We start from the raw sequence: 70,524 nt of genomic DNA, 5'->3' as shown, positions 1-70,524 counted from the left end.
TGTGCATAATAAGGGCCACACATAGACAAGTGAAGAGAAACACAAACAAAAGCTCTGTTTCACCCACACACACACACACACACACATACACACACACACACACACACACACACACACACACACACATACACACACACACACACACACACATAGAAATACATAACATCAGCCATGGATTAACACACACAGTTGACCCAGAAGTCTTTTTGGCCTTTTGTTTGTTTGCCAGTTTGCCTCTAAGAAGTGTCTTTCATCCACTCTGCAACAGAGGCTGAAGAGCGTGCGAGAATAAACAAAGCCATTAATAACTAAAACAAATTGATGAAAGGCATGCCTCAATGGAGTTGGGGCATTAGCTTTTTTTTCCCCCTCTGACGTGAGCAGGGGATTCAGATGCTGCCTCTTGAAGGCTCCTTTCCCCCCATCAAATTAATGTGTGTTTGACAAGGACATTTATATGTGTTGAACAGCATCAGACAAAGCTGGGAGTGTTCTCCATATCTGTGTAAATCATTCCTCGTAAAAACAGCACTAATGGGGAGGGGATACACACAGACACACACACACACACACACACACACACACACACACACACACACACACACACACATATATATGCACACACACACACCCCTCTTTGTCCCAGTCCTCACTCCACTCCCCATGAGCAATTCTCCTAACAAATGGCTTGCACGGACAATGGCCATTTTGCCATCACTGGCATATTAGCGAGTATCTGCACCATCCATTTGCATAATACGTTATCACACTCAGGGGCTGTAGGGGATGTAGCCAAGCAGCCCACCCTGATTGCTAGTTGGTATCTGATAAATGCTCGGGCTCTGTGGCCATAGCTGACTGAGTGGTGAATTGAAGGTGCTTATTCAAGGATGTGACCACTTGCCTATTGTGAAGTTGAATTTTCTTGAAGTGGCATTGCACCAACAGTAGAAAAAAGATGTTGTGGATTTGAATGGGGATTGAGAGGATTATTTAATTTGAAAGAATGACTGGCTTTAGACAATGTGAAAAATATATTCTTTATGCTTTTTGTGGCTTCTGAAAAAAAAAATCAGTCAAGTCACCATTTACAATATCAGCAGTTCAATGTCCCCTCGTTGTGCTTTAAAGCAAACCTCAAGCAAAACATATTTTCCCTCAAGGCCTCCTGCCACAATGGGTAAAGATGAGTGATGGAAAATGTCTGAAGGGAAGCAGACAGGAGGGGCATTTTCAAGTCGGTGAGAGCCACAAAACATACTGATGAAAAGCACTGTTCTCTTTAACGTTAAGAGGGATGATGTCTGTAAACTCAAAAGGCCTGCATTTCTCTTGAATTCTACAGGCTGAAGCATCTGAGTCAACATAAGAACATCTGGTGAAAGGAACTGGCATGTTCAGCAACACACTACAGACATTATCCGTAACTTCCCAAAGGCATAGGTTTCAAAGGCCCTATGTCTTCAATGCATTAATCTGAAGATTTAACTGTGGAATTGCTTTTAGGAGATGGAAAATGTATTAACTCAAGATCCATTAAGTTACTCATATTATTACATTGAGCTTATTCATATTATTATATTGAGTTTACATGTCATCATATTTCATCCTTATTACGCTGGGGAAAACATGAGTAAAGCTAAACCGAGATTTACATGCCCCAGTAATCCACGCATGTTTGCTACTGGTCAAGAGCAAGTAGGAAGTCATTTGACACGTAAGCTCAGAGCTACATGATGAACCCAATAATAGTCCTCAGCACCCTGATTGAAATGGAAGTACACACATCAGACGATCCACCCTCCAGCCACTTCCATCCCCTGGATGATGAGGAGATTATCTTGGGGATGGAGAAGCCAAACATAAATCATCTCAGAAGTTTGAGTCTTATCCATCTTTTTTGCCGAGATGAGACATGAATTCATAAATTCGATCAAGACCTGGAGGCCCTGCATGGTCAAGGAGATGACCTCCCCTCAGCTCCACGTGCTCGCGAGCTTTTGTGCAATGCGTTCATCGCTCTCCCCTTCTGCCTGGCCGCTGCCCCTGCTCTCTTCCATAGGATGAGCTGGTGCGCACTTGCACTGCGTGACCCTTGGCCTCACACAGCTACACTTGTCAGAGATGATAAATCCCTTTTGCAATCTGTCCCCTCCTGATAAACCAGCGCCGCTCAGCACGCGCAACATGGACGGCAGCGGCGGCCAGCCGGCCAGCGGTCAGTCCGCGTGCCTGCACCTCAACCCCCCACCCGCCCCGCTCAAACGCTCCACTTCAAGGCCTCAGTAGGTCACAGCACGGCTCCACACTGAGCTCCCGAATAAGAAACCTACACCGTAACATGGACTGACACCACGGGGCTGGCACGGCCTCGAATCGGACGTCACAGCTGGTATCCGTCTTGGCCTCTACCGGGGAGGGCAGAGACGTGCACGTGAGCTTGATATGGAGATTATAGTCGCCGCTGACAGGTTGACCCAAGTCAGCTGGTGAGCAGGATCATTAGTTGTGTCAGGGTGGTGTTGGTGGATGGAGCCTACAGTATAAGTGGCGGGGGGAGGGGTGCGTGGGGGGGGGGGGGCGCTCAGGGAACGGTATCGTGGAATATTTGGCAGCCCAGAACAGTCAGTCGGTCGCGGCAGAGTGACAGATCTGTGAGTGGGGCTCGTCACGCTGATTGGAGTGCTAACACTAAATGGGGCAGTCAGCGAATTCCTGCTGTGATCCCGGTTAGAATGAGCAATCCATCATCACTCTGGAAGTCCAGCATCTCTGCTCAGGCTAACTAGGCCTGCACTGGCACTCCAAAAGCAGGACAGGCAGCACGAATGACACCATGAATAATCTTCCCAGTGGTCCCACGTTAAAACAGTCTATACAGTTTATAGAGTCTACACCTTCAATTTGTTCACATGCTAATTACACTACATGCAACCAAATGGCTACCAACTATCAGGCTATTGCACCTTTGTTGTCGTTGTAGTTTCCACTCCTCCCTTGCTGTCAGTGGCTTCCCTCCTGAGCACCCTCATGGTGAAGACGTCACAGCAGCCATGGAGCACCATCACACATAAGGTCACTAATGTGAGACCTGCGGGAGGACACAGAGTGACATTTACTCCCGTTATTATTACACATTAGCAACATCAGGCAGGTGCGGATTATGGACATCCTTCTTGGAAGAGACGGGCAGCTTAGGCATGATGCATGATGGGTATTTTTCCCCCACGTTCCCTCTCAAAGCTTTAGGGAATTATGATCATTATTTGATTATTTACTTCTTTTCTCTTCCTGTCGCACTGTGCCAATGTGCAAAAATGTGTTTGTAATATCTGACCTGGAAAAGAAGACAAGGACAATAACAAACACTCCCCGTGCTCCATCAGTAATTTCTGAAAAAGTGATTTAGAAAATGGATTTCAATGAATGGCACAACACAGAGGCTATTTATATAATATCATTTGCAGACTATTTCCCAAGCTGAGTGGGTTTTGAGAAGCGGTCCAGGACCACAGGAATCTGCTGGCATGGCCATTAAAGCCCAATTCTCCCTCTGCCGCCGCAGCCAGTTCAGCTTTGAATGAAAGCGTCCATTTTGATGTCTATAAATATTTCATAAATTCACCACTAATGTGTCCGTCATTCTGCCTATGTTTGCTATACATGGATGAATAAAACCTTGCGCCATTATTATCTCTACCAAAATCGATCGATTCTCACAGCACAGTTTTTGCTGAATGTGATTACTTTCAGCATTAGGAAAAATAATTGAAACAGTAATATCTAGTATGAAATAAACCAGATATTTGCCCACTATACTACAGTACATAACATCCAATATGTTCTTGTCTACACACAACTGATGTACTTCACTGCCTCCCTAGCAAATGGTATAAAAGTATAGATGGCAGCGTGATGAAAAGGTATCCGATCTATTTCTATATATTTATCTCCAGGCTCTTAAGGAGTCAGGTCTTGTGATCTATACTGTCATTTACCAGGCAGTGCTCTTAAAACCTGCATCATATACGATTGTACTTATGCCTCAGCTCAGCTTGTAAAGCCATAAGTATTTTTTAACCCAAATAATCAGGTAGGATTTTCAGAAACAGCTGGGCTAATGAGGTTGGTCCCACAGGAAATGAAAGGGATACACAGTGATACATTCTCCGCCTCCAGTAGCCATGCATTTTTCTGGCCACTGCTTGGAATGCATGCCATTGCTGCAGTCTTAAGGCTTATTTATACCCCAACACTTAACAAGGACATTGATCTTTTTCAAAGCATATCCTCGGTGAGTGCCTCTTGTTGTGTCCTTTGAATTTTAAAAGCACAGTTAGGAGAAGCAGCTCCCGTCCTTTCAACTGGAGCCGTCCAGCTCTCCAGGAAGGGGAGAGGGATTTCAGAAAGGTCGTTGCTCATCCACTTGACCAGTTCTCCTAGAGACAACGTATTATTTTTGGTCTCGGCACAGGCTGCAAATGTTTCCTGGGTTAGGGGACTCTGCGGGGGAAAAACCTTCATGAATAAATCACAATGTAGGGCTAGCTTTGTATGACACTGAACACTAGCAGTTTGGTTTAGCATGACGGCTTTAGCATATAATTCTTTCCGCTGCCTTTCATAGTCACCACTCTGACCAGAGAGGCAGATAAAGAGCACTTTTCCAGCCCAACAGTAAATTACAGCCTGGATTCTATTAGCATTGCATGGGCCTATTATTGTGTTCTGCAGGCACCTATTAAAAGGTTTAGGCAGATATTCTGGTAATCCCCAGATGATACTTGATAGCAGATTAATGTTAAAAAATAACAGCCAAAAGAGGAGGGGCACTGGCTGTGGCTCCAGTCAAATCCAGTTATGCTAAAACCCCTGAGATAGTTGCTGCTAAAGACTGAAAACAATTACCTCCGTCGTTCCGCCCACAGACTGTTAGACAGTCACAGTGCTGATGCTGTTTGTCTGGGACACTATCACAAACAAGGCATGCATGTGAAAAAAAACAAACAGGACAGGGTGTACTGTAGGTTAGCCTCGGCAATGTGGCAGCTCACTCTGAACATGCACAGAGGCATTATACACCAGTGGCACCGGCACTGTCACACTCACACACACATACTGTACATTTAGGAACGCACAGAGGGCTCTTAAATGTCAGTCACCATCAACTCTCCTTTCTTATCATGTTTTAGGTTTCTCACTTGTATGAATAGTGTGACATAAATCTACATTCCAAAAACATGATAAAACAATAGAATTGATATGTCTTCTGACCTTTCCACTTAATACAGGCTCTACCTCTTTCAGTTTCCAATGCAGGGAGCCAGGCACTTGCACACATAGACGTCAAAGGGGGCTTGAGCTCCTGCCCTATTTCTTTCAGGAAATAAAGTGCCCTTTTTTCTGGAGTGCTTTTAAAAAAAATGTGACCATGCATATTGCTGTTTGCCCCAGCACTGAACTGCTGTGCCCCAGTCAAATCCAGTCCAGGTTCAACTAGTCTAAATTTATCACAGAGTACCTCGAGAAAAGGAACATTGAACTGAATCGTGTTTGCATTCTGCACACAGCTCTGCTCATCAATTACATAACATGTCTACATAGTCTCCAACAAAAATGCAATGTATTCTAATGTAAACTATGTATGTCTGTACATCTGCATCTTACAGCGCCAGATTCCAGACAATCCCACTTACAGAGCTACTGTATGGGGAGCGTACCTATGTTCCCCAGGTCCTATGTTCCCCGGGTCCTATGTTCCCCAGGTCCTATGTTCCCCACTTTGTATGTGACTGGGGAATATAGGACCCTTTTTTTCATACATTTTAGAAAGGGTCCTATGTTCCCCGCTTTTCCAAAAAAGGGTCCTATGTTCCCCGGTATGTATTGCGACCAGGGAACATAGAACCCTTTTAGGGAAAAGCGGAGAACATAGGACCCGGGGAACATAAGGATGACCCCACTGTATGAATATATATTTCCACTGGCATGCGTCCTAGTGACATTAATGCAAACAGAAAATGAGACATAAATTATGTTTTTCTTGATATAAAGCCAACGTCAGATGCAAATATTATCACATCATACTTTCCCAGATATGGGCAGCCCAGACTGTCCTGGCTGAAAAGGGAAGATAAAGCATGTATTGATGGCCATTACATCACAATTGGATTAACTAGCTGAACAACACAAGTGACTACGTCTGCATCATTTAATGGAGTGCTGAAATGTTCACTATTTTGGACTATTTCTGAACTTTGAAACTCATCAAATATGCTATGTAATTGTGAACTTATTAGGCTACAGCAGAAATATAGATACAAAAAAGTTTGATTGATCAGATGGATCCATTTAAACAAAAGAATATACAACATTCTCTTCCATGTCACTGGAACCCCCTAGAATGACAGCATTGGAGGTATACAGGTTTAGACTGTACTTGGGGCTCCTAATTAGGCCTATTTGTTCCATTAGTTTGTTATTTGCCAACGTTTTCATCAATACATGATATTGACAGCCCTGCCTTATACGTGAAAGAGGGGATTGTACAATACTGCTTATTCTTTTGAAATCTATTGAGTATCAGATATGTGCATGAGTGTGAGGGAATTTCAATAAATTGGTTAGTCAGACATTTGCTAGCCTATACACTGCCATTCAAAAGTTTGGGGCCATTTAGAACTTTCCATTCCACTCCCGACAGAATACCAAATGAGATTGGTTGCATTGTTTAATCATGGCAGCAGTTTTCAGATTACATTATGTGCTATCATAATTGCAAAAGGATTCTCCAATGTTTTTTCAAATGATATCAGATTAGTAAACAGAATGTGCCTTTGGAACATTGGATGAATGGTTGCTGATCATGGGCAACACATTGTATTGAAGATTAGTCATTTCTTTCTACAATAGTCATTTACAACATTAATGATGAAGACAAGGACATTTCTTTTTTTAAGTATATGCTTGGGGCTTTTTATGCCTTTAATGATAGAGACAGTGGAGAATGACAGGAAGTAAATGGGAAAAAGAGCAGGGGTGGGATCCGGAAAGGACCACGGGGCTGTAATCGAACCCGGGTCGACGGCGTACGGTGCAGGTGCCCCAGCCAGTTGCGACACAGCTGGGCCAACAAGGACATTTCTAAGTGACTCCAAACTTTTGAACGGTAGTGTATATTACCCACGTTGTTTAAAGCCATGTTCATTTGGACAATTATGAGAAGTGCCATTTAGAGCCCCTGCCGCCTAAAATCTCTCTGCACGTCCCCATAGGAAGCCAATCTGGCCAATGCTATCACTTGATCGGGTTTATTTTTGTCTGCTCTCTGGTCTGTTTCACTGCTTGCCTTAGATCAGACCTCCTCTCCCCCTCCTGTGATGGAGATCTGTGGCTTCCACCACCCAAAGGTGAGTCTGGTAAGTGGTAGAAGCAGGGTGGAGAGAGTGAAAAGACGAGAGCACAGTGAGGCCCTTGCCCTCAGTAGCGTCTGCTGCTGGGAAAAACAACCCACCCTTCCAATAGCCTCAGGTTGAACCACACACCACACAGAGAGAGGAGCACTTAACATCACCTCAAGTAATCACAGTTTACATATGTACAAGTAATGACTCAGTAGTGCCTCATTTGACACCATATATTAACTGGGCAATAAGCAAGTGTTCATTTCTGTGGTGTTAGTGAAAGACTATTGGATTCATTTTTGCACCCATTTTAAGAAGGTTCACAAAAGCAACATGGCACTTGTGTCAGAGGCATCTTAGACGTACCACTTAATCTGAGCATATTTTCCATTCTGTTTTCATCACAACACATTTTTAAAAAAAAATGCTGGATGGTTGACTGTTGATAATCATATTTATGCTGCCTTCATGAATGACCAGCATGCTAGCGGTGGCAGTCATGCAGCCCAGAGGCATAATAAACACGTCGCCGAGTGATTTGTGGCGTCTTCTCATCTGCTTTCATCCACTCCAGCACAGAGGAAGGAAGATGGAGCCACCCAGTTTAGAATGCCCAGCGATGCCCTTTGTAATATGCTGTGAAATAGCAAGTGGGCTGAAAAAGACTGATGTTTCATATGTCTTCTGTGTCCTGCCATTCACATACATTAGCATTCAACCTTCGTGGGTTGTCTGGAGACAGTCTCCACGGAGAGAGAGAGAGAGGAGGCCATTTTGTGATGTGAGGGTGGGTCTGAGCATGGTTTGAGAGAGAGAGAGAGAGAGAGAGAGAGAGAGAGAGAGAGAGAGAAGAGAGAGAGAGAGATCATATCAGAAACAAATTGAGGCTGGATGAGAATCTTTGGAGTGGAATACGGTTAGAGGGGATGCTTTTCACATTGCATTGATAACTTTCTCGACTCGCCGTGCATGCTAACTAGCCCAGTCTAATGCTCTCACTAACAGGCTTCTTCTCCACATACATGAAACACAAATGGTGAGCCTCTGCTTCACCTCACATGAAAAGACTTTGCAGCACAGCACAGCAAAGCCCACGTTGCTCTGCACACTGCTCTTCTGTACTTTCTGCCCCCGTCTCCTTTAATTATAGAGCCCCCTGCCCCCTCCCCCCTCCCCCCTCCCTCAACTGCTTTGTGTTTAGTCTGTCTGCCCATCTCCAGCTGCTGCTGCTTATCTGAGGAATTGCCCAGCCGCCCGCCACCCACCTAAGCATTTAATGGGATGTTGTATTAAGAGGATATTAATTTGTTTCCATTTTCATGCGTTTATTAAAAGCCCAAGCTGGCCAGAGGCTATTAACAAATCCTATTTAATTTCATTTGAGCCCAGTGTGCCACTGGCTCTGTCTCCTTCAAAGAATTAGTTTATGGACATTTGGGTGTAACAGTTGTGTTGCCGTGTCATTCAACTGTGTGTGTGTGTGTGTGTGTGTGTGTGTGTGTGTGTGTGCAGAGGGGGGATTGCTAGCATAATAATAATGAAAACCTTATTTGACAACAATGACATATTCTGAATTGCCTTTTTGTAATGTCACATTTCTTTTGTGGCAGTTGCTGACCCCTCTAACATAACCCTTCTAATAAAAAATATAATTTGTCCTCCCTGTAAAAGCCACCAAGTGTTGTGGGCGTTTACAATGGAATCCTCTGATCCCTTGTTTGTTTGCCCATCTGGCTTACATAAACTTCTCAAATAATGCCACCACTGCCACCCGCCCCACCCGCTGGGCTGTGCTGGCAGATGCTACTGACCAATATCTCTGTAATTGAGAGCGCAGCAGCAGCAGGGTTCCAGCCACACGCCCAGGCCCGTCTCACACCAGACGGGGAAGTCTTCACTGGTCAACCCCCCTCTCCACCTCTCTCGGACGACACTGTGGAGAGAGTTAAACGGAGGTCAAAGCCCAGCTCTGTCAGAGAGCAACTCCAAAGTTCATTTGGTGTGGAGGATATTCACATTCCATCCAGAGTAATTATCAGTGTCTGGGCCACAGTGATGAAGCAGTCTGGGACAGTTTGACCCGTCTGTATTTATACGTCATTAACACAAGCTGACAACACAGCAATCTAGGCATTTGGAATGAAGGCAGTCAACATGTGACGTAAGACTGCAAAGACGCCATGCTATTCCTGGAAGAAGGAGTGATGAGGTTAGATAATATGCCTTTGTCAAGGTGAATGAGGTTGTGTTGTATTCTCCTTCTCCTGTGACTGCGCTTTGCTAGACTAGTTAGAAGAAGTTTGAAGCGGTATTGATGCTTGAGTAACTGAGAGGTCTAGTCATTAAAGATGCCCTTTGGGGGGCGCTGTGGCGCTGTGGCGCAGCAGGCTACAGCGCTCGTACCATTTACGGGTCCGAGTGCCCACGGGGACCCAGGTTCGAATCCGGCCTGCGGTCATGTCCCGATCCCACCCCATCTCTCTCTCCCACTTGCTTCCTGTCTACCACTTCACTGTCCTGTACTAATAAAGGCAAAAAGCCAAAAAATATACTTTAAAAAAAAAAAAAAAGATGCCCTTTGGCTTTAGGGAGCTGATTCCCACCCAGGAGCCATTCTGTGCACGGGGTCAGGGGTCACCCACCAGCACTGTCGTCAGGGGAAAAGGGAAAACAAGATACAGAAGATGTAGTCAATACACACCTCTGGCCTAAAAAATACATATCCATTATGGCTATGGCTATGGCTATGGCTATGGCTATGGCTATGGTTATTTAGCAGACGCCTTTGTCCAAAGCGACATACAAATAAATAACAATACAAATGAAATTAACAGTGAACAATTACAAACTAGGGAGAATAGTAATATTATCAGTAAAACAATAATTTTAAGCACTAACCTAATGAGAAATAAAACAGTGAAATGAGAATAGCAATCATTACACACACACACATGCACACACACGCACACACACACACACACACACAAAAACATGCATGCATGCACGCACGCACGCATGCACGCACGCACGCACGCACGCACACTCAAACACACACACACACACACACACATACATACACACACACATTCACACACGCACGTACGCACACACACACATTGGAGAACAGAGAACATGGAACACACACAAGCACACCAACATACAGTAACATCAGCTACACACCACTGATAGAAACCACACCATAATATTCTATACTCCTTTCCCAAGCAAGGCACAAAGATACAAACATACTAGCGGACATGTACACACACACACAAGCACACGCACACAACATTAAATTACCAGAGTCAACTTTTGCAAAATATAAACTAAAAACTGTCCCCGCAGGCAATTTTCTGCTGCAAAGGAGCAGAGGTCCTCCGCCACTCATTCCTGGCTAAATCGCTGTCCACTTTTTATCCAATTCTGCCTGAGGACTGCTGACAAGAGGAAAAATGAGGAAAATGACCTCATGGACAGAGACAATGGAGGAGGGACAACAATACTGGCCAGATCATCAGAGCTGTCGGAATAGCTCTTCAATCAAGGGTCATCAGCAAGCTGAACAAATATAGGATTCAATAATATCAAGCTTAAATCCCACACCAGACAGACTGCACATGTCTGCAACAATACCGGTCGATTTCAGATCCATCAACAACCAGGCCATAAACTAAAAGCTAAAAATGTGCTTGAGGTAATAGTTCTACTCTTGTGTGTGTTTGTGTGTGTGGGAGCTGAAAAGAATCGTTTGGACTGTACATGATGAAGAAGCTATTAAATTCAATTACATGCATGCCCACCTTGAGACTGCAGTGAAGAGATTTGATGTGTGCTGATGCCTCCCCTAACAGCATCATCTAATCCTTTTAGGAGGGCTATGGTCTACCAGTGGTCCACCATTATGCTTTTTGTACCAAAACAAATCACTTTAGTTTAGATCGCTGCCTTATCACATATAGAAAGTAACAGTGTGTGTTATGTAGCATTTGGCGACGCGTGCCTCTGGGCATGATTACAGTCACAGCAGCGGGATACGGAGGCCTGCTCCAGTCCCTGATCCGTTCCCTGCTGCAGCTGTCGGAACACATGTACAGTCTAGCTGAGGTGCTGAGGAGACAGGGTGGGGCTATTCAGATTCTCCTCCTAATCCCATTTGCTGCCATTTACGGGGATGTGAGACAGTCCCACTGTCTGCAGCGGCTGGCCTCCCCGAGGATCTAATCCCTTTAGCGGTCATTATCAACCCTGCTGATCTGCGGAGCACTACCAGGGCTGTGGGCACCGTGCGCCTGGCGCACCAGCCCGCCCCCTCCATTCACACCTGGGCCGGGCGAAGACTCCTGAAGACACGGCAGGTCTAGACGCTCCACTGCACTGTCTGGATTGTCTGTGCGGTCGGTTCCTCCTCTCTCTGTAAGAGGAGATTCTAGTTGATACTCATATATGACTGTCTATAAGAATTAGTCAACCACTGAGAGCTATATTAACTAAGAACATGATTATACATTGAGAGCTATTGCTGTGACCTACAATAGACTTTCAAATCTTCCACTGTTGGCTGAAAAACAGACTACAATAACCAGTTCAAGGTTGAATGGATGCCCAGACAAAAAAACATTTTAAGGCAAGGTTCTGTTATGCTCTTTTCTAAGGACACTCTGAGCGGAAGCACAAGTGAACTCTAATGGAAAAGGACAATATTTCTCCTGATATTTTTATCACAGGAAAATGTCTAGACTATAATATCTTCAGACTAAATGAAGGAAGCGCTGTGTCTGGTGCCCACTCCTTATCACCAGATTCTGCTCTAAATGTGCTATGAGGCCTCTCCTCCATAGCTCATGTCACAGAATGGGACTGGCGCTGCACCTCCAGTCAAGTCTTGACTGAATACATTATTGTCCCTATCATTTCAAATCATTTAATTTACCGTGGAGATTTGTTGATTTCACCACACATTTATTATAATCATAGACAATTATACATTGATTGAATATTCTGACAATATACAGCTCTTTTACAAAAGTCACAAGGACCTTAAATGGTTAAGCCAGTAGACCAAAATGGAACACAATTCAATGAAAAGTGTTGACAAAGCCTTTGCTCTGATGCGAAAACAGTGTTATACCAGCAGTAGCGTGACAAAGGAAAGGCAAAACATGTATGTGGATTGAATTCTGTTCCAAATGCAACACCCCTATTCAATTTAAAAGCTTCCAAGCACTTAGGGGGGAGGGGAAAGCGTGGAGCTGCTCGGTAAATTGCATTGCATTTTTCATCTCATCTATTGTCTTGTTTTTAAAGCGTCCCCACCATCACAACACCCCCCCCCACCTATCCATTACAGTGCATCCACACATCCATTTTGCCCCCAGAGATATGCGCTCACCAGGCCTCTCCTCTAGGCCTTAATCATATCTGAGGGGAAGAGCACTAACCCCCTCCTCACGGTCCTGATAAATGTGTACATTACTCGCAAAACAACCGCCCTCCCGAGATGCATAATCATATAGATTATTAGGTTGAGAGAGACCCCAAATAAAGGAACATGAGAAAGGCATTAAAAGCATCCTTTCACTTAGGTGGCGTAAAGGATTGAAAAGGCCACACATCAAGGGAGAGAGGGTAATGTATGCTTCCGAGATGCTTCAACTTTATTCCAAGACACCGAAGGGCACAATAAAGCTTCCAGCAGTCGTGGGGCTTGTGTCCTTTTTTTGATATTTCTTCATTGTTTTTGTTTATTTTCTTGGCCCTACCAAAGCCCAAGAGGTATGACTATAGGAACAAAAAGATCTGTGGACTGGGACAAATTGGGTGAGATACCATATTGGTTACTGTAGAGTCACTTTACACCTCAATTGTACATGAAGAGGGCTTTGCAGCTCTAGAATATGTTTTGAGTGTAAGACCACAAACAGAAAACCATTCTGTGCATTTTTTCCTAGATCTAAAAAGATGGACTGTAAATCATAACATCTTCATCTTTCAAGATCGTTAACTCAGACAAGCAAAAGGGTGGGAGCTTGCTATAGTCCCTCTTATGCAGGGTTATATATGGGTATAACAAGACTTTGGGTAACACTTTACTTGACGGGTTCATTCATAACACATTCATAACAGCTGTCATGAACTGCACATGAAGCATTCATGACTGATTCATGAAACATGACTCAACATTCATACCAACACTTTCATGAATGTGGAAGACAAAACGACGAAAACTTGTCAAAATAAAAGTCCAACAATCTAGTAATCCATATACCGGGTATTATGAATCCTCTCCAGCGTTTCTCATGAATATTTTATGAAGTCTACTTGAAATGTCACTTTACTATACGAGTTGTGAAGTATTCATCATACTGGGAAGTGAACTACTGACCATCTGTGGACCTCTGAATGGTTGGACATTCCTGTTTTATATATCTATATACAGTCATTGGTGTAGACAATTATGCATTCTTCAGAGGTTACTATCATAAAATAAACAAACAGACAAACAAAAAACTAAATTCTCCTGGACACTGGACTTCCCCGTTGACTAAGATGTGACATGATCAGGTTGGCTAAAACAAAAAAGACAGCATTGCTGCTTTGTGATTGTTGGACTTTTATTTTGACAAGTTTTTGACGTTTTGTCTTCCACATTCATGAAAGGGTTGGTATGAATGTTGAGTCATGTTTCATGAAACAGTCATGAATGCTTCATGTGCAGTTCATGACAGCTGTTATGAATGTGTTATGAATGAACCCGTCAAGTAAAGTGTTACCAGACTTTGTATCTAATACCACCAAACATTCCTTCTGCAATAAGATAATGGGCAGGTAGATGACGTAAGCTTGCTGTGGGCCGGATCTGAATCTGAACTTTTGTCTTTTCATGAATATCTCAATAGCACAAATGAAAACATCAAATTGTCTCTGGAATTTGACAAAAAAGGATTTGTTTTCTACCTGGAAATATTTAAAGACAGCAAAGGTTTTTTACATTCCACTATCTATAGAAAGCCTACCTCCCGCAATGCCATTTTACATATCAAAAGTTTTCATTCCAGACACCATAAGGATAACATACTCTATGCCCAATTCCAGAGGCTTAGAAGGGCTTGCGACGAAACAAATTATTTTGATACAAAGGCTACAGAGATAAGAAAAAGATTTGTTCACAGAGGTTACAAGAAGGCAATCCTCAAAATGGCTAAGAATAAAGCAAGGAATCTAGAATGGCAGTCTCTTTTGGAAAGTGTCAGGCAGTGCTCTAGGGGTTGTCTTTTCCACTAAATTCATCACAGAAGCATATTATTAAGAACATTATCAGGAAAAATGAGTCAGAAAGAGTCAATGTGATGCCTTTTTGAGAAATGTTTTTTGGAACCCCCCACATTGAGCTTTAAACATTCATCTGCTTTGAGTGATAAACTTGTTCACATCTACTTGTCAGCACCTTCAAACAACACTTGGCTGTCAGTTAGGCTCTGTGGCAGCTTCACGTGTGGTCAGTGTAATCTACCCTAATGTGGTCAAATGCAAAAAGTTTTATGATACTCATGGAGACAAAACATTTTATTAACTGTAAAACAACATTTGTTATTTACAAGTTAAAATGTCCACTCTGCAATGTGTTTTGTGTTGGCAGGACTAAACGTTGCCAACAGGATAGAGTCTCGAAGCATAAATATGCTGGTCTGGCTATCACTATAACTCAATCGTTTAAGATTGAACATAGTCTGGGGAGTCTGCGCTTTATACTTCTACTGCAAAAGAGGCGTGATCAATGGATAGTTCAAATGACTGTACACTTCTGGATAGTCTTTCAACAAATCAGGGCAATGATCCGGGTGTGCCTTTTGGATAAGCCAGTTTGTGATTGAACCCAAAAGATGAGGACAGGAAGCAGAGATAGATGTGCAGGTTTCCAGCCTGAGCTGCAGGGCGAAATCCAAATTGCCAGCAGATCAGGCAAAGTTTACACAGCCTATAAATAGATATGCCTTGAAAACCAAAAATGACAATTGCCCAATTGGGTAAAGCAACTGAATCATTTTTTTTTTACATACAGTAAAAAGCAAAAATGAAAATTTAGAATACTGCCGTTTCCTGTAAAAATGTATGCTTATTTTCCTATGCAAGTGTGATGTACATATGTATGTTTGTCTATATCTGATGGACTCTTACTTTGCTGGGTGGATTCGAGGCTCCCTGTTGGCACAAATGTCTGGTGGTGGCTACCTTTGTCTGACATTGGTTAATTAATTGTTCACCTGACAATGATCTGCCCATAAAATAACGGCATTTTAATGTTTTCACCAGATGAGTCCCTAGGTATCGTCTACGTTTTGCATTTCAAGCCCTCAACCAAAGAGCATCTCAACCACAAAGGCATGGTTCCAGGCAGCACTCCACTCCAACTCAACAGCATTTTTTTCAACAAAAGGGCAATTTCAAAAACTGAGGAACAAAAGGACCATTTCAAAAGTTCCTAAATCTCCCTTGGCTAATAGGTACATTTAATAAACTTCTTCACTTATATTTAACAGCTGTGGCAGTGGAAACATGGGCCAGTTTGCCTTAGGGGTCCAGGAAGCAGGATGGTATTAATAATAGGCGTAACCTGCAAAGAGCTTTCTTTTTTCCATATTCTCTTCAGGTATGGAATGAGATCACAACCCAAAGCCACAAGTCTGAATTAAAAAAGACACATCAGGAACACTGGCAAGCCAGACAATTATATTTTATATATATATTCCCATTCCCCATTTCTTCAGATCGTCCCTTTTGTGTTGGATTTGTGGGCTGTACCGAGGGGCTTTAGGACTAAGCCTGCTCTACAAAGCCATTCGTTTGTCTGAAATATGGTAATCCGCTGACTTATCCGTGACTACATCAAGCGCCCAGGAGCCCAGCTGGAGCATTCAGACATCAGCGTTGAGTTAAGAGAGTGCGGCTGGCTGCCCGCCGCACTGTGTAATTTAATCAGCGACACTCCGCCTGCATGCACGGGAGCCCAGGGCTGCCAGGACCAGGTAGTCTGCAGAGGGGGGGGGGGGGGGGGGGGGGGCTGCAGTCGGGGAACGCAGAGGCAGAGAGAGAGAGAGAGAGAGAGATAGAGAGAGAGAGAGAGAGAGAGAGAACCTGTGCCATTCAGAGTGTCAAAGGAGCAGCAGACACACGCATTGAAAAAAGGTCCCACAGTCAATACTCCACAGTATACGCACACAGTGTACACTTCTCTGATGGTGCTTTCTCATGTTTACAGAGAGGAGGGTATTGGTCCACTGGACAGCAGGTGTAAGGGGAAGTGCAATCGAAAAGAGTAAAAGTTTTGCTCAACCATAACTTACTATTTCAGGGGCGGACAACATTTCAATACATTTAAGCATGAAGATTCATGTTTTCTGCAGTGAGCCGTATTATTGTTAACCAATGATTGGATTCGCAGTCCTCTGTCAAGGGTCTGTAAGGTCTGTCTTGTGTATACAAATGGTCTGATTTCACAGCAGTGGAGATGGCTGACTGAAATGAGTGTCACAAAAGACTTGAAAGGTTACTTAGAAGGGAGCCCTGAAACATTTCGAGTGGGAGAGGCATCAAAGATATTGGCACCGACTTTTAAACACACATTTGCCAAGTTCACCCTTGGCGTGAGCATGTGCCCTTGAGTGAAGTGCTCATTTGGAGTGTTTTACTATTTATCATTAACATCAAAAACCATCTGCATCATTGCCCCCCCCCCCCCCCTGTTTCCATTTGGTCTCTTTGTTTTTTAACTTTCTGCCTCAGCAATGCTGCTGAAGACAACTGCCCTCGTGTAATTTTACTGCTAATGAGATTACAGCTCCCCTAGCTTTAAGAGAAAGAAATTGAATTCATTGAACATGGTACAACAGGGCATAGTTTAAGCTTGCCACTTTCACATTGGTGTGGAGAGTCAAGGTTATTTTCCCCTTAATTGAGCATGCAGTGTTAGCAGATTGTTAAACAGGGTTGCCGCAGCTCTCCCTCTCCAGAAGCTTTCTGTTCATTTTCAAGTTCAAAGATTCCGGAGTGACCACAAGTAACCATTATCATTATCGTCTCAATTATCAGTGGACAGAATGTGTACCATACATGTCAGTCTTCACGCACGTTAAATTCCATGTGAGAGGTTAAAAGAAGAGTGCCAACTATGGTAAACACCGACCTTGTAATGAATGGAACCAAGTGAGTAAAAGAGAATTCTAAGAGAGAAGTCAAATCTTAAGTGTTTGAATAGAGCTGTTTTGCACTTGAGATTCCAATCTTCTCTGAGAAAGAGATAGAGATGTAGATGGATGGGTAGAGGTGGATGGATACTCACTGGAGAAAAAGAAAATGAATAAAAAGCTTGTTACGTACAGGTGCAAAGTAAAAAAAACTCTAAAGAAGGTTTAAGACAGTATTTCCACCCCCATTCCTCAGTGCTTTGCCTGTGCATTTCCCTGTCCGCCATAACAAAGGCTTTGTCATATTATCCCTGCAGTAGCACCTCCTCTCTGTGGTCCTCTGGTGGCTCAGCTGACATGCTGCCTGGCTGTCTGCCCTGTCCACGCTCACGGCCTGTCAGCCACAACGGATGTGGACAGCGCAGACACACATTCTCAGCATCTTTTTTTCTCGCCGCTCAAAGGAAAAGGACAGAGTTTCTCTCTGTTTCAAGCAGAAATGAAGCTTGCTGTTTGGATCTCAATTTCACACTGATGTCCCTCTGTGTAAATCAGGTGTAAAGTTAGCCTGATAGCATCAAACTTTGTTAAAGGAGATGTCTTTCTTTTGAACGGATAGCTCGCTTACTGGACAGGACAGAAGGGCTGACTATCCTGCCTCTGCATGTTTGGTCACAGGCTTTTGTTGACCTGCTTAGCTTTGGGTATAGGGAACTTTTGCATTCATCAATCATTTTAATAACGGTAGCTTCACAACACACACTTGCCATTATGAGAATAATTGCACAGAGTTGTGGACCTGGCGTTTCCCTTGGTGCAAGATGTCATTCCTTTACCATGAAGACAGCAAACTCATGAGACCACCACATTTGGAGATTGAACTAGTAGAAGGTGTTGGATGCTTCTATTCGGCGTTTAAAAGTCCTGTTAGCCAACACTACATTCAGGAGGTGTCAATCAGGAGCATCACATTACTTTTTGTCTCTGCCAGTCTTAAAACAAAAACCACCAGAGGATATTTTCAGAGAAAGCACAATTTCGCAAAGAGAGACCTAACCACTTTAAAGAGCAAGCTAGAGGGGAATGCCAAGGCTACATAGAAACGTTTAATCTAAGGGGAGCCCACTTGGTTCACTCAACATTGCGTATGGCTTTGTTTCCCCCATAAAAGGTCTCTGTTGGCAGATAATGAATATAATACGGACAGCTGAAAGAAAGACATTTATTGGAAAGAGCTGTCTACTGGAAAAGACGCCAGTTTGTTACTATTTTTGAATTGATTCTTTTGCTACATGGACTGTGCTGAAAGGATATTTCACACTGATCTGATTACGACTTATTTTATGTCCACTTGAAAGAGCTGGTTTCGTCTCAACTCCATTTGGAAGTTGAGCCGTGCTCTTTTTTGTTGTTAGAATATGCAAAGCCAGAAGTTCAAGGGCTGCCACAGGACCATTAGGAGTAGAAGTGTGGGAGTATAAACATGGGAGGTGCCTCGATCTAAACGTGTTAAATGGTCATACTGTCATGACTCCAGACAGGAGAAGCATTAACATGCTAATGTACTGTACCATATTCACACCGTATATATATTCCCCTATAGGGCCCTTGTTTTCACCGTTTATAAAAGCCTCTCTCCTACAGCGCTAAAATGTACTGTGTGCTCATATCTAAAAACCAACAGGTTGTGTTAAAATGGCAAACAGACTCAAATAGCTCAACGCAATCTTTTTTCAAATGTTCACAAAGGAGGTAGCATCTATACAAACAAAGAAGGGCGCTGTTGCCTGAACTCAAAGTCACCTTGGCGCCTGCGCGGCTCTTCCCCAGCTCCGGGCCACCTGTGCGGCCGTCTCCTCTGCTCTCCTCTGCTCTCCTTGGCAACTTCAGGGAAAGACGCAGTCATTAGGAGAACACATCCAAGAGCAAACATGACCTCGGTGGCACATCGTCAATGTCATTAATAAAGCATTCCATTTCAATGCATTACAGTGAGCCACAATATCAGTAGCTTAAAATAATGCCCAAATTTATACGACCCGATTATGCTCAAAGCAAAAGTCACATTTACTGGTGAGATGAAATAATATTTTTTCTTATGAGAACGGATAGGCCTATCCTTTGACCATTAATAATTGCCTGTAGCCATGCTGCTATCAGTTCATAGTGATGATTATGTAAGTGCTTCTTTTGGTATTTTTGTAAAAAACAGTTGGAGTTACAGAGAGTAGATTTATAGCAGGTTTACATTTTGAGGATTCGGTATTACTGATTGGCACCCTGATAATAAATGTTCATTTGTGGTAAAGATATGAGTATCAGCATCTGTATTCTTTGTACTCTAACGGCGGGCATTCTTTCAATACAATAGTGTATTAGACATTATTGCTCCGTGAATTTTCCTGTTTCGGCAGACTAATACATTATAACTATTAAATCCCAGCCGAATGTCAAACAGACAATGGTAAACAAATACTTCTATCAGAGCTTCGGCAGTCTGGTGGTCCGTTGAGTTGGACAGGCACCAGAAAAGTGAATTTTGTAATCAAGCATAAGGCTGTAATCCAAAGTAAGCGGCCGGATAAACGGTGGAGATCACCCTCTTTACTATCCTCCGCCTGGCCTGTGGTTAACCCCTGGCACCCAGATGAGGAACGGGATGCCAAAACATGGTGCTGCTGCTCTGAAAGCCAGCTTCTCAGAAATGAATACCCACACAGCAACCTGTGACTCGCCAGCAGGATAAAGAGAGAGGGGTGGCAGAGGGGTGGGGGTTTCCACTTGCTTTGTTTTTCATCACAATTCTACAATAGTACAGCCTTGGAGGTCTTTCTGCGCGGACATAAACCAAGACAGATGACATGGATGAGCCCATTTTGTTGGAAATGTATTTTCTAAGGCATACAAAATATTTATAGGGTGGCCATTACAACGAGCCAGTTTGACATTACAGTGGACATCAAACCATTCAGTGGACAATGTAGCGCAGAGAATCAGACCATTCTTGTGTGCCTCAAAATCTGGTGTCAACCATTTCACATGACTGGCAGCTCTATTTCTTTCAAAGAAATGTGATGCACTGTCAGAGGCGGCTAGCCTGGTTAAGTGATGCTTTTTGGAGTGACAGTTGCATAGCTGCCCTGCCTTTGCCATGTTTTCTATGTCATATACAATCTCACCATCAGGCCAGTGACTGAAAGAACGGTTGAATACAGTGCGATAGCAGCCATTGTGTCTATGCATGGGAGTACAGTAGTATGACACAGTGCACCCTAAGAGAAACAAACGAGTCCTTGTCTGCAGTAGGGGCCTGGGGCATCATCTTTTTAATAAAACAACAGACACAAAGCCTCTCAGGACTGAGTTTTATATATACAGTATATATACGCACATATATAAAAGAGTGTGTTTTTATGCATAAGTGTATGACTGATTACACCGAGGCCAATTTAATAACTGGATGCATTTCAACATTGCCCTTCAGAACTTGAATGAACTGTATTCTGACAGCTGTTAGCAACTTTCCTTGTTGTCTGTATAGCGAACCGAATGGGTTACAAACAGCAACATTCTCAGAAATACGATCACTACGAATAATCCTCTCATAGTTGCTGTCCAAATGAGGAGAGAAAGAATGTCAGCTACTATCTGGCCTCTATTGACAGGATTGAGGCTCAGAGGAGATTACAGCATAGCTGATCATCATGATGAAGAGATTTGCTAAATGTGATGTCACACTGCCCCCTTGAGGACACTTTCAGGGACATTAAAAGGTATCAGACTGCCTAAGACTACCATACTGTTCGTGACAGGCATCACACACACACACACACACACACACACACACACACACACACACAGAGAGATAGAGAGGGAGGGAGAAAGAGAGAGAGAGACCCACACCAGAAACACACACACACACACACACACACACATACACACACATCTCTTCTGTGTTGCGTTGAGCCGCAGAGGTATTTGCAAAAGCTACAACGTTTAAAAATGTACAAGCCACATTTGCATTTGGGAGCACTGAGGGAGCTCTCTCTCTCTCTGTCCTCTCTGCTTGGTGCTGGTGGTAGAGTAGAGTGCAGCTTGTCAGGGCTGGACGGCCACCACGGGCATCCAGGGGCGGGGAGTGTCGTCACACGTCTTCGTGCTGCACTGTGCCTCTGCAGTCACTTACGCAACGCTGCTCCCGAGACCCACCAGCTCAAGTGTCAGAACTTCTCGGATCTCCGTAAAGCACGACATGTCTCCCAAAATCACATCAAAAAAGGCTTTAGTTTCACTCAGCAACCCCCCCATCCGCCCCCATTAAATAGACACCCGGAGATTTTGACCAAAAAATGAATAGCAAACTCCAGAAAAAAAGCAAGTGATGCAGATTTTAATGCAGAGAGACAAGTTTGTAGAAAGTATTGTAATTGGTACAACCTCTATGAATTTTGAGTAGATCGAGATGCTGTGATTACCAAAAGAACATGACTGTGGGCACCTCATTTTCCTTGTCAAGGAATTTCATCAGTGCTCACTCAGGGTGACAGATATTTTCAACACCTGTGAATATTATTTCACCACATTAGTATACTAGGGCTGTGGTGTCCTATCTGAGTTAGATTCAGTAAATCATACTTTATTATGGTCAAAGTGCAAGTGCGGAACACTAAGACAAACTGCCACATTATGAATTCCTAAATTGATGATTGGGTAATGGTAAATAAACTAAAAACTGCCTTTTGCTATTGGACTGTGCTCAGACCTTTTGTATGCTCTGTGTTTGGTGTTGGCCTCAATTACAAACTAATCTTTTCATTCACATCAATATATCAATAAATGTTTTTAAATGAATGACAGATCAATGATGACCACATTTTGACACTATGTTCTATGTATCAAAATAAGATCACTACAGTCACATTTTATACTGATAGTTAATGAAGAAAGCTCCAAATATGTCTGTTAAAAACAAATAAAATATCACAGTAATAATAGCACAATAATCTGACTGAATCACATTGTCTAGACTCTAGGGTAATCTCATCGAGGCCTAGACATCATCTCCCATCACTTCTGGCTTTTGCTAAAGGTTTAGTTCATTTTGCTCACAGTGCAGTGTTGTCTTTCTTGAAATGCGAATTCAACTCTTTGAATTGATGTGGACAGGCAGTCGTCCCTAAGAGCCACATTAATGGCCTGTGTAACTGTCTCTCCTAATATCTAAATGGAGTGCGGGAAGAGGTAGCTAAATGAGTAGACAGTGATGGTACAGAAACAGCTCCCGAAAATGGTTGATAAATAAAAAAACACAGTATGTCAACCCGGCCCTTAATAACATTTACTCAGAGACCTCATTCTGAAGCGGGCTCACTCCTATGGGCCGAAAAAAAGAGGCAAAGTGCTCTTAACCTCAGCTGTGGGCTGGCAAGCCTAAGTGCACTTCAGTCTGTTGCCTACCAACACACTGTCGACACACACCAAGAGGATCCTAGTTTTCAGATGCTATGTAGGAAACAGATTCTTTAAAAATGAATCACGATGGCCATTTTGATGGTCTCTCTCACATCATCTATGTGTAGGATTGCACTCTGTATTCGAGACAGAGAATGAGAGAAAGAAAGAGGGGAAAGAAGAGAGTCGTCAAGCTCTGGCCATCAGCCAACACGTGATGTTCCTCTCCTCTAGTGTTAATCACTTTGGGAAACTGAAGCATAGCATCCCTGCACACACTAAAAGCCACTTGCTTTGCTCTGATTATTGTTATTGGGACAAATGAACAGGTGAACTTCTGCTAGGCTGCCTGTGAGCATACTCTGGCTCTGCGGTCTGTAGGGGGCTCCAAGCGATGAATGTGGAGAAAATGAGGGGGATTATCCCTGTTTGAGGTAGACGTGCCACAGAGAGGATGCTGCAGCAGGGACTGGAGGAGTGGGCCATTTTTCACGGCCCCATTTTCCCAGCTTGTCGTCTGACATCGATTCTTTCTGAAATCACCAGGCAATTCAGGAAATTAGGCATCAAAGTCAGGACCTTTGATTGAAACTATTGAAACGTATGGTGCAATCTGCACTAAAAAAAAAAAAAAAAAAAAAAAGGCTCTGAAAATCAGGGAACGAAAATGCTTCTCATTGTGGGGACTGTTGAATCAGATCAAGTCAGTTGTAGTTTTTAGTAGTAAGAACAGCAGATTTGCACATCCAACTCCACAGAATTAAATCAACTAAGAAATGACATGTCAGAGGATATTTCAAATAACTTCACCAAACTGCTGTCCAACTTGACCTGCACCTGAACTTGTTCTCCGAGATCAGAGAGAGGCCCATGACTAAGCTGATATTAACTGATGAACTTTTCCACCAAGAAAAACAACAGCTCTCACCAGGGGCCCCTTCAATCACAGACCTACTCCTGCCGCGCGGTAATGCACCTCAGGTCAAAACATGACATTTCAGAAAATGTGGGAGAGGCTTTGAACACCTAATACTAATTCTTTTAGACCATGTTTGTGCCAATGGCTGTGTAAGTCCTTTGGACAGAATTACTAAAGCTAAATGTTTCACCTAAGTAATAAAAGAAACCAATCCATCTATCGGTGGTTCTTATGTCTAGAAATAATGATGAATTTAAGCTCCTGTATCACTGTATCCAAGAAAACATGTTTTTCACTCACACACCAGTTTTCTATGCGTCATTACACACAGCACTTCTGTGATGTGTTAGGTTGGATGTGTGTATACACGTAAAGAGGAAAGTGGCTGTACAGTTCAATGAGTGTCCTTTGACTATTACTTTTGTTTACATTACAAACGATGAGGGAAGCTCTGTTGATTTTATTTAGAAGACATTTACAACTGTTTAAAATGGAAGTAATGTAGGCCTATCTTATCAATTTCTAATGAAATTGGAAAATCAACATTATTCATTCATGTAAATTTGATTTCTGCACTATAGCCAAAAAAGTAAGATATTTGATTTTGGAAATATGCATAGTGAAATAGGAAATACTTGATGAAATTGCATGTCAATGCAATTTGTTACATTTTTATCTAGGCTACTGGCTGCCAGAATAATGCAGGCCTAACTAACAGTAGCCTACACTGTTCTGGGCTTCTCTCCCTGAATGTATTATGAGTCTTCAAAATTAGGCTAGTGAATTATACAATAACCACTAACTCTTACGCTGATGATGGTCAGTCAGTTTCTACGGTACGGTTCCTACACAAACCTTGCAAACTATTTGAACCATTATGCGAGACTCGATTGCTTTGGACTGAAATGTAAAATTCTAGACCTGGCTGTCAGACAATGATAAATGGATCAACCAGTCGTGTCCTAAAACTAAGCGTATGCTGTTTGGAATATGGAAGGTGAGCATACTCAACGGATTTATTGCTGATTGCATTATTTTTACTTAAGATCTACAATTACTGGATAACGCGCTGATCTTTAACGTTAATAGCCTCGCTGTTTATAACGCACGTTAGCAAGCATGGTTAGCGTGGATCTAACCACGTTATCCATCCTTCCAAACACAACAATGCTGTCCTTTACTTTAAATAACTCTAGTATGTTGTTCATTTGTAATCGCTGGTGTAATTTCAACTGTTGTAATAACATCTACTGCTATCCAGAAGTAGGCTATGCGTATATGGACACAAAAACTAACTCGGATCATACAGTAAACTAAATTGCATTGCACATTTCAGCTGATGTGAAGTCGAAACTACCTTCAGAGCATGCCGATATTCTCGGAGTTCAGGTGAGTGTTCTGCTTGCAAAATAGTCAGTTCATGTTGTGATAGTATGTTTATCTTTATGATAAGAGGTCAGCGTTATCATGTTCTCTGTTGCCACTACCAGTCGGTAGGCCTACGTTGTGCCATGATGATACATTTGCAAGTTGAGAGGTAGATATTCCTAGCCTGGGTGTAATTGTCTGACACAGTGAGAATTACATTTGGCATGACAAGTAGCCTATTTTAATGTGAAAATTAAATACATAGGATAAAAACGGCCATGCGCTGAAATTCACAATTTACTTAAATTATTCTAAAACATTGAAAACGTTGGGGAAGGTTTGAATATTATCATCCCATGTTACTTTCTTGTTCTTAATTTGGCTTTATGGTGAACACAGTTCATAGATCGAGTTGTTGCAGCCGAGAGCTACAGTAGCCAGGCAGCTACAATGTTAAACTCTCGGGGGCATGAATTGATGACCCCAGAGTGTAACCACGGTTGCTGCCTGGCTTCTCTAGCTGTTGGCTGAGATGGCCAAGAATACATCAAAAATGTTCTAATATCAAATACCCTAATTGTAAGTGTATCAAAATAAACTACAAATTGCATTAGCCACACAAAATAAAATATTGTGCTTACTGTATTTTCAAAGTGCTAAAAATAGTGAGCATGATATCACTTTGCGAACCTTTCATATATGTCTATTTAATATATTCCCTCATCAGGATACTGACTCTGATTAAGTAGACAGTGTTTGTAGAGCAACAGCTTTTATCAGCCTATGTGACATACTGGCATGCTATGCTGACATCCCTGTTACATCTCATAGCCTAAATGCTGTATCAGAGATGCACTCAAAAAACTGAACTTGTCAAGGGTTGTAAAGTGGAGACAAGTCTCTGACATTACAGTGCAGTGCAATTTCAGATTGAGCAATTTTGCACAGCAACATGTTGCATGTGTTCCGGATAAATGATTACAGTTCTCAAAAAACAGATCATTAAAGTTCTCTAGAAACAACTTGAGGTTGGTATGAGAGGGTGCGTATTGTATGTGAGCAACCTACAATATACTTATCTGGCCCGGAATCTTCCTGAATCTCAATATTGTGATCATACGCAACAAGGATATTAGTGAGTGATGTTGTTGATGAGAAGATGAAGCAGAACTATCAGGGCATGAGAGGAGAAGGTGAACTGCCGGAGCAGCAGTTGGGTAAACTTCTTGTGTCAAAACAAAGTGTAAAATATAGGCCATTATATACTGCATATGTAATCGCCAGTGATGGGAATGATCAAGCATTGGCAACATTCAATATTAGTGATGGCATTAAGGTGGTCCAAAGCGGACTCGAGTACTACAACACTAAGCCCACCCAAAATGTAGTAGGCTAGAACTGGCCCTGGTACACATAGTGGGGACATGAATGGGCAGGGTGGACATGATCTGATGTGATTGTCCATGTCCCTGAAGAAAATGAACTCTTGCAATGCATTATATGTTCAGGGGTTATCCAATTGTGTTCTGTGTGTGGAGTTTTAGCATTATTATTTTGACTCGATCTACAGGAACTCTACATGACATGTGTGATTTAATCCATAATGAAAAAGCTGTGGGAGTGCCTGTCATGAGCCGAAAATATCGGCACATGCCACAAATGCTTCAGGGAGGCTTTTCAGGTGTATTAACTGCTTTGCTTGTGATGTTATATGCAGTCTCAAGGGACCAAACAGGCAGCGCTGTTCACAAGCTCTTTCCTCAAGAGGAGTTTGCCTAGCAGAAAGGATCGCCTGGATGAGCAGCTGCTTCGGAAGGCTGTCGTGCTAGAGTACAGCAAACCAAAGAAGGCCAAGGTGAAACGGAAAAAGGCTAAAGGGCTCAATGCTAGAGAAAGAAGAGAGCTGAAAGTTTTCCAGATCAAACCAGAGCATCAAAAGTGCGTATCAAATATCCCACTTTAAAGAGCAATTTTCGGGTTGATTTCAAAACTGATTTTATTCTTCATCTTGACTGAAAATGTCTTTTTAAAATGTGTATGAATATGTTTTACAAAACCTACGGACAGTAATCAGAAGTAAGTGTACCCATTTTAAGCAGGCTCCTAAATAAGCCTATCCAGCCCACAAATGCTTCATATTACAGGACATACAAGGTGAACATCTTAAATTGTCCCTTGAGCTCCCAGCTTGTCAGGACATCACGTCCACCATTTTCCTAACAAGAAAAGCAGGGAGCCTAAATAGAGGGGACCTCACTGTATTGACCGTATTCAGAATAAGACAATATTGCAAATATAGTGTTTACATGGAGTTGGAGTTGTTAATTAAATGTTCCATTCATATTCCTATTTACAGTGGGGAGAAAATGTATTTGATACCATGCTAAAGTTGCCTGTTTGATGCTCATTGAGCTCAATGCAAATCAAACGGGCTAATAGTCCTACTGGAAAAAGCACCATGCCAATCTCTAGCTATGGTGAAGGGTATGTGATGATTTTTGAATTAAGGCAATAAGATCCATTGTGATTTGATATTTCTCTTTTTAGGCAACTTTAGCATGGTATCAAATACATTTTCTCCCCACTGTACATATCACACAGCATAGTCTGACTTGATCAAAATTGTATATAATTGTAGATAGCTGAATTCAGATACCCATTAAGAGATCGATAAGTATGGTTGTATTGTGTTTGTTAGATACTTGCGCTGACATTGCCAGAAGTATTTCATTCTGTAAATGTGCGTTGTTAGAACATGAGTGTTTACCAGCCAGTGTATGAACGCAAATGCTTGTAATTTAATTCTAATTAGGCTTGCGGTTATGTCATACCCTGCTAGTTCGTTAGTGTAGGCTACTGTTTTGACTCGTTCACTTGTAGTTGATGTGGCAGCAGCTGCCTAAGCTATACTGCCACTTATGTCGCTACTAAGCTGTCTTACATTTATTCATTGCTTCCTCACCCCCAAAAGTGTATTCTATCTTCTTCATTCCTGACATCTTTTCTGTAGCTGTAGCCCACATAGCTCTGCTCATAAACTGTCGCAACAGAAGGAATTTTGGCCATCAAACAGTTTGATGCTATCGTTATACTTTTGGGATTTGGCAGACGCTTTTGTGCAAATCGATGTTATTTGCCATGCTGCCCAATTGTCATGGAATATTGTGAATATTCCAACAGGACTTAAAAAGGAAGGTGGTCTACATGGGCGTTTGATCAACAGCCACGTCTAGAGTATGATTGCTAAAGCAGTTTTATTAAAGGATATCAAGATAATGTCACAGACGTAGACACCGTGTTAGCCAGCGTTATCACGGAGTCTCTCACCAGAACTCTACCTCTTTCCAATTCCCGTCATTCATTCCCCTGTTCTCTCGCTGGCCCCTATCTCACCGAGTCTGTCCAGTCAGGATCCATTACACTATTCACATGAACTAGATCTGTTTGCCCTCTCTTACCTCACTTCCACTTAGTGGTTTATGCGGAAGTTATTGTCACACAATTTTCTCACAATATGTTGATTCTGTCGTAGTTATCATTTTTTTTCTTTCTGTGAATCTAGTTCTTTCATCATTTATCAACACTGCCTTATAGGGTTTTCCGACCTGCAAGGTGGTCTTTGAATCTACTTCTATCAGTAATTATTTTTCTCTGTCAGTATAAAGTCAGATGGAGATATCTAATTTATATTCTGCATCATCTTTGGGAATGCAGTGTGCTTACCTCATTGGTACTCTTTCACGTTCTGTTGATTTGGTTTCATGTTGCAATTGGGTCATTGTATTGAATGTTGTATGGTTATGCCGCTCAGCATTTGGATGATTCTGAAGATGGTCCTCTCTCTCACTCCTCAGGTACAGTCTGTTCTTGCCTCTACATGAGCTGTGGAAGCAGTACATACGCGATTTGTGCAATGGATTGAAACCAGAAAGGTGATGATGGCAAACCTTTAAGCATACACTTACAATGCCATTCAACTTCATCATACAGTAGATTATAAACTGAAGACTGAATAATTGTTTACTACTTTGTAGCAATCCTCAGACTATTCAGCAGAAGTTTCTGAAGGCAGACCTCCATGGGGCAGTACTAACAGGTGGGCATCTCATTTCAGACCATTTGTGACTTTTTATGGATATCATTTTGAGCTGTGATGTCAGTCTTGAAATTCAGTATGTCTTTTCACCCCTTACACCTTGTCCTAACCAAACGCGATGAGAGCGAACATTAGCGATACAATCAGTTTAATTCTATTGTTTTCTATTGGAGTGTCCTGACTGAATCGACGCGAGCAGCGCAACGTTTTTGAGAGAACTTTTGTCGGACGCCCTGCTTCTATTTTCTTTTTGTCGCTCGCATTGCTCTTTTGCTATTTTGAATGAGAAATATGAAATCCCGTGACACAACACAATGTTGTGTAGACAGACAACATTGACAGTCGCTCGTTTGGATCCGGTTAGGACAAGGTGTTACTGATCAGATATGAGCTGAATGTTCTGCATTTGCCTGACTGTTCTTATTGTCCATTTCCCATCATGCCTCTAACTCTCTATTCGTGATATGTAAATCCATTTTTGTCAAGCAGTGGTGCGATCCAAATGCCCCTCTTATGTGGGCTCTAGGGGCATCCTGGTGCAGGAGATGAAGCATGTGTTTAAAATCATTACAGAAGAGGATAAGCTGAAAGGTAGGAACTACTACTTGTTGTCTGGTCTGGTTGATCAAATTGGTAAATGCTGCAACTGTTTTGACAGTGTTGATTGTGTGTTAGTGGTTATTGCTCACTGGATCTCTCAATGTGACAAAAAGATGCATGGCATGATTCTGATCCAATACCCTTTTTTCAGACTCGGCGAGCTTCTTTCATGCTCCTCTAGCTGTTCATTCCTTGTGTGCACTCAAAAACACTCAGGTGTCCATACACAGTTCCAACTCTAAATGGGAAACAAACTTTGATCCAGGCGATCAAAGTGTTGCTTCTGGACTGTGTAAAGGAGGGTTGTCAACTCAAATGTCGAGCTTTCTCCAGGATCACCAACTGTGCTTTTAATATGATTAACAATATTCACATAGCCCCATTTCTCAAAAGGTTGGGAAGCTGTGTAAAATGTAAAAACATATATTTTAGTTTATTGACAGTGTTCATTTTGGAAACAGGGTTGTACAATAATAATTCGTATTATACTCAGACAGGAACAACTTGTCTGTTATCAGCTAAGGTGTTCAATAATAATAAAAAAATAAATGTTCTATTTTTTCCCCTACAGTAATTCCAAAGAGGAACAGCGTGTTCAGTGTGGAAATTGATGGCTTTGTCTCTCATATCTACGGGAGCAAATTCGAGCTGCGCTCTAGTGAGCGCTCTGCAAAGAAGTTTAAAGCCAGAGGGACGATTGACCTATGAGGAGAGCCTAGCCACAACTCTGGAGGTTCCTTCTGCAGTCCTCTCATTAGTGGCATGATGAGTAAACACTGGTCTGCCGGAGAATTAATGACCGGTAGACATGAAAGGTGCTCGGTAGGTGTGTGTTTTCTTTGTGCTGTTTTTGTTTTCTTTTTTTTTTCTCTTTGAATAGTAATATTTGTGTAACAGCTTTTGTAGATTCATATTCCATTAACTGATGTTCTCTTCAGACCTTGGGGTGCCGTCTTCCCTAGACAGGCGAGTTCTGTGTCTTTTGTGTATTATGGGCTCACTATCATTTTTGTCCACAAGGGGGAGCTCGATGCACTTTTTTTTATTTTACCTTCTAGTTTTTTTTCATGGATATAGCTTTTTATTTGATTTTTAGATGTTCCATTTATTCCAATAAAATTGTATTTTTAAAAAGGAAAAGAAGTCTTTAAATCAAATTGAATATTTTTCGCCAAAATCACCCTTTGGGATATACATGACTTGTGTTACCAGACTATATTTGGAATCCCTCAATATTGCTAAATACAATGTACGCTAAATTGAGATTTTCAGTGACTTGTCTCCTGTCCCATAAACAACAACTAAACAGCAGCATTACCAGTTCTAGTAAGCTCCAGTAGAGTTAATATCAACGTGGAGCTACGGCACATATGTAATCTTTCTGTTTAAATCACAATCTGTACAGTAGTCATTCAAGCTGTTAATCAAATGTGTTTATCACATATGTGTTTGTAGGTCAGAGATTTTAGAACAAAAGCTAAACATCTTAACCCAGTGACCTTAACAGTGACACAGAATCACAGAGAAACTGTGACTGTTAACAATGAAACTTGTGTTTTGTTTGGCACACATTACCAAACTGACACCTTGCCACACCCTGTTGATCACTGCTGGAAAGCACTTCTCAGCATTCCCATTGGAGGGTGGTTTTGATTGTTGGCGTCATGGATACTCTGGAAGTATCCATGACGAAAATCTTTTAACTTCAACGCAGTTATCATCAGTTGTTAAGGAAAACTTAAACTTTACATAAAGCCATGGAAATATGTAGGTGATGGTCAAAATTACTGGTCATTAAATGCTGTCAGGACCTACAAATGTATTCAGCTTTTGGATATCTATTTTTTTGGTGTAAATTCTTTGTAAATTAAAAAACTGTATCTGAATCCATGCAACCTTTCTCAAATACTGTGTCGTATTTCCGTCTGCAACCGTGGTTACAAGCCCAGGTGCAATTTCAGCTGCATGTGATACAGAGAAGGAGGGTGAGGGAGGGGCAGAGGCAGAGGGACAGGCGGCAGGAGAGAAAAGGCTAAAATTGCAAAACCAAAGACTTGGGTCATCTTTCTACAGAAACACAGCATGTTGAGGCTCCTAGCTTCCTCTTAACAATAAATGGTGCCTTTTCTCAATAGCCACAGAGATGCATGTGTGGTCTCCACAGAACATAGGCCAGAGAGAGACCAACATGTAAGGCTCTTGCAGCTCTCTGAAAGATGACTACAACAAGGCACTCAATCCCTACAAATAGTGGGGATTTGTCTTGTCCTCTACCTACAGTTTAGCTTTATGTGATTGAGATAAGTCAGTTTCACTGAAGGTAAATGATTATGCAAAATACCATCAATGTTTAGGCTAATAATATAATAATAAAATGTAATAGTGAGTATAGTAGAATTACTGTAGTAGCAACAACTATCCCAATAAGGGGAAAAAAGGGGAAAGAAATATTTTTCAATAGCATTTGATGTGTACATATATAAGACAGTCGAGAAACTGATGTTAAAACATTCTGTAAAAGAACCTGAAACGGGGAAACAATTGTAATAATACCTAGAATGAGGTTCATTGCAAAATATTGACAAACAACAAACGTATTTATTTTCTGTTGTTATATAGCACACACTTTGTTTCTGAGAACTCACTGGAACTCCCCTCAACAAAACAGGAACAACGAGTTTGACGTGCACTTAAAGAGGCGTGCATATAAAGAAGTCTTCTGTTGACATGAAACACTCTGAAGACCGAAGCTGAGTAGTTTGCACGTACAGTACCTTAGAAGTTGGAAAGCAGCGCTTGTTTGAAAGATACTTTCATACACCATAGCTCAACCTTCAAGAAGCTGAAATTCACCTCTAGCACAGTCTCTTCAGATCTTTACACTGCCAGGTATTTCCATAATAATTGTTCTGTGTTTGTTTTGTTGGATTTTGTAAAATTAACATTTAACACCCATGTTTACTGAGAGCTACCAGGGGACTAAACTCATTCAGTTATGCTAGAGTGTTAGCTTTTCATTTACCTTGCTCATAATAGCTAGTGAAGCGTGAAGTGCTTGTGGTGATTCTGAATATTTATTGACTTTAGTCTAACAGATGAGTTGACTGCTGTTTTTAGGATGTGAAGTTAAATAGGTAAAATGGCACAGATACTGTCTAGACTAGATAAGTAAGTGGGACTGCATTGTGATGGGATCTGAGGTCAACAGATATACTTAAACTGCCTCTTTCCTCTACCAAACCAGTCAGTCATGGTGGACCAGGCACCATTCGAACAGAAGAACCGGGAGCGGATTCAGGCAGTGGAGAATTCCTTTGGGCCCTCTGGGAAGTCGCTGGTGGAGCCGGGTCGTGTGTTGGTGGGAGAGGGGCGACTCCTGAAGCTGTGCCGTCGTCGGCCGCAACAGAAGGTGTTCTACCTGTTCAATGACATCCTGGTGTACGGGAGTATAATTCTTCACGGGAGATGGCACAAGAGGCAGCAGATCATCCCTCTGGAGGAGGTGGAGCAGGAGGACCTGGAGGATGGGCTGGGCATGGTCAACCAGTGGCTGCTCCGCACGCCTCGCAAGTCCTTCTCCGTGGCCGCCGCCTCGCTCGAGGAGAAGCAGGCCTGGATGGAGCACATCGAGGAGTGCCGTCTGCAGCAGATCGAACGCCTCGGCCTCAAGTCCGAGAAGAGGGGAAGTTTCGCCGCCTCCTGGATTCCCGACCGAGCGTCGGCCATTTGCATGCGCTGCTCGGAGCGCTTCGGCGTGACGCAGAGACGCCACCACTGCCGCCGCTGCGGCTTCATCGTCTGCAACGGCTGCTCAAAGGGTCGGGCCGTGCTGGAGAACATCTCCAGGAAGCCGGTGCGCGTCTGCCAGCAGTGCATGGCCACGGCGCAGGGGGACACACAGAAGGGACAGCCCAACAGCAGACACTGGCACAAGGACTCGGTGGAGGACAAGCAACGCACGCGCCACCAAGACGCCTCCAGCGAAGAGGAGGCCGAGGAGCTAGCCGAGAGCCACACGCCCACTCAGTGGGCCAGCGCACAGGACAGCTCCTGGTCACCGTACTGCTACTTTAACCCAGATCATCTAACGCCGCCTGCACTGACGGACTGAAGCCATTAGGCAGAAAATGGCAAACTGGAGGAGCTAAAACAAAGACTGAATTTTTAAGAAATAGGCAAGGCTATTTCACTAACACTAATTTCCTGATATATTTAACTGAAGTAGGTTCATCCTGATATTGTTTAAAGCAACATATATTTTATATATATATATATATATATATATATATTATATATATATATATATCTGACAATTACTGACAACTAGTTTATTTATCAAATAAAATGTACTCAAAAAACCTTCTGGTCTAAATATTTCATGATTTTGTTTTTCTTCAATTACCTGAAGGATTTAGCTCTAAACAAAAAGACACTTGATAAAAATCCACTTAGTAGCACTAGAATGTGTGCCGCTTAATCCATTTTCCAGATGAAAGCACACTGACTGTTTTTTTTGACAGGGGACCAGACACACTCTCAGCCTCAGATGTGATCCATTAAAGGCAGAATAACATACTATTTGATACACTTACAGTATGTACTCAAAAATAACTAGTTCTAGAAACCACGTGTTTTTTTTACTGCTCATGATCTCATCACAGACCTTTGCTCTCAGCTGAATCACAAGTGACAAAAAGTGAAGCTTCTCACTCTACACTAACCAGTAGAACTTCATTCCGTTGCTGGAGATGTGCCACAGTCAGTTTGACATATGTTGAACATTTAGAACTAATCGTGTTCTGGGAGGGAAAGTATACACACGGAGAAAAGCTGCCATTTTCTGCCGATCACACAATTGTCAACACAAACACAACAAATATAATATAGTGGATGTGCTTTGGTTGAATGTGTTATAATCGGTGTGTACAAACATCATGATGTGCTAATGTGATTGTCAGGTTACAAGCTGCGAAACAGATATGGTTCACTTAGTCTACTACTTTGGAGCAGTCATTCTGAAGTGTCATTACTGAGTGGTTATGCAACATTAGAGTAGACACAGCAATCTTCAGTCTTAAATGTCTATTGATAGTGAAGCAAATGCTCGACTCCGTCTCGTTGGAGCTGTGCATTCCTGCGTCACATTACTTGTGATGAAAAGACAAAAGGGTGGAGGATAAGGGTGAACAGATTTCAAAGACAAAATGTCCAAGCTAACCTGGATGAGCCTCAAGATAACCACTGTGTCTTCAAATACACACACAAGTTGATATGCAGTGTTTTTCCATGTGGTGCTCTATTTTCAGAAAAAAAAGAAAGAAAATACAGGCTGCCATTTTGTCTCTGTGAGGACGTGCAGTTATCACTGCTTTCAGTATCCCCCCTGCACAGTAGCAGTGTGCTGAAGAGAACAGGCCGACTTCCTAGCTGCCCTTGGCCTCCTGCTCTCACCCCAGTCAATGGAGCACACGGTATCTCATTCCATTCACAGAGGATTGCACTTATTTGAGAGGGTTACAACATGAGCAACTGCAGTGTGTGTGTGTGTGTGTGTGTGTGTGCGCACCAGACAGTATTTTCTGGATGTTGCATCAGTGAGAGATGCTATCATGTTTTTTTATCAGCTTTTCAGATGAACTAGCATTTATTTCACGGTCATTGTTCTCATTAGTTCAAAGAAAACACGTGGCTGTTAGATGGGAAAACCTATTCAATCTTAATTTGAAAACATAAATGTTACAGTTCTAAAAAATATTCATAATTAAAGTTAATGTCACTACAAGCAAGACTGGTGCATAGCAATCCATTATGTTGAATTAGAGCGTGCTTGACCTCATAATCTGGCCTTCTGGTTTTCCCTTTCTCATGTGGTGCTTGCAGGTGCTGTGCAGCGCAGTGCAAATGCATCAGTCAAAGAGCAGCGTATAACCAAGAGACAGCACAGAAGCCACAGAGTCTGCTGCTGATGCAACTGCAGTCATTAAGCATGCTCAGAAGGGAAGTGATGACTCTGTCTCTAGCTTTCGGTAGGAATCATGACGAGCACAGGAGAGGATACCAACGATGGCACAGTGGAAGTGGCGATGGTTACCGTAATTCCCCATCCATTTATCAAAAAAATGAATCATGACTCATTTGTCTTCAGATATTGAATTTAATACACAATCCCAAATCTATATATTTTCAAACTAGAAGTATGTAAAATCCAAAACCCGTATCTGATAATTACAATACAAAAATTACAAAAACATATCCTTTCCAAGAATTGACTTTACTGCTATGTAAAGTAATATCAACATTGTCTTGAGGAGTGAGGCACTTGTTTTTTTTTTTTAATTTATGTGTTGTATGGTGCTTCACTAATAACATTCTAAGCCAAAGAGACAAGTCTCAGTTCCTTAGTTGCTACAATGACTCTTACATACACATGATGAGACACATGATGAATTATGAGCATGATTTGAAGAGAACATTAAATAGGCAGCAGGCATTTTGGTGGGGGAAAAAAAACAAAGTTCTGCATTGTCTTTGCCTTCTTAAAGCAGCTCATGAAAACTGTACTGTAAGCATCACATTTGTTCCAGTAAGTAGGTCAGTTGTGTTCACCCTCTCCTGCGCAGTCCTCTGATGGTCAGTCTCCGTACTGTACTTGAGCTTTCAGCTCATTGGTGGCAAAGCTGAGCAGCGCGGCTACTACCTGCTGCTGGAGCGTGGCGTTCCCCATGACCAGCGCGGTCAGCTGTGCCACGTCCGTCCAGTCCAACGAGCCAAGCACGGACATGATGTCAGAGTAGAGCTTCTGCTGCTGGTTGGGTGGCAGCTCCAAGAGTATTTGTGGGAGGGGCTTAAACTGCCCACTGGTCATCCAGCAACCGAGGAGTCCCCCCACGGCACCCCCTGTCAGGACAGAGTCACAGCATCAGCACACCGCTTTCAGACATGACGTCCGGACGATAGAGGCCCTGGCAATTGGGCCTGGATCTCACGTGGACTTGGGTGTTGAAACATGACCCTCACGCACAGACATGGTCTGGGTGAGTCTTGTTCATACCGGGGTAAAGATTCCCGGGTGGTTCAGGTGAGGAGGTTGACGCACAATAGGCTACGGCCATAGTATGGTGCACATATACTGTAGGTTCACCATGGGTCTTCGTCCTAGCATGTTTGTCACATTTCCAGTTGATTAGAACCTGTTAATTCTTGTCTTAACTGTAAATATTGGCATTTTCAACAAAGCACCTATTTTTTAGATTTTCTAGGGGTGCAAACAATTGTGAGCAACATGTTTTCATTTATTTATTTATGATATTTTCCTTTTTCTCCAAATACATTTGCTCTTCTTCAAGGTTGGATTTTCCCTCATTGTTTTCATTGTGAGATCACAATAAATCACCAAAAGATTGTTTTTAAATACCTGTATTTAGTCTGGAGGGTAGGTAGCAGCCTTCCTGTCTGCAAATAGTGCCGGCAATGATTGTCTAGTTACTCTATAAACCATCTCTGGTGAAAGTGAGTAGTGAATATGCGATGAACAAGAATAAATGGATGAATTTGATTATTAAGTCATAACCTTAAAAACTATGGTTAAAACAAGTGGACACAATCAGCTTCACACAACAAGTGTGCAAATTTACTTGTGATTCAAAGGCCCGTACACACCAGATATGATGCAAATTACGGTGCAAAAATGCATATTTGCATTCTATTTCGTGCTCACATCACGCAGGTTCACGCAATAAGCTATATAGCCTACTGACTTCTGAATGAATGATGGAAATGTAAGCCAAGACAGAAGGTAAAATTAAAATTAAAAAATCAAAATTATAGCCTTTGTTCATTCATGGGACCGTGGATTGGCTTGAGAGGTGCTGGGGAAATGAAAGCTAACAGTCATCCTTCCCATCCCATGCCTTGTGCATTATACTTTTGATATATTGGGCAGTCGTACCACTGACGGAACACATAGGAGTTGGTTGGACTCATCAGTGCACCCATTCACTCCACTACACAACACACGCACCCACCCGCCCACCCACCCACCCTTTGCCCTCACGTCAAAAGTCAAGTAATCTGTAGATAGAGAATGATAGCCTACCAGTTACAGTTTTTTGCAATCACTTTGCTACTATTTTCAGAACCTTGATGTAATTTTTCACAACTCTAGACACAAAACTCACAACCAATGATCAAAATGCAAATTTTTCAAAACTCTAACCCTTTTCTCAATTGCTTGGATACAATACACTTACAACAGATCATTTGTTCATTCAACAAAACTCACCTGTTCAATATGATACAACTTAACACTAAACTATACTATTTCAAAATGTGATTCACACATTACATTTCAAATGAGCGTCTATTCATTTCCTTACAATGATCTAACTATGAATTGATACAACTACTCAGCCTGTGTTACAACAAGTGATAACCGTTTCGAGTTTTGTGTCTAGAGTTTTGAAAAATGATATCAAGGTTCTGAAAAAAGTAGCAAAGTGATTGTAAAAAACTGTATTATCCTTCATTGAATAAATTAATGTCATATTTTTTCATGTACATCTGCAGTGTGAAGCTTTCTGTTCACGGCTTTAGTGATTATTTTTGGTTGAGTGTGAAATGACGGGATGGTGGAAAGAAGTGGGGAAAGCTGTCTGTGAGGAGTTTACACTCTTAAACACCTGGGAGAGTCTGCTGTAACATAAACTCTTTGTAACTTTGACATAGGCCCATTAATGAGACAAATCATGAGCAGCAAGATCACCCATTCTGTCAGCTTTTCCTGCTCGTTGTTCTACTTGACATCAGCGGAACCCTGCGAAATCATTACTTGATTGGTGAGGAGCTCTTTTTCGCATCACACAAAACTGTTCCGAAAGAATCCCAAAGAATTTTGTCATTGGTGTGTAGGCCTACAGACTGATTAGAATGAATGTGTTTAGCCTGCACAATTTTGTGCAAATATTTAGTCCGGAAAATTTGACTTGGTGTATATGGGCTTTTACCCTTTAGTGTTCAGACCTATGTTCTGTTCTCCCACATGACATCTAGACAGGGCAGGTAGAGTAAGGCCTGGGTGATATCTAGGTCAAATGACGCGGACAATACAACCCTCCCACATGTCCAAATTCGAATATGTCTGAAAGGGGCTTACAGTAGGCCTAAGGAACTGAAATGAATGGTAGCAAGAGAAGACTGTTGCAGTGTCATCTTTCATTTACTTTATTGTCTACCATACCCAATCATATACGCTGTTGTACTGGTGTGGAGAGAAGATTATATCTTTGAGCATTTAATTAGCTAAATAAACTTTATTTGTCCAAAACAGTATTTATGCAGTTAGTTATTTGCCAATTGCCCTTCAAATGTCATCCACCCAATTCCGTTTTTTTACAGTATGTTTAGACAACTCAAAAGCAGACACAGGAATCCGAAACCTCCCATCCATTTCACATTCGACTGGTGTTTATAAAACAAATCTATCAACCCTATCCTGTCCACAGTGCACTCACTGATCTGTTATAGCCTAGCTTCTATTTAGACATCATACCAGCCTTCTCCAGTTAGGGCTTAGCATTATATAGACATTCGGCATTATGAGATTCTATCTCCTAGAAGGTCATCTACACCCAGGACTTGAGACTTGAATTGTCATTGTTTGCCACCATCATGATGTGACGTTTTAGCCTGGAAAAATACGAACTCAGAAAGCTCACTAACAGCATTACAGCGCCATCTTGTGGACAAAACAGACACCAAGAGTTGCCAGTCAGTGGAGAAGCCTGTAGGCTACTTGAGCCAGGCAGTCTGCGGGCTTTTTTATATTGCATAGGTTATGTGTGCGTGCATTCCCACCATTTAAATAGTCAAGGTTAAAATAAATAAAAACGGTGGTAGAAAAATGCTTTCACACATTACCTACGGCAAGTCCAGGGGGGCCTCCAAGTAGTCCTCCGATGAAAGCAGTTCCCCCAGCAACAGCAGCACCTTTGCTCGAATTCTTCAGTGCAACTTTTATCTGCTGATTTCCTGATAGCTTACAGCATAGGCCCATAACATCGTCCATTCGGGAAGGCATAGTCACTTTCGTTGAAGGTTTTGATTGTCCAGACCTGCTGATGGTTATGCTGTCGAAATTAAACATAATTATTCCACACCACGCAGTTAATGTTAATAGGCCTAAATGGCCTAGGCCTACTAAAATAAAAATAATAATAATAAAAAAGACTGACTAAAGACAATGCTAATAGGGAGAACGATGCATTATGAAAGGGCGCTCTCTTTCTCACTTTCATTGGACTTTCACTTCAACACCCGATGCACAACGTAAACTGGAACTGTCAAAAAGTTTATTTAGAGTAGGCCTAGGCTTTACCCCTGCCAATGCACCAAAATGTCACTAGCTACAGTGACGATAAGTGAATTCTTCTCAACATGCCTCAACATACGCCTTCGAATGTTGAATGTATCGGCTACTCTGTAGTGTTACATAGTTTGTCAAATCTAGGCCTCGTGCTTAACAATTTTAAAGTAGGCTAGACTATTCCAGGTTCTGAGTCGGACGGTATGTTTAAAAGCAATCGCAGAAGCAGCATGTTGATTTTCACAGACCGTTGGAACATCGGCTCGCTATTTAGGCCTAATTCAAAGAATTAACGAATGACGCTAACTTACCGGTAAGTGATTGTTTCTCCGTATTTACAAGTTGAGGTTTCGATTTGGCGTGCATTAGGCTACATTCAGTTTCGAAACGCCATGATAACGCAATGATTTCTGGGAGTGAGTGTGTGTGAGTGTGTGTGTGTGTGTGTGTGTGTGTGTGTGTGTGTGTGTGTGTGTGTGTGTGTGTGTGTGTCAACTCTGCTGACTGCTTTGTACTTTCCCTGATTTCAGAGATCATGGCTCGCATGAGAGAAGCACATCCCACTGTTCTCGATTTCCATGCAATAGCCATTCACAGGCTATGCTACAGGCTACTCTCAGGCTACTCCCTAGCCTACTGCAGATTTTTTTGTTTTTTTCTCAACCAAACGGATGATGGTTACAGCTTAGGGAGGTTAGTTCACTGTTTCTACCTTATTAAGAGTAATATCTAGACTGTCTGTCTGAAAGGTCAACACCGGAAAGTCTGCCAGTGCGAAAACGTAAACAGGAACAGAATGTTATGTCGATAGGCTACATTTTGGAAGCCCCACCCATGGGGTGGGTTAAGTGACGTTCACCGAGCAGGGACGGGTCTTGTGATGGTAAACAAACCTGCATATGAGAACATTTCAACATAGCATTTAAGGAGCAAGACATCAGTAGGCTACTCGTCATTTCAGCAAGAATTGTTATCAAGATTTCAACAGGTAACTAATAACTATAACATTTTATGTTCAAGAACTGCCCGTTGAAAGATTTTATACAGACTGTTGTAGGTTCGTGAATTTTCCAGTGTCCTTTGTTCTTTTCTATTGTTGCTTGTCCGCGACAACATACTTGTAACTTCAATTTGTTGGCATTACAGCAGCCTACCTTTCGTTTAACTTAGAACAATCTAGCTAAATCTACAATTGAAATGCACAACCTTTACACAGTTTGTATATTAACCAGTGATAAGCTGTATACGGCTAAGTAGGCCTACGTATTTGTTGTATGCGCCGTCAATAAGATACAGCCTTTGCAATACATACGGGTAAACAGTTTAAATAAGGTCGTCAGACTGTTACAGCTGATCAGCCCTTCCTGTTCAAGTGGCTTGCCAAAAGTTGACTCGTGTTACAGTACAGTTGGTGATGTTGACTTCCCGTGCCAAGGCGTAAATAGCTTTCCTTAGGCCTACATAGTTTTCTCTATTTACATCTTTGTCTATCATTAGGGACAAATAGAGAAGACATATAGACAAGTGTTGTTATATTGCAATTGGAGAGGAGTTGTAGGCTATCAAACAACCAAACGAAAAACTGATAGTGCCATGCATTCTTGCTGATGTTGCATGCAAACTGTCATGTAGGCCTACCTCGAGCTTAGTGTCTGTCTCAATAGAGTAGGCTGTAGTCTGTTGGCTGTTTTTGGAGACTGCTTTCCATTTTTGGGTAAAACACAACAGAGTTGATAACTGAGTGAACACTGTTTTTCCATTACTCCCATGTATCCTTTATTCATATTCTGATTATGATTCAAATGGTGTGTGTTTAAGAATATTATGAAAATCTGTTCTAAATTTGGAGAGGAATTTGAGTGGCTGATTAAAATAAACTGGGGTAAAGGATACCAAGTCAAAGGCCAGTCAGCTTACCTGCCAAGAGCCATAACCAGACATGAGACGAGATGTGCGTGCTACTTTTCCCTCATGATTATGCAATGATTTTTCCAATGGGACATGTTTCTTTCCATTTGTAATTTCCACATGCCTATCTTAAGGGTAATCAGGGTCATGCAGTTCAGACTCAAAACAACATGAAAAAAACTTTCTCAAACCTGTAGATGGCAGCGTAATTCACCGTTGTGGTAATTGCAGAGTTCCATCAAAGGGGGCACTCAGGAACGTCTCCACAATGATCGGAAAGTTGCTCTCCCATATCCTTGGCAACATGGAGGAGGATGCCATCATAGGAGTCAACAGTGCTCAGAATGACAATGGCGAGGATCTTCTGGAGTATGATGACGGTGAATGGATTATAATCAACATTCATGGTGAGTCAAACAGCGTGTTGATGTCTTCACATGCTCCAAACATTGTGTATTAATTAAGATGTAATAATTTCAATGTAAAAACAGTTATATCAACTAAAAAAATCTATAAGATTAGACACAGCTTGTGTTTTATCCTTTTTGCTATAAGTAGCTACTATATTGCTTTACTAAATGTAACACCGTCTTTTAGAAGGCCAATCTCTGTCCTCTGCTGATGTTGACCCTCTGGAGAACCTTCTGATTGAACACCCAAGCATGTCTGTGTACAAGATGGTGTCACCAAGAACAGAGGAAGAGGAAGATGAAGAGCTCTCATCGGATGAAGATGAAGAGGGTTCTCCCAGGTAAACAGAGAGCTACACCTCTTATGGATTTTCCAGCAGTGTTTTAGTTTATCTTCATATTACATATTGTCATGACCGGAGTGCCATATTCAATAGTTGTGCTCTGGATGCCACAAGTCTTGTGTATAGCCAATATACTGTACATTGGAGTCTAGAGTGACAACACTATGCAGAGGACACTAGATAAAAGCCTGCTGGTGTGGTGACAAAATGTACTGTATTTCAATTTTATGATCTGCCGATGTTGTGCCGTAAAGCCGGTCTTACATTTTTATAGCATTTTGTGTCTGTATAATGAATAGTCTAGACAGAAAGAGACAGCTGGGAGAAAGTTGTTGTTGAGCTGAGTAAGACAGGTGTGTCCGTGCCACGAAACGTCTTTGATCCAGATCTGGAATGAGAGCGCTAGACCAGACCACACGTAAAACAGCTCTGCATGCCTAATGCAAGTGCTGAGGCTATTTTCAGCGTCACGTTTTCGGATAGATAAGCCTCGGGGATTTTCTGTAATAATGTGACTATCTCTGTAGGCCTGTGCCCTTTAAACGCCACCTGTCGTGGAGGCTTGCTGGGTGGGGGAGTCCCCTGCCATGCAGTACCATCCAGTGTGGCAAGACCCAAATGGACCGCAGAAAGCTGTCCCGCAACGCCCTCCAGAGGCAGAACCTTGCAAGGATTCGCTTCTCACCATCTGACCGTCGCTACGGCTTCTTCAAGCAGCCCTGCCAACGCCTTTACAACTACTGAGCTCTCCCTGAGGCGCTCCTATCTACAACCACCGACATCCTGACCTTTGAGCCCCAACATGACGCTGACCGCCTCCATATGATGTGTTTCTGATCTTTTGTGATGCATGTAGTGATTTATATGTTGTGTAACAACAACAATACATTGTGTCAATAGTAGAAGTTTTGTGTGGCATTCTTGCAAAACTCTGCTGTACAATACTGATTCATTCTGATACTGTAATTTATAGCCGAATATACTAGTTGACCTCACCTTTTCTTCGAATTGAAATCGAAATGTACTTTTTGTATTGTGTGTATTTTGGTTACAGACATTTCATTTGACAGTGACATATTGTTTGGAACAGTTTATTGATACCTTCATTCGTAATGTGTCAAAAACAAAAATAACTTAATTATCTGCAAGTACATTTATTCTTTTTGCGGGTAGTAGAATAGTTACCTCTGAAACCACTGATACTATGTAGGGTTTGAGTGTACAAAATGCATTTCACTTCAGCTAAATTGTTGTGTGTTGTCTGAAATGTTTGCTACTTTTGTTGCGAAAATTTTGTAAATATTTGTGAAAGTCGTTTTGTATTACTGAGTATATATATTTGATAAAACACCCTTCTGAAAAAAAAAGTAAATATCTTTTCATAAACTTGTTTTGATTTTTTTTTAACTTGAACCCATGAGAATACAGCATGATTTGCTATGAATGGAGGCATGTTTTACAGATGTATCTAATAAAAATAGCCACAGAGATACAAGGCCACTGAACGGAATACTGTACACTGCTTTACTTCCGGAGTTCATTCACCTTTCCCATGAACCGTTTCACCCTCTCTGGGTCCACTGCATTGGCCCAATAGCCTCCTCTTTTGAAATGGGAGCCAATAATCATAGCGTTTGCATCGAGGTAGTGCTGCACATTGTCTTCAGTCACCCCTGAGCCTATCAGCACAGGGGTTCTCACAGCCTGTGCAACCTCTGAAAAGAAACCAAAACAACAACATAGTTACGAATGTCTGATTGACAGCGATCATTACAGTCTAGTACTACGAGGCATTCTGGGCAGGCTCAGCACGTGCGGCCCGCTTGCTTCCAGTTAAATTGAGTTCTACTGGCAACTCCGTCCCCCAGCTGACCACAGAACCACTCTAATGGAGCAGCACCAAGGGGGTGACAGGCAGCCTTCCAAAACTAGGCAGCAGGGCTGGGCCTCTTCTCCATGCCTGTGTGTTTACAGCCTCGCATGCTCACCAGCCATCTGGAAGCAGGATTTAAAAATAGCCGGCAATGTTGGTGTCTATATTAGCTCGAGCAGACCCTGCAGAAGGAATAGACAGAGAGCGGGACGTGTGCCCATGGCTGGCCCTCTCTGGGACCAGACTGTACAGCATCTTATCTCCCCAGGCAGGGTTGCTCTTTATAAGGTCAGTGGGCCAGCTTCATGGACACGTCGTTGGGCACTTAGGAGCAAAACTGTAATCTAAAGTTCTGCTCCAAAAGGCACAAATAAGTAAACAGATAGCATATGGAGTTAGCATGAGGAACTGAACAGCACAAGTACATTTGGACATCCCGAGGTTTGGTTTCATCAGCTGCGGAAAAAGTGACAATGTCTGCACAAGAGTGGACATGCAGGAGGCTGGGAGTGGTTTGCAGTATTAGAGTGTCAGTGGTTGTCGACACAGAAGAAGGATTGCATTCCTAATCAATGAGGCTATTTGTGTGTCACTGTATGCTTAAGTGAATGAAAGGTGGACCGGGAACGAGTGAAAGAACCTGCTGACTGACCTACAAAATAACCAATGACAGCTCACTGTTTATAGGCAGCAAATTTGAAATAGAATTTTAGTGATCAGACATGACCTGCATTATAAACAAGCACACGCCTGTGCTGGATTGAAACTCTCATCCCCAGACATACTGTAGGAGGGCGCCATGCTAGCAAGGAGGTTGAAACCCATAGATGGAAGAGTTTGTCGTAGCATGTCACATAAGATGTCAGAGTGAGGTTTACTCAACATGCAGGGCTGTACCAGCTGGCTACCATTACATACAGTATGCCTAGACTGTCAGTAACTGCATTTCTAAAAAGAAAGTTGGGACGCTGTGTAAAATGTACATAAAAACGGAGCATGATCGCTCAAATCCATATCTATTTCCAAAGAAGGACATAGAAAACATATAAAATGTTGAAACAAATGTGTTCTTATCTTATAAAAAATATACACTAATGTTAAATGGACTGCTAGAAATACATCTAAAAATGTTGGGACGAGGAAAACAAAAGGCTGGAAAAGTTGCATCCTGCTTAAGAAAACACAGGGAGAAACATTTCACGACTAATTAGGTTACCTGGCAACATCATTGGGTATAACATGAGTAGCTCAAAGAGGCAGAGTTCCTCAAAAGTAAAGATGTGAAGTTATTCATGACTGAAATCCTGTGTGGTCAAATAATTAAACAATATACAAATAATGCAGATGATGCATTGATTCTGTGATGGAAAACATACTGTAGGCTAAGGAACAGTTCCAATAACCTTTTTCTATAATCAGTTTGATGCTGCACCCACAAATAGTGGTTAAAACTCTACCATGCAAGCAAAGAAAAAAAAAACACATTTTGACATGATCCAGGAAATGCCGCCATCTTATCTGAGCCCAAGTTATTTTATGGACTGAGGCAAAGTGGAAAACTGTCCTGTGGTTAGACAAATCAAAATGTGAAATTCTTTTTGGATACCAAGGACTCCACATCTAATCCTCCAGGCTGAAGAGGAGAGGGACCATACAATTTGTTGTCAATGCATAGTTCAAAAGCCAGCATCTCTGATAGTATGGGGTTGCATTAGTGCCTATGGTTTGGGCAGCTAGCACATCTGGAAAGGCCCAATCAATGCTGAATGATATATACAGGTTTCAACATAATGCTGCCATCTTTTTCATGGAAGACCTGAATTAATTCGGGAAAACAATGCCAAACTACTCTCTGCACATATTGCAATAACATGGTTCCATATTAGAAGAATTAAAGTATTAATATGGCCTGTCGGCAATCAAGACCTGTCACATGGTACTGGCGCTGGTTATCTGGTGCTGCACGTACTAAGCTGTACAACTGCAATTCTCCTGGAGCACCAGATATAACCGGCTGGGCCTATATGTAGCCTATACATTTAATAATTGTGGATTCAGTGTTTACTAACTAATTACATGGATGAACTTAACCCAAGGCACTAGACTGTTATTCTGTTAGCAATGCGTTTCAAAACTGTCCAAGTACTAAATGTCACCTGATCTCTCAGGGCCAGGCACATTAATCACAAAGAGAATGTCCCTACCCCACCCCTGGCAGTCTGCAGGGCTAACATAGTCACTGGTGACATACAGAACACACAGAGGCAGGGTTGCATGTGAACTGTAAATAGCAGCCAGAAAACAAACTGCCATCTAGAAAATAGACTGACATCCAGTTAGTTAACCCTAATTAGGAGTGACAGAAATATGGCAAACCTAAAATTACTCCTCATAGAATAGAATAGAATAAATAACAGCAATTCTCACCACCATTTGGTGTAATAAATGAACCATACTGGGTATAACAACACAGACTCACCTCTGAGTTCAACAGGATCAGCCTGAACCCCGGTGGCTGTTCCTGTAATGACCAGCCCATCAGAGAGGAAGAACTCTGCAGCTCTGGCTGTCTCAGCAATTCCCACATCAGCCGTTATGGAATGGGAGCTGAAACACAATTGGTCTTACCCTTGCTGTTTGATGGCATGCCATTTCTGCTATTTTCCTACATGTTAAACATCTCTATGGTCTCATCCTTAACCTGTTTTTGATACTTTGTCTTGTGGTTCTCTTCTCAGATTTACCTGTGCTTCTTCTTAATATCGGTGAAGATCTGTACATGTTGTGCTCCTATTTTCTTGCGGTATCGCAAAAGATCTCCAGCACATGCATTCAGCAGACCCTCATCAGCAACATGTGAAAATACAAATCCTTCCGCTCGGATAAAATCCAGACCTTGGTTAAAGACAAGTAATTTGCATCAGTTATACACTGTAGGCCACAAATGCTGTAGCAAAGAAATAGCAAAACAGGGTTTTGCATTCAGCAGAACCTGTACTGTTCATCCTTGTTACAAATAATTGTTTTTCTGTTAGTTGCATGAGGAGCCATCAGCTATGTTGTTAAAAACTTTGAAGAAATGAGGCCTCTCTGTAGTCACCTGAAGCAAGTGCTATAGCCAGTGCAACTTGATTGGCAGCAGACAAGACCTGGACTCCAAGTGGCATGGATGGACAGAGACGCCTAGCTTCAGCACAGACTGCTGTCATACTGGCACAGATCTCTGGTCCAACATCAAATGTGTATGGAATGTCGTGCATGTTCTCAATTATCAATCCATCCTGCAAATGAAGTGCACAGATACATTAACTATAGGCTTGCCTCAATAGGCCTATAAACATCCAATGGCTAACAGGATATGTTACATTAACATTATTAACATTACATAGAACATTATTTCATATCACACAATTTGTTTTATCATGAATTGAGGGTCTGTAGTAGCCTGGTCCTACCAAATCCTTGTACATATTTCATAATGTACAGAGAGTCTGGCCTCTTTCCATTGCCAAGCTTTAACTTCCTTGAATGCAGGTACTCTGTTAAAGTTTAAAACTATTGGATCTGCCCAAAGCCCTCTGGATTGGCCATAAGCAATCACTAATGTTTGGTCTTTAGTGCGCATATTTGGTTTGAGAAAACCTGCAAATACCCACACGACTGAAGACTGCAGACTGAAGGGAAATGAAAATTGAGTGGAGGTCCATGAAACTGGATGGGTGAAGGATGGGCCAAGAACGAATCTACCATTTTAACATGGATCCGAACCACAGGATGGATACACCATTTTTTTTCATTAACGCTGTGATATCAAAGTGAAGGTCAGTGCTCTCTGTGCCTCTCCTAGATTATTATGTCGCACCACCTTTACATTGTCAATCTGATCATCATTTACAACACAGTTTAACCCTAGCCTCTCTATAATAGTTAACACATTTCTATTTTTCAGGGAACTTTATCATTGAACTTCTTTCAGTGTAAAGTTGCTTACTAAGCTATAAGTTGCTTGCAAAGCTATAGCTTCTCCAACACTGAATATAACTCTCCAAATAATGTAATTAATAATATATCTGGACCAGTTTTACAGACAGACCATCACAACAGGCTTTAATGCCTGCCATGGAGAAGCCAAATATGCTTGGAAAACAGTGATGCTTGCTGTTCTTAACATAAATTTACTTAGCCAAATGAATTGCATTCTCTATCTGCTACATAATGTCTCAGTCAGTAATTGTAAAGGACTTATATCAATATTTCAGAAAGAAAGAGGCTAGTGGACCACTGTCAGTACACTGGGGGCAGATTTTGTGTAGTTTTATGGTTTTCCTTAATATTCACAAAGATAATTTAAAGGTGATGTTGGTCCAACAGTGGACCAGAAAGTGACACCAGCAAGGCACTGTGGTCCAATATGTTCTGCCAATGCGAATTTGCTTACAGTAGGCCGAAAGGATGCACCCAAAGGCAATATAGATTCCTCCATGATGTCAAAAACTGACATGACACCATTCATGTATAGGCTACATTAAGCCTATGATAATTCCAAGAACACTGAGATAGTAATTGTCTTGCCTGTCATGTTACATTTTGAACCATATGAGCAGCATGAATCCAAAGCACCTTAAAATACGTGTGATTCTTGGCAAATTGACCCATAGCCTATAGGCCTACTGTATCCCAGTATAGCCTGCAGAATAAATGTATGTTCTGCCCGTCATAGCAATGTTATAGCATATTTTCTTGGCAAATTGTGGTCTTGCCAATGGCCTTATTTTGTAGAGGCCTACGTCTCCAGAACTTCAACTTTCGTCTACTAAGACTCGGATTTAATTTGCTCTTTGTGCACAAGTAAATTATTCTAAGTGGGAATCTTTTAAGGCATATTTCCAGAGCTGCCAACTTTTCAAAAAACCTTGGAGTGAGATTCTGTCGGGGGTGACAAAAACTTTGTTCTGCACGCGTCACGATACCAAAATTATTGTTTCGATCCGGATACTAAGTCAAGAGCTGTGATTTCGATCCTTTTTCGATACTTTTTTAAAAACTATTTTAGTGTATTTGGTGATTTAATCATCAGTAACATAATATTGAATATATTGTGTGATCATTCACACCAGTGGCCATAAGATTCTGCTCGACCCTCCACACACACACACAGAAAATGATAGTCATATGTTTTCTATATCATATATTTTGGAATTCTTATAACTGTACATATTTTGTTGATAATGTTTAGTATTTTACAATCTGCATAATTATTAGTAGCTAAACAAATTAGTCATTTGTATGCTGATTTCAAGACTATTACACTTACATAGGCCTATTATATTTTTAAAAGGTGTTAGGCATAGGTCTAATTGAGTTTGCATTAGTGGTGTGTGTAATTGAGTGCCTGTCGCTTTAAGAAAACGTGAGGTGGCTTTCTATCTGACGGTTTTACGCGAGTGAAATAAAAGATGCATGACAAGGATATGTGGATGCAATTAATTTTGCCTTCTATGTCATTAGATAAAATACATGTTCAAAACACTAACAAGTTGAAGAAAATCTTTCAGGGATCATATAAGAGATGAGTGTCTTGCAATGTTCCTTTATGATTTTAGTGAGCACTATGATTTAGCTCTCTCCATTTATCCACACGTTCCCGCAAACAAAACAGTGCAATGTCTAAAGTTAACATGTAGGCTAGGGAATCAAGTTCATCCACACAAACTGATTTCTTTCAAGATGTTAAGTTTAAGAGAGTGAATTCTTAATTAATTATAGGCCTATGATTTGTGACATTGTCAACATAGTTCTCTGACCAGATTGAGATTTTCTCCCGTGGGTCTCTCCTTCTGTCGCAAACTTGGATGTCTATGCAACGAATAGGGTTAGTCTACTGTAGGCTACAGTGGCGCTTCTTAGCCGTTGGGGAGTTTTAAAAGGAACGAACTAGTCTCAGCCCAAAATCAGATTTTGTTTTGCGTGAGAAAATGGATGTATGGCGTGAGTGCGTGTGTAAACAAGCAAAATCGTGTGTCACACGCCGAAAGCGTGAGAGTTGGCAGCTCTGTATTTCACAATAGCTCTTACAAGTCCGGCTCTTTGGTAAATTTCCACCTCACGACAGGCCTCTTCGGTTATCTCCGGCAAGGTTGCAGTGTTCAAGGGGGTGCCTGTTGAGAAAAGCATGCAGAGTGGAAATTGTCCTATAATCATGATCCACGGATTGGCAGATTATTATCTAAATTAATATGCCTAACCTGGAAGAGCCCGGACGTGAATCATCCCAATGACCACTGATTTCATCCTCCCAAACAGATTGACAAACTTCATTTTAAACTGTCGACGAAAAATGAAGATAGGCTATCCCTATTTTGAAAGCGGTCACATGACAGGGCAAAGTTTGTTTGGGAGGCACTGGGCCTATTTGTTATCTAAGCCTATTCTGTGCAGTCATTCCCATTTCACCCAGTCCTGATCTAAAGCTATATATAAAAACGACATGAAACCACCTAAATGTGTGTTTAAGGACCTATTAAAATTCAGAGATTCCTCCTCCTGCTGTTGCCTGTCGTCATCAGCAAAGGATTTGCATAAATGGGGAGCACCCATTTAACGTCAAAAAATGACCTACATAACGTTTTTGACGATATGACATTCTTAACGGTCTAAAGTACTAGTTGCCACGTTATGGTTTTCATCAAAATTATGTACACAGCATAAGATTTCGATGTTTTATCAAGAAAACATTCCTTTTGTTTACTTCTATGTTCCACTAGCCACGCGGTGCAGAAAACAGTTCCGGATTCCTGGTGCCGCCCTCCCTCCGTCAGCTCCGTTATCACGCCTCTTTTTTTGCCGGCAAAAGTAGAGGAAAATGTTCACATCAAATTGTATCCATGACACTATTTATTGATGTGTTATGTTGTATTTACTTGAACAGTAGCTGATTTGCATACATTTGTGTTATAGTTTATAGCGAATTGTAATGCTAATTTGTCTCAGTGAATCTTCTTTCAGAGGTTTTTAAATCACCCGCCCTGACGGCCCCTTTTTGTATGGCTGCGTAGACTGGAGCAGTTTATAAGATGAGGCGCAAACTTCTCGCGCCAGCTCAGAACAAGTAAGCTACTGAGCGAATTGGGTCTGGGCTGTGTGGTATTAACAAAGGCCACAAATCTACCGATAATGTTGTTCTAAGACATTTCCCCATATTTTTACACGATAATTCACATCTTGGACTACTTCGCGGGAGCATCTTTTTGAGGTAAGAATCATTGGCTACTCTTTTGAGCCACCCTCGTCCGGTCAAGTGTTGAAACGTTAAGTCTTTTCGTGTTTCTGTAAATCTATGGTTGCAGTAATCATTGTTAACAAAGTACTGTTATAGCTGAATGTGTGGTGAAATGTTGAATGAGGGATGATTTTGGTAATGGAAGAATCTTTATTGGCTCGGCCATTTTCTGACTCTCCTGGGTTTAGCAACAGCTAAGGGGAAGTTGTCCAAGTTTTTCAAAACTTGGCTATCATTTTAAACAATCTAGCTTGTCCGATATTAAAATATACAACCTCAACCACCTAGAGGCTTGTATTTGGGTCTTTTGTCCCTATATTTCAAACACTTTCCCACCTTTAACATTGTGTCTCTTTCCACTTCCCCGCGCCTAGAGCATTGCGTCTGTGCGTAACTTTGTGCTTTGTGAATGATGATGTGGTGGGGGTTGGGAAACGTATGTTTTTAAATATACGGAATTAAAACTCAATCATTGTGTTGTTTTCGCAGGCTCTCTTTATTCCAGAGTAACACGTGTGGGAATATAATGCCAAGAAAAGGGTACGTTTCGGTTTCGTCCATTTTGATAAAGATCTGCAGGAGTTGCAGCTGTGATCTTAACTTCTAGCCAGTTGGCTAGTAGGCTAATAACCTTACATCCACGATGGTGTACATTTCCACTTATTGTATGTAAATATGTTTTGTTACAAATAATAGGCAAACGACGGAGGCAAATCTCGCAGTTGATGTCCCCAAGGTGAATGCAACGCGATCACGAAAAAGGAAGGCAGATGTTGCCATTGTAAGTATGGCCTTGTAGCATGGGGCACTTGTGTTGGTTGCATGTTATAGCTAGGACTCTTGATAACACAACATAACTACATTTCTGTAATTGACACTATATTATACTCCTATTTGTCAGCACTTGCAAGATCCAGATGATGAAGAAGTGGTGGAAATGACCAAAAAGAAACAATGTGGAGCTCAGGTGAGGGGGGGGTTGTGGTACCATAGTTCTAAGGGTGAACTTCCAGTAGAACATGGCTCTTGGTGCTGTGCGTTTCAGTGTTTTGTCCTACCTCACCAAATATATTTAGTGTATGTGTAGTGGCAGACTGTGTTTCATCCACTGAATATAGGTGTACCAACAATAGGATTTGGCAGCACAGACGTGCATCTAGCTTCATTGATGCTATGCATCAGTTTGTAGACTTTCAAAGACTTCATTGAGACTCTTTCCAGGTGCTACCTTGTCTCCTTTGGACTGGCTCAGAGGCCTATGCCAACAGCAGGTGTTTGTCTTTTATCTAGTAGGGTGTCCTGCATATCTTTCTCATCCCTCTTTTCCTGCTCAGGCGTGCTGGAATCCTGACGTGCCTCTCACAGATCCTTGCAAGCGGATCCCCACGCCTGACGAAGTCGAGGAACCGGTTACTGCTAACGATGTGGGATTTGCAGACTACCATTTTCGAAATATTCTTGTCACTCCCACAAGACCTTCCCCACTCCCTAACCTTTGGTGAGTTGTATGTGATTGAATGGCTACTATATGGTAGCCTGGGTGTTCCCATCCTGCCTTGCGCGGTGATTTCAATCACGCAGCTAAGGCAGTCTGGAAACTAACACCCACATTTCCGCCTGATGTTGGCGACCAACCACAGAACAGGGGAGAAAGCAAGACCATGATGAGCTATGCACAGACGCATTTGATAGTCATCCTGATAAAATGCCCAATGAACGGATCTGGGCTTTTTTTCAAATGAACGTCTGGTTGCCAGACCACGTCTCATTTAAGAAGTGGTAGGCGCTAGCCAGGCTAACTATATGGCCTACCTGTCTAATCCTGATGCAAAATAAAATCATGTGGGTTTTGGGTCGCATGTTTTGTGATCTATCCTTCCTGGACAGGACTTGTATTTGAAATGCCAGTATGTCCATGTTTGGGTCTACTCTAGGCAATACAATTTTTATCAACAAAAAATGGTGAATCATTTGAGCTTTCTCGAGGCATTTGCCTAGTCATGTACTATGCTGCTTATAAGAAATTGATGTGTTGCTATAGGTATACATACAAATACATGTATTACTTTTGATTTGCAGCTGGGGCAGCAAAGATGTTGTCTGGAACAACCTTTTGAAGAAAGATGAAGCCTACACACATGATACTCGTGTCATGGAAAGACATCCAAACCTTCAGCCTAAAATGAGAGCCATACTTCTGGATTGGCTGATGGAGGTACGTATTAAAGTTAATAAAATCAAGTAGTAAGGAAAAGCACAGTGACGTTTGAACTTCATTATACTCATTTTCCCAACCTGAAAGTGTCGGATGGGATCATTTTCTCGTGGCTAGTCCATCTTGAACTACTAAGCATTTTGTAGATGTGGGCAGATATTATGTTAACATGGTGAAATGGCAGACTTCCTTTTAATATTGTCCGTTCAATGGAAAACCTGTATGTTAAATGTCATGATGGGGTTTTAATGGGTCTTCATCTAGTCTTCATGACATTAAGCATTTTTTTTGTAACGGTCTTCATTCACAGGTGTCTGAAGTATATAAGCTGCACAGGGAAGCATTTTATCTGGCCCAGAACTACTTTGACCGTTTCATGGCCACACAGACCAACGTGTTGAAAAACACACTGCAACTCATCGGAATCTCCTGTCTCTTCATTGCTGCCAAAATGGAGGTTAGCTGTGCTTACACGAATAGCCTCCAGCATTAACAGACAAACACTTTGCCCTTTAAAGAATGTGATTGAGTTAAAGTGATTGGCTGTGACCTCATGCCAAACCTATATGATCTGGCAGGAAATCTACCCTCCCAAGCTGCACCAGTTTGCCTATGTTACTGATGGAGCCTGTATGGAGGAAGAGATGTTGTCCATGGAGATCATCATTATGAAGGTAAATAAGTTGGACTGACTTGAACAGTTTTTGTTGGGTTGTAGCTTCTTGGCTGGTTATTTTTTGCAGTTAGGTGTTATACTCATGTCTCCTGTTCTGCCATTCAAACAGGAGCTTAACTGGAGTTTGAGTCCCGTGTCTCCAGTGTCCTGGTTGAGCGTATATATGCAGGTGGCCTACCTGAAAACAGAGGAAGTCCTCCTTCCCCAGTACCCAGAGACTACATTTGTCCAGATTACAGAGGTATGTTTACATTTGACTTCCCCATGCTTTTAAGTCTGAACACCGACGCTTTTCAGTAACAAAATCACATTGCTGTGCTTGATGCAGCACTGATAATGGGTCAGGCAAGGGAGTGGTTAAGCGTTTTAATTCTGTTGTAATATTTGAGGTTTTGTTTTCAGTGGCCTTGTGTGGGAAGTTATTTTCACAAACGCACACACGTGCGTGCATGCATGCATGCATACCAGATGCATACAGACATGCATAGATTACAGCTTTGTCTGATTTGCGATGTTTAATCAGAATATGTTTTGTTTTCTCTTCCCCTTGCCAGTTGTTGGACCTGTGCACATTGGACATTAGAAGTCTGGAGTTCTCTAGTGGTCTGCTTGCTGCCTCGGCCCTATTTCATTTCTCTTCGCTGGAACTTGTGGAGAAAGTTTCAGGTGCGTAATGCTGTTACGCAGTTAAAGGAGAGATCCAGCGAGATTTCACATCTCAGATCTGTTTATCAAGGTCCCTGAGTACTGTTGGGACAGGAGGGAAAAAGTGCTACACTGGGGGCATGTTCATGGGAAGCTCATGGATATGCCCCCAGAGTGTAGCGCTGTAGCTTTCTCGCTGCGTTTTCTGTTGGCTGTAGCAATTCAAGCTAGGGAGGGAAAATCGATTGTTTTTGTGGCTATCGTTCATACAGTGACCTCAAGAAATGGAGAGCTATGTATAAACTTGCTGGATTTCTCCTTTTAATAGTGACACAGACCTTCATTATATTTTTTACTGGTGTTTCTAAGCAAGTGTTGCTGTTTTACACCGATTAGATATATTTTGTGCTCATCTTGATCCTGTTGTCCTGTAGGGCTTGCGTGGAGTGACTTGGAGAAATGTGTTAGATGGATGGTGCCCTTTGCCATGTCCATCAGAGAAGTAGGCAGCTCTGGTCTCAAGACCTTCAAAGGGGTCTCTCCTGAAGACATGCACAACATTCAGACTCATGCACCCTACCTGGAATGGCTGGTAAGTGCCCTGCTCTTTGTCCACCCAAATGTCACGTGCAGTGTTATCCAGCTGCTAATGTAATGTATTTGGTTTCAGAGCACCGACAATAGCTCTGACTCTTTAGCATGGTTTTGATTCTTGACGCGGCCCCCGTCTTGACTGTTGTGTTCCCCGCGGTTTAGGGCCAAGTGTACGCGTATCAGGTGGTGGACGTGGAGCGCAGCCAGAGCTCACCTGTTCCCTCAGGAATGCTCACACCTCCGCCCAGCAGCGAGAAGCCTGACGCTGTGGCGCCCTGAACCCTCCCAACTCGGCCCATGGTGAACCGAACCATGGATTGGCAACGGGAGAGCCGCCTGGACGAGGCACACCCAGCAAACACGCAAACACAACTCACAGATTACCTGAAACGTGCACAAGACTTTTTTTATTTTATAAGTCGGTATCTATTTTTTAAACAGACTTGAATTGACTCCTTTTGGGGGTTGTGTTTTATATTGAGTTGTCAATTGATTTCTGTTTTAATGGAAATTTTAAGATTGAATATATGGTGAAAAAGGACGCGTACTCCAAGCTGTACCTCCTGCCGAAACCCCCCCCTCAGAGCTGTTACAGGCTCTGACTGCTGCTAAAGAGGGTAGGATACGGACAGATGGAAAGATGAACGCAGAAGACCCTGCCCAGATTTGGCTGGATGCGTTTGGGCGAGTCGTACGGCCCATGCTGCCTCAATGCCGTTTTGGACTCTGAAGATATTACTGGCAGGTTGCTGGTGGGACTAAGTGAACCAGCTGCCAAACCAGACCAGAGGAAAAGCCACCTTTAGAAGCTCAGACTGTGGACTCTTATTTAAGAATGACTCGATGGGGAGGACTCTCCTGCGAGTCTGAATTTACCAAAATGAACATTTTATTTCGGTTCTTTTAAAAATGAGATGCTGCTACTTTTCAGTCATGTTTTTAAATAAAGGCTCTGTCTCAGACAGCATTTATGTTTTACACCAGCATGTGTGATCTCTTGTTCTCAAGGTTTCATTAAAGATGCTCACACCGGAGGTGTTTAAGCTAGTTCCCTCGTATGTCCAGAAAATTTAATGTGCCATATTTACTGACTTAATTGTCATATTCATTTTAAGAGTGTGTTTACTGTGGAGTGATTCTGCTTTATTGAACGATGTTTCTAAACCGTTAAAAGGAAAAATTCTGGAACAATATAAGCCTGTCTTCTCAACTTGATATGTACAAGTTCCATTTGCTCTAACTAATATAGCAGTCATTTGTAAAATAATTCCCTTCTAAATAATCTAGCTTTACACATGTATATATTTAGAACAACCTATAATATTAGGTCCTGTTTGGTGTTGGGCCAAATGGAGATGTTTGCAGGAAGTTAGTTGTCTCAATGTGTGTCACAAAATGGTGTATTTGCACTGCAGGGCCTGTAATGGCTGTCTCAGACAGTGCCCTCTGCTTGCGGTCCTGTGGTGTGTGTGTGTGTCTGATGAACATGGGACGGTGATCCACTAGATGTCAGTGTGATGCTGTGTCTGTCAAATCTGTTCACAGAGCAGGAAGGCAGGATTGAGGTGTGTTGGGGACTGTGATTTCCACAACAGATGCTGCTGAGACAAGGGTAATTCATTACATTATACACTAGCTAGTGCTCTGGTGGCTCAGCCTGGCACGATCTCGCTCACAGTCTGAGCTGACAGGAGATACCACAAGCCATTCTTATTATTCCAATATGCTTAAACTATGTCCTGACAAAGACATTCAAGCCACTTACTCCTTTCATTTTCCACCCGAATAATTACTGTAGGGCTAATTGTTGCTTGGATGTAGCTTCAGCCATTCAAATGGTATAATACCAAATATTTGGAGCACCCCCCACCTTTGGTGTTAATTAGAGTTGACCAGATTGTTTCATCACCAACACTCAGAAATGGTTCTTGATGGAAAAGGCCACTGAGTACAATTCTCCTGTGTGCCGCTGCCAGTACCTCACGCCCTGTGCCACCATGGATGTGTTGCTTTATTTTGGGCAGGAAGTGGGTCAGCATGCAGGCACTCAAGGCCACTCGTGCCTACTCTGTGTTTAACATTTCAGAGAAAGCAGCACGCCTCTTTCGAAGAGTGATTTGTCGGTCAGTGTGGGGGAGGGGCTCGGGCTACACTCTCCCCAGACAGACCCTGGGGGCAGAGGGTCCTCAGGCAGGCAGGCAGGCACGCAGGCAGGCAGCAGCGCAACAGCTGTTATGCGCTCAATGGCTCCTTTTGTTCTCCTCCCCCCTCGCACAGACGCTGGTGGCAGCAGCAGGTGCCCATTGGACGAGGGCCCAGCCTGCACCGCCAGAAGTCACACCTAGTCAGGGGGCCAATGCTCAGCAACTGCCACTCAGAGCCACTGAAAATGGGGCTCCCGTACCACAGTCACGGGCTACACGGAGGGCACTCAGCCTACTGTGCCTGTGGCTTTATTACAAATTAACCTAATGATACTGACCAGTACAGATTCCAATGTCAAGTACTTTTGTATCTGCACTGATTTAGCATAGAAAAGGCCTCACACAATCACTTTACACGACACTTTTTAATTGGACCTGTTAATATAGGAACTGTGGCAATCTGATAACAAGAGCTATATTTGGTGAAGCCAAAGCCAAGTGCTGGCATGGAGCAGAAATGATATGGAGCATAACAACTATTAGTGCAGGTCAATTGATAGCTGTTGATGATTATTTTGTTTTTGCTTTCAGGCAGTGTTGAGTAAAAACCATGCCTGTTTGTAAGGGTCAGTGTATGTTAAATATGTTAATCTGTCATTAGCTGCATACATTGACCAATAATGTACAATGCTCAGGAACTGCCACTCAGAGCCAGTGATCATGGGGCTTCCGTAGCACGCAGGGAAAAGGTGCCTCTCATTTAGAGTTTATACGTCCTCCCTCGCTCCTCGGGCCTCGATCCTCACTGATCTACATAAAGAATGATGGGGTGGCAACAATGGGATAGTCTATACGCTATCTTTCTTTATGTAGATCAGTGAGGATCGAGGCCCGAGGAGCGAGGGAGGACGTATAAACTCTAAATGAGAGGCACCCAAAGACTACACAGGGAGCAGAGCGATGTTTAGGTGTGGGTGCTTGAATCGTTGCTTTTCTCAGAGACCTAAGGTAATACCTGGGGTATTTAGCAGCATTTAGCAAATTGGCTCCCCTGCTGAGATGTTTGGGGCAGTGCACCATTCAGCAAAATTTCCATCACTTCTCAGCTCAGCATAAGCTCATAAATAAACTCTTAACAGATTTGTCTTCCAACACTCTCTTATCTTAGACCAAAGTAGTGTAACGTTTACAGCTTACATTAACCAGTACTTTTAATGCTGACTGTTGTCGGCCACAGCCATGCCACAAGAACACTTTTACAGTCACAAATAGGAGCTCCAACACACACACACACACACACACACACACACACACACACACACACACACACACACACACACACACACACACACACACACACACACACACACACACACACACACACACACACACACACACACACACACACACACCTCCTCGTAATCTCACACGCACATTTTCCCCCAAAACACACACACATTAACCCGGAAGGGGGTAGTACCCCAACCACTGGCCCAGGTAACAGAGCCGTGTTAACACATTAACCATGCCCACATAACTTTTAGGAACTTAGAAGTTCCTAAACTTAGGAACACAGTATCTTACCTCTATTCATCCATTGTGAATTCCAACATTTTTTTTTTTTTTTTTCAATTAATCATTTTTTTTTTTCTGTTTTTGCAGTGGAATAGAGCGAATGTTCAAGTTTGTTATCTGGGAATGTGTTGTAAATGGCATCATGAGACAGCATCAATATATTCTCTCAGCTGATTTAAATTTAGGCCTATTTTTACACATATAGGGGCTAAATGTTGCATTTCAAGAGTTTCTCTATTATCTATTTCAATAATGATTTAAGAAGCATAATTACATAGGCTTCCTTGACTCAAGTTACACTCCTCCACTACATTTGAAGGTCTGTATTCTGTTCTGCTCTGAGTAGCCCAAGGACTGGAACTGTCATTTTGAAACTGTCAAACAACCCAGACGTTATCCAAACCACGTGGCTGCCAGAGCTCACAATGTTTACACATGTGACTATCTAAAACACGCCCTCTTCTATTCTCCACCCAGGGGCGGTGCTATAAGCATATTTCTGCCACACCCCCTTAACCTGAGAGGTCGTGGTCCGTGTAGTCTGAGCCGTCACATCATCACGTATCATGTATAATATCTTACGTAAAGGACGTTGTCCAAATTTCATAGGTCAGTCGAAAAACCTTAAGAACTTCCTGTTACGCCTTTCCGGAAAAACCGGAAAAACGCGGGACAATCAAAGTTTGAAGGAAGTTAGCCGTCTTGTTGTGTTCGAGGCAGAGATTGAGGATGTTTGAAGAGTTGTTCAACGGAGAATTGTTGTATGAGTTAGTCCCAAAACTCTGAAGATTTGGGGGTTTGCTTTCACAGTAGCCTAGGCATATGGTAGGCTATTAAGAGAGCCATCGAAATGTTTTCAGCCATGTAGGCTATGCTACAAAACGTTTCAAAGTAGTTGCGAGGTAAGGAGTACACTCAAGAATAACACGTGTTTGTTTCAAAGTCTTCTTTGCAACTAAGTAGGCTAGGCGACAATAAAATAAGAGACTTATCACGTCTACTCTAATATCGATATGTCATCTTTATTCTCGACAGTCAACATGAGTTACAGTTGTTGCTAAACCCAAAGCGAAGTACAATATAAGTCATCCATACCTCACAAGATTTTGTTGAGTCGGCCAACTTATCTGAGTGTTCGGATTCAGTGGCTGGCAGCTACTTTGGTAGGCTATTACTAGCCTATTCGCTCTCTAAACTATATTATGTTTATGCCAAGATGAAAAATCGAGATTAAAGTCGGCATGATATGTCAACTTTATTCTCCAAATTTCGAGTTTAATGTCGACATGGCGAGTTGAATCTCGTCATGGCAAATATATTTCCTTCATGTGTGGCACTAATACTAGGCTACTACAACAACGAATTAAGCCATGCTATTCAAATAAAATTCAAGTAAAAACCAGCAGGCTACGACGTGTGAAGTGGAATGTTTGGACAAAGATCCATGATCCACTTTTCAAGCGTGGAACAGGAGAAACAGGGGGAAGGTCTACAACTAGATGTTGTGTATTGTCAAGCATATACATAGATAATAAAGTTTATTTGTTGCTTTGAACTAAATTCACCTCCTGCATTTGGTCCATAAATCCTTTGCATTTGTGTAGGTTGGGTCGTCTCGTATATCATATCAGCCATCCAGAGTTGCCCTGCATTTCCATCTAAACATAGAAGCCATTCAGGTCAGTGAATCTCCTGTCTTCATTTCCGTTACAGAGGACATTTTTCATCATGCCATGCCGAGTGCAGTACATTTTAAGTAACAATTAGCTTTACTTACACACTTTAGTAAAGCCACACCTGGCCTTGAACTAGTATGTTACATTCTCCTATCCTACACACACAGCAGGAAGGCTCTATCGTCTGCAATTCACCATATATCAGTCACGTTTGGCCAACCTTTCTGCATTCAACTAAATCAGTGAATTATAGGCTCATGCTTCAATATAAGTTTGGGCCATCAGTGGCAAAGGCTGTGCACACAGCACCATCTCTCAGTGTTTTATTTTATTGCCACATGTGTTGGCTGCTCTGTCAGTAGTGGGCCTTGGATAAAGGTGGATTTCTCCTCAAAAAGCTGATAAGCAGTTCCCACCATAGCTTTTCCTAACTCTCTCCTCACAGTGGGAGTCTTCTCAACACTGTGTCAACTTGTTTTTGGTTGCTAATAACCAGGGTATTCCCTTCTGGGAGACATCACCACTTGTAAACAAGTTGCTACAGTACGTGTAGTAGCTTTGATGTTTTAGTTTTTCTTATTTCCTCTCAATATTTCATCAGCTGTGTTCATCATTTTTCTATATAAAGCAGAGACACAGGGATGGCAAATTAAATATATTCCCTTCCCGTTACTTGACAGCTGTGCTGTTTTTCTTCAAGTTGCTAGGTAACCATTTTTTGGCACTTTGCTTTTTCATTGATTGCTGGTAGTTTTTGCGTTTCTCCAAAGTGCGTTTTTAGACTTGTTTCAGACTTGTTTTACAATGAATTAATTTTTTCTCTCATCAATCCACAGCAATCCACTATGACAAAACTAAAACCAATTCTTGGAGAGCTGGTTGTGTTTCAATTCATTCATACATTAAAAAAATACTGACATTTTCATTTCCATTTACCTTTCAGACCAATTGGCCTATATGAGACTTGCAATAGAGCTCTGATGCACTTGTATCTGTTCTTTTGTCATGGTCCTTGAGATGGTTCTACAACTAGTGTGTGTTACTTGAATTCATTGGACTGTCTATAAAGTCTCACCCCTCACTGTTTTACTGTATGCCTGAACGATTGTGTATAGACAAAGATCTGGGAGGAAACATGACAGTTTCTGCAGCATCAACCATACCGAGGGAACAATATCCTATTTTCATCCCGTTAATGATAGTGGAGTCATGGCCAAAATAGCATTTCTCAAGAAAATGTCTGTGCACCAAAGCTCCCCATCCAATCTGGTTTAGCTTGAATGATTCTGCCAAGGAGAATAGGAGAAACTTCCAAAAGAAAGGTGTGCCAAGTTGCTCTTTCCCAGGAAGACTTGAGGCTGTCCACCTGCCAAAGGTGCTTTAACAAAGTACTTAGCAAGGGGTCTGAATACTTGGAAAGGATTTCAGTCTTTTTTTTTTCGTTTTTAGTGAATTAACAACACTCCCCAAAAATAGTAGTGAATCAATGAAATAATACACTGAAAATAAACATACATGTACAGTATGAACAAGGATCTCTCTCTTTCTTTCTCTCTCTCTCTCTCTCTCTCTCTCTCTCTCTCTCTATATATATATATATATATATATATGTACATATATATATATTACATACACACACACAAACAAACTAATAAACAAAAAGGGGTGGGGGTATTACTATAAATACACATAAATAAAATGTAGTCTTTGCCTAGTGTCTGTCCCTTAATTTATGGCATGTTGTGATATAGTGGGCTGCTAAAGGTAAAGGCTGTTTTTTTTCTTCTAGTATTTTTATTTTAAACGTACGCTATGTTTCACCTTAATATAACCTTTATGAGGCCAATTTGATAGTAAATGAACTTGTAATAGGATATCTACAACATAGATGTAGCGAGACACTATTGAGAAAACCAATCATGCAACGGCGGCCTACTGAATTGTCAGTACATATAGCTCTTTGGAGATAGTTTTGCCTGTTGTTAATCCTTCACCTCTACAACAGAAGCATTTTCATTGAGTGATTGGGGGATAAATCACGAGAATTTTGCTATTTACAACAGCAGTCAAAATAGTCAAATATTACCACTCCAGAGGGAGCTCTAAAAATAACTAAATCTGCATAGTGTACCTTTATTGTGTCTGGGTAGAATTGTAAAATGTGGTACTATGTTTTCAGATTTTAGAAAATAAATGCTGCGTTTCTTTGTGTATAGTTCTGACAGTTCTTCCCGTGGTAGCCACATTTGTTTGTGTCAAATTTTTTTCAATGGTCAGCGTGTGATCACTGAGTCTGTACCTACTAACTGCCACCAATACTCTCTTTCCCGTGTCTAGTTTGTTTTGTGTATTGACAGCATTTTTCCATCGTTCAGAATGTTTTTGCCTTTGTTAATTATGATTTGTTTGGGGTATACTGTACTTTACAAGGGCTTGTGGTAGAGCTGAGGTTGAGCATGAGTTGGCTGAAGGCACTATTTTCTTTCATCTGCCCTTGCTCTTGTAGTTGAGAATTTATCAAACTGATCAGCTGTAAGCCTGCATAGCTATGGATACAGAAAGTATGCCATTTAGAATAACAAGCAGATATTTGTTATACAGATTGGTGAATATATTTTAATGTCTTTTATTTAGACAAATTCCGATTAATCATTCTGACTAATTTCCAAGCCAAATCTTTCTTGACACTTTGTCAAGTTAATGCTCTCAATTTGTCTTTTTCTGTATTTTATGCACACCTGATATCACTTAATCCCCTGGCCTGAGACTGTATGTACTTCATCTCTCAGGAGACCTCTTGTCATAGCTCCCTCTTCTGTTATAAAAGGTGATCTGCACCTGAAATTCTTTTCATGGGACATGATGTAGGCTTACTGAGTGAAATAAAGATTACAGTTAGGCTACAGGTCAGATAGTGATATCACTACAGTGAATTTAGGAGTTTATGTTTTTTATTTTATGAATATATGTTTATGTTTATTGCAGAGTTTTTTGTGCGTATAGAGAATATACAGGATTTATCATTTCAGTTTAGAGAATGAGGCGGCAACTCTGCCGTTCAGAAAAGCTTGGGGTCACTTAGAAATGTCTATTCCACTCCATTATTGAGGGAATACCAGCTCACTAGTCACTACTGTTTCTGACGTAGTTTGGAGCTGCTCTTGGTCACTGGCCCCTTTGGAGAGAAATGGCTCAAGTCAAGCAACAGGGTGCGGTCTGGCATGGCGTTGCCAAGTAGAGTGATAGCCTTCTCTCTTCAAGATTCCTCTTATCCTTATTCCTCTTGTCTATTTTCCACTTAACTGCCATCAAAGTACCTGGACAATCACACTCCCTCCACCATGCTAGGTGGGGTCAAACGAACCCTTCTCCAAAATTTAGTCTGCTTCTCGGTATTTATGTTCTTTGTTATATGAATAGATTTGTTTCTCCCTAACACTCTTTTCCCAGTCTTCCTCTGGTCAATTGTCATTGCTATTTTGTCCATCTCAATTTTTATTGACCAGTCTGAGATCTGGCTTTTTATTTAGAACTCTGCTGTGTGCATTTATGCCATACTAGAACTATGAATGTCATTTGCTACAATAATAAATAATACAAATTTTACTATTTACTGAAAATGTATAATTGTTAACCCAATCACACACTCACCTCATTTTTTTAATTCATTTTGACTCACTCTTTTGAATTCTTCTTTTAAAAAGTGTGTGAAGACTTTTTAGACCTTTTATAATTTTAGAGCAACTTTTACATTCACATTTAACTTAATTGAACTAAATTCATGCAATTTGTGTGATCTTTGAGTACAGACAAATTTTTTTTTTGTATTGACTAATCATAGTATGTTCATTATATGCTTTGACACCATGCAATTTGGTGCGACATTCACAATTGTGACAAGACAAAGGCTTTGTTAGTGATAGATGTCAATGTCAATAGAACTCGAGGGAAATAGTGTCAGCAAGAGTCTCGAGTTATTACCAGGTTTGTCACAGTTAAACTAAATTATCTTGAAAGACTGAGGAGGTTTTTTTTTGATGGTTTAGAAAAATAATTAAAAACAAAATATAGAAAATGTTTTCACAATGTTAAATATCAAAGTAGCTATGATAAAAAGATTTTATTATTAAGTGAGTTAAATAAGACATAAATAGCCGCTTTTCATTTCATTTCATGTCACACCTCATGACCATTTTAGATTAATTCAGACCGCAAATTGTTGAATAAACACAGATTTCAATGCAAAATCTAAAAGACCACATATACTTGGAAGTCCAAGAATCACAACAACACAAATAAAGAATTTTCAGTTATAATATCTGAGTTGTCCTCTTGCTCAGTTCTTCAATTCTGATTAAAGCCAGTTTGCGTTCTTCTGTGAAAGGACTTCCGTTCTTAGATATTTTTCATATGGAATACCCTTTATTTCTCAGAGCAAGAATGCTCAACTCAACTCAGCCCTGTTGTATTGTTTTTTCAGTCAAGGCAGCAGTTTCCAGATGCTAACATAATGATCAGTTAGCCTTTTAGAATGCTAAACTCAGATGAGCAAACATGACCTCAAACTTTTGAACTATAGTGTATATCTTTCTCATACAGAACTTGTGTAATATTCTAACTCTTTCAGCCCCGTAGTGCAGATTATTCATAGCGTATGATCTTAGGCTTAGGTCCAAGTAAGTTACTCTTCAGACGGCCTTAATGTGGCTGTAATCTTGTGAAATGCCATAGCCTATTACTGTTGCAGTTCAGGGGGGCACGGCCATCGCTGTACTTCTCTTCTATGTACATTTTTTCTATTGTAAATGCCTTTATTAATGTGTACTCGATCTAAGACATCTTAGGCCTTTGTAATATAACAGTAATTTTCTAGAAAATACAATTAAGATGATCATATTTTTTCCTTTATGACCAAGCGTTATTAATAGTTTAGTAAGCAGCTTAAGCATAAGCAGATTGTTCTCAAATGGCAAATGTCCATTCTAGTGCATCACCTGCATATTGAGTATTCTAAAAACAACAGGGGTTCATTAATGAGAACTATGGCTTGGAAGTACAGAGGAGAAAACTCTAGGGTGATATAAGTGTGTGAGTGCTACCTTGTGGCTATTTGGAGTCACTACAATTGTGGCAGAGGTCTTTTTTCCTCCACCCTCTCTCTTTCTCAGCTGTCTCTGGGCCCGATTCCCAGTCTTTTAAGGGGGGGGGGGGATTTGGGAAGGGGGGTTGATTTCATGGCATATGATTGTTTAGTCTCAGCTCCTAAGGGGCTCTACCCTCTCTTTCAAGTCTTTCTCATGTGCCGATTCAGTGTGAAGCAAAGCAGTTGTGAAAAGATTATACATGTAAAAGCATGAGGCCACGACATCAAATGTCCTGAAAATTACACATAAATTCACCTTTGATTAGTGATCTGCAACAACAGAATCTGTCCAGATACAGCAGGATTAGATTTAAATGATAATTAGTATTTGTGAATATTTTATACAGCTTGCAGTTGCAAACAGGGGAACTTGAAATATGAGCTCGACATTGGAGCAGTTAACATCTGTTCAAGGCATCTTGGAACAGTGTTCATCTCTCTCTCTCTCTCTCTCTCCCTCTCTTTCTCTCTCTCTCTCTCTCTCTCTCACACACACACACACACACACACATGCATACACTAATATATATTATGCTGTGTGTTCATGTGTATGTGTGCCAAAAAGAAGGCTGTTTCCTGTCGATTCCACTCCACATATCCTGGGTTCCCTTCCCATTGTGATGCCTTTAATTAAAGTGATTTTATTCACAGGCACACAGCTGGCATCGGCTACTTTCCATTAGGCATCTGAGTGGCCGCCTCGCTGGTGGGAGGACCCGCACTGGGGCTGCTTCCTGGGGAGCACAATGGTAGTTTCATCTCCCCTCTGAGTTTGTTGTGTGTTTTGAATTTATTAATCATTGATTTTAATGTGCGCCTCTTGACGGTGGCAGCTACCCGTGCATTAATTAATTCCTGCCTCCCTATTTTACAAAATGGCATTTAGAAACAATGTGAGGTCGGCCAGGGCTTCCTCTGACCTATAAAAAGAAGGCACTCAATGCAAAATGTCAAAATTTGCTTTTATTTGTTCTTCATAGGCTCCTTTCACACATATCCATTGGCTCTATGTCTATAATTGATGGTGCTGATAGAAAAAAAAAGAGACACTTTCCGTGGCATTAAAATGCCAGTAAATACAGTTCATTTTTGCAATCCAACTGTGAAAATTCTGGGTCACGAGAAGTAGTAATATGCATTCTTCACAAAATGTTTTCTCAATGCACCTGCTTTGCATTTGGCTTCGAAAGCAGTCGATCCTCAAACAAAATTGTCAGTCTTAAGGTGAGAATAAAGGTGCTTTGCCATCAACAATAGGTAGACTATGTTTATCCTTTGCAGGTCTTAAAGAAGTGTGTTAAAAATTGCCTTCAGTGAATCGCATGGATTAAAAAGACAGATTGGATCTCGTATGAGGCATATGGCTGCGGAATTTGAATTGGGCTGAGGATTTGAATGCATTCATAGGAGTATCTGTTTTATTTATTGGAAAACGGCAAAAAACTATTCATCCATTTAAATGAGTGACTGGTCTGCTTGGTAGAAAAGATAAAAGCTGGCACATAATCCTTATTGACACAGGGGATGCGCAAAGACTGCTATTTCTAAGTCCCAGCCGCACCCTACCCAGTGAATGGGCCTTATCCGTGTTCAAGGAGGGTGTGTTAATGCTAAAGATTTCCTGACAGATTGCTCTCACTGGATTGATTAGCACATGTTTTTAGCAAGTGAACTTTCCTGTGTGAGTGTGTGTGTTTGTGCGTGTGGGAGAGAGAGATTGAGATGAGGCCATGGTTCGGGATGTGAGGTTGTTAGTAAGAGCTTTATCGCTTACCTTGAGAAGCATATCCAAAGTTGAAAGGCGAGAGACAAAGAGGGGGGAAAAAAAGAAACAATTGTTCTCCAGCTACAGCTGTAACCCAGGTGCCATATCACTGGCACCCTGCCTGGATTGGGCTCTATATCCTTACTGTGCTGACAACAGCAAAGCATAATGTTGGGACTCACTTACCGCCACTGTCAGGCTCATAACAGCGTTTCATTTCAAGCCCATTTCTGAACTCTGATTTCAAAAAGGGCCCTTACGGAACAATAGCAAGCCAGAAGCTGTGCATGCAGGGTATTCAGCATCCTGTTATTAAAAGCTACTCCGTGGAATTGATGTTCTGTTCTTTTGACACACGAGAAAACGGCAGCATTCTTTGGCTTTTTTTTTTTGGGTCGTTTGGTAAATGTTTGAAGAAGATCCCCACTGTTCTGAAGGCCAGAGAGACTGATCGGGGATTGCCTTAGCCCCCTCCTGTCAGGGAGAGAGAGAAAGAGAGGATCCATCGATCAGCTTGGATCGTTCAGCAGGCCCTGCACCCTGCCTCTCATTGTTTTTTATCTTGTCTCTCAAGCTGGGGCGAACCCTTGTTGCCATGGCATCCCCCACACACTGGTGATGGCACTTCAACCCTTTTGCTTAATGATCTCTTGGCTGATAGCCTACTTGTCAGGCTCGCTCGTTCTGTCGAGATGCAAGGATATTTGAATCCTGTAATGTATCCCGGGCTTCTTCCTTTTTTTTCCCTCCACGCGGGGCTGTCCGCCCTCTACTTTTCCTCCAAAATGAGAGCAAGTTTCTCCCTTAATTATTTATTTTTTTCCCCCTCAGTGCTAGGCTATGTATTTTTCCCCTTGTTGGACAAGTTTCCTGAGATTGAGGAAATCTCATTTTAAATGGAGAGAAACCAATTTGCATTCATTTAGTGCCTTTTTTGTTTTTTAGTCATTACTTTAAACCATCACTTTGCTGGCAGTTCAGTGCTGGGTGAAGGATTACTGCTCGTATAAATAGCTGCCATTGATTTGGCAAAAGAGACTTCTCTATGTCATTATGGAGACAGAAAATCCTAATTTAGAAATTTGAACAAAAAACGCAGAGCGTTCAATTCAATTCCATAATCCTCCATATTGCATGAAATCAGGGGTGTCGCGTTACAATGCAGCGTTTAAGTCAGTGCTGTGGTGGAGACAAAGGTGTCGCCTGCAGCCATCGTAATGTACTGAGCCACGGAACACGTTCGCACTCACAACACTGTTCTCATTCCATCTCGCTGCCATTTTTTTCCATGTTTGGAAAGCCCCCTCTTCTGCACCTTTTAATTGCTCTGTACCGCATGTTCCCATCTAAGTGCAGAGCCACGCATTCCCTGGCATTTAATGTTATATAAGATGGGGAGAAGCATAGCAAGGGCCCTGTTAATTAGTATAATGTATTTCCTGCTCGCTCCTTCGGCGGCGGTGCGGTGGCTCAAGCGGGCGTGCCTAATCACACATGACTTTGAGGAGATGATGCGTGCCACAATGGTGTCACATTTTGTATGGTATTTGAATATGGACTGAGGCAGCTCAGACATTAGCAACTGCTATTGATCTGGAATCGGAGCAACCATCTGTTCTGAACGCCGGCCCTGGTCGATCAGACCTGACCTATTGTTCACAAGGTAAAAAAAAAAAAAAAACGACAGAAAATAGAAGGCAAGACTTTAGTACATAATTGGGCTTCAGCAATGGTGTACTATAATACTGGTGGCATTCTTCACTGGGTTAAAAGGCATATCATGTCCAGAGGCTTATACCATTTGACAGAAACTTAAGGTTTTAAACTCCGACATTAATAATAGTATTTTATTTGCAACACCACTCCGTTTTACTACAGCCTGCATATTTATGAACTGTC

The 70,524-nt window shown here is 41.8% G+C and overlaps 6 protein-coding genes across 8 annotated transcripts; 4 read left to right on the top strand and 2 right to left on the bottom strand.

The window, feature by feature from the left end:
* Positions 1-24,848: 24,848 nt before the first annotated feature.
* On the top strand, positions 24,849-31,876 carry pop4 (POP4 homolog, ribonuclease P/MRP subunit). Its single transcript, XM_062549745.1, has 7 exons — positions 24,849-24,951; positions 25,291-25,343; positions 27,040-27,260; positions 29,177-29,254; positions 29,357-29,418; positions 29,908-30,009; positions 30,590-31,876. The coding sequence occupies exons 1-7, from the start codon at positions 24,945-24,947 to the stop codon at positions 30,724-30,726; spliced, it is 660 nt and encodes a 219-aa protein (XP_062405729.1). The 5' UTR covers positions 24,849-24,944; the 3' UTR covers positions 30,727-31,876.
* Positions 31,877-32,739: 863 nt separating this feature from the next.
* On the top strand, positions 32,740-34,318 carry plekhf1 (pleckstrin homology domain containing, family F (with FYVE domain) member 1). The gene is made up of 2 exons (XM_062549744.1): positions 32,740-32,907; positions 33,263-34,318. Exon 2 carries the CDS (start codon positions 33,269-33,271, stop codon positions 34,127-34,129), a length of 861 nt encoding a protein of 286 aa, XP_062405728.1. The 5' UTR covers positions 32,740-32,907; positions 33,263-33,268; the 3' UTR covers positions 34,130-34,318.
* Positions 34,319-36,152: 1,834 nt separating this feature from the next.
* Positions 36,153-40,878, bottom strand: LOC134096004 (protein C19orf12 homolog). The gene is made up of 3 exons (XM_062549743.1): positions 40,690-40,878; positions 39,934-40,142; positions 36,153-36,915 (listed from the first exon to the last, which is right to left on the bottom strand). Exons 2-3 carry the CDS (start codon positions 40,091-40,093, stop codon positions 36,650-36,652), a joined length of 426 nt encoding a protein of 141 aa, XP_062405727.1. The 5' UTR covers positions 40,094-40,142; positions 40,690-40,878; the 3' UTR covers positions 36,153-36,649.
* A 329-nt stretch (positions 40,879-41,207) lies between these two features.
* si:ch211-260e23.9 (uncharacterized protein LOC555795 homolog) lies at positions 41,208-43,789 on the top strand. Of its 3 annotated transcripts, none has more exons than XM_062549742.1 (4): positions 41,208-41,366; positions 42,518-42,693; positions 42,887-43,037; positions 43,568-43,789. In XM_062549742.1, exons 2-4 carry the CDS (start codon positions 42,555-42,557, stop codon positions 43,782-43,784), a joined length of 507 nt encoding a protein of 168 aa, XP_062405726.1. In that variant the 5' UTR covers positions 41,208-41,366; positions 42,518-42,554; the 3' UTR covers positions 43,785-43,789. The 3 variants fall into 3 exon arrangements, with proteins under 3 accessions (XP_062405726.1, XP_062405724.1, XP_062405725.1); XM_062549740.1 differs by having other exon boundaries at positions 41,209-41,366; positions 42,884-43,037; XM_062549741.1 differs by having other exon boundaries at positions 41,287-41,366; positions 42,484-42,693; positions 42,884-43,037.
* Positions 43,790-44,548: 759 nt separating this feature from the next.
* Positions 44,549-51,314, bottom strand: zgc:162297 (uncharacterized protein LOC555865 homolog). Its single transcript, XM_062549739.1, has 6 exons — positions 51,159-51,314; positions 50,989-51,071; positions 48,014-48,194; positions 47,658-47,808; positions 47,393-47,520; positions 44,549-44,755 (listed from the first exon to the last, which is right to left on the bottom strand). The coding sequence occupies exons 1-6, from the start codon at positions 51,229-51,231 to the stop codon at positions 44,565-44,567; spliced, it is 807 nt and encodes a 268-aa protein (XP_062405723.1). The 5' UTR covers positions 51,232-51,314; the 3' UTR covers positions 44,549-44,564.
* Positions 51,315-51,828: 514 nt separating this feature from the next.
* On the top strand, positions 51,829-57,300 carry ccne1 (cyclin E1). Its single transcript, XM_062549738.1, has 12 exons — positions 51,829-52,165; positions 52,682-52,732; positions 52,889-52,973; positions 53,094-53,159; positions 53,527-53,690; positions 54,272-54,407; positions 54,718-54,864; positions 54,986-55,081; positions 55,193-55,324; positions 55,638-55,749; positions 56,163-56,320; positions 56,485-57,300. The coding sequence occupies exons 2-12, from the start codon at positions 52,719-52,721 to the stop codon at positions 56,599-56,601; spliced, it is 1,227 nt and encodes a 408-aa protein (XP_062405722.1). The 5' UTR covers positions 51,829-52,165; positions 52,682-52,718; the 3' UTR covers positions 56,602-57,300.
* Positions 57,301-70,524: the final 13,224 nt, after the last annotated feature.

This window comes from Sardina pilchardus, chromosome 11 (assembly GCF_963854185.1).
Source record: "Sardina pilchardus chromosome 11, fSarPil1.1, whole genome shotgun sequence".
Classification (NCBI taxonomy): domain Eukaryota; kingdom Metazoa; phylum Chordata; class Actinopteri; order Clupeiformes; family Clupeidae; genus Sardina; species Sardina pilchardus.
The sequence above is the reverse complement of the archived record's forward strand: the minus strand, read 5'-3'. Positions and strand labels throughout refer to the sequence as shown.

Excerpts from the sequence above, each read along its gene's own strand:
- pop4 (XM_062549745.1), top strand. Across the intron at positions 25,344-27,039 it reads CCGATATTCTCGGAGTTCAG|TCTCAAGGGACCAAACAGGC; the intron begins GTGAGTGTTCTG and ends TGTTATATGCAG. Across the intron at positions 29,419-29,907 it reads CCATGGGGCAGTACTAACAG|TGGTGCGATCCAAATGCCCC; the intron begins GTGGGCATCTCA and ends TTTGTCAAGCAG.
- LOC134096004 (XM_062549743.1), bottom strand. The coding sequence starts at position 40,093 with ATGCCTTCCCGAATGGACGATGTTATGGGCCTATGCTGTAAGCTATCA. Across the intron at positions 36,916-39,933 it reads CCCCCCTGGACTTGCCGTAG|GGGGTGCCGTGGGGGGACTC; the intron begins GTAATGTGTGAA and ends CTGTCCTGACAG.
- ccne1 (XM_062549738.1), top strand. Across the intron at positions 53,691-54,271 it reads TCCCCACTCCCTAACCTTTG|CTGGGGCAGCAAAGATGTTG; the intron begins GTGAGTTGTATG and ends TTTGATTTGCAG. Across the intron at positions 55,082-55,192 it reads TGGAGATCATCATTATGAAG|GAGCTTAACTGGAGTTTGAG; the intron begins GTAAATAAGTTG and ends CCATTCAAACAG.
- zgc:162297 (XM_062549739.1), bottom strand. The coding sequence starts at position 51,231 with ATGAAGTTTGTCAATCTGTTTGGGAGGATGAAATCAGTGGTCATTGGG. Across the intron at positions 47,521-47,657 it reads GATATTAAGAAGAAGCACAG|CTCCCATTCCATAACGGCTG; the intron begins GTAAATCTGAGA and ends ATTGTGTTTCAG. Across the intron at positions 44,756-47,392 it reads TGATCCTGTTGAACTCAGAG|AGGTTGCACAGGCTGTGAGA; the intron begins GTGAGTCTGTGT and ends GTTTCTTTTCAG.
- plekhf1 (XM_062549744.1), top strand. The coding sequence starts at position 33,269 with ATGGTGGACCAGGCACCATTCGAACAGAAGAACCGGGAGCGGATTCAG.
- si:ch211-260e23.9 (XM_062549740.1), top strand. The coding sequence starts at position 42,555 with ATGATCGGAAAGTTGCTCTCCCATATCCTTGGCAACATGGAGGAGGAT. Across the intron at positions 42,694-42,883 it reads GATTATAATCAACATTCATG|AAGGCCAATCTCTGTCCTCT; the intron begins GTGAGTCAAACA and ends ACCGTCTTTTAG. Across the intron at positions 43,038-43,567 it reads GATGAAGAGGGTTCTCCCAG|GCCTGTGCCCTTTAAACGCC; the intron begins GTAAACAGAGAG and ends CTATCTCTGTAG.